The 68,821-nt window shown below is 37.6% G+C and overlaps 1 pseudogene; it reads left to right on the forward strand.

The window, feature by feature from the left end:
* Positions 1–30,805: 30,805 nt before the first annotated feature.
* On the forward strand, positions 30,806–45,752 carry LOC149177853 (bifunctional riboflavin biosynthesis protein RIBA 1, chloroplastic pseudogene; annotated as a pseudogene).
* The last annotated feature ends 23,069 nt before the right edge of the window (positions 45,753–68,821 follow it).

The following is a 68,821-nucleotide window of genomic DNA, read 5'->3' on the forward strand; positions in this document are numbered from 1 at the left end:
CAGAAATTGTAAAATGTCTTCATCGTGATTAAATACTCTCCAATTAGTGACATTGTCAGGAATTGACGGCCTAAAAATCAATTCTACTGAAAATCTATCTGGGCTATAATCTTTGGAAGGTAGGAGTTTGGAAGCAATATTGGCTAGCAAGTCGGCTGCCGAATTTTGAGACCTGGGAATGGAAGAGATATTGAATGCTAAAAAGTGTGAGGTGAGTTCTTGCACCAGCGATTGATAATGCTTGAGGTGATTTGAAAGACAATGAATTGTATTTCTCACCTGTTTGACAATAATTTCAGAATCGCCGAACACTTTCAAATATTGCACTTTAAGGCCAATTGCTTTGTATAGTCCTTGGACTAAGGCTTCATACTCGGTCGTGTTGTTTTTTTCTCCTTGCGGGCTAACCAAGATACATCCTGCTCCCGAGCCTTCATTAGATCTAGAGCCATCAAAATATAAAGACCAAAATAAAGAATTATCAACGATTTTATTTATAGTTTTCTCAGTATCATTAAAACATCTTGACCTATCTGTTTGTGAATAATTTTCGATCTGAGATGTAAAATTATTTACTGAGAAAGGTGATGGTTTGGATGTGAAGTTGACAAAGAATGATTCCAACGAATAATTCCCTAAGATATTGTTATTAAACGCTATGGGTTGATTTTCCTGTTCGAATTCTGTGACAGTGTGGGTCATGTGCTTTTCCCGATTGATTTTTATTTGATTTGGCTTTCCATTGTAGGGTAGCCACATGTGGGACCAATCGGTAGAAATATACCCATGGAGCTTTTTGGACCAATCCCTACTTAAGATTAAACCATAAAATTCAGGTATATCGGCGATTAGGATATCAATTCTTTGAACTACTCGCGGATCGGACGATAACCTGATAGTTACAGAATTAATTTCTCCTACAACCTGTACCTTGGTTCTATCTAGCTGTACAATTTGAATTGAAGATTTCTGGGGTTCAATGTTCAGCTTGGAACAAACCGAAGCTCGCATTATATTTGAGGATGCCCCTGAATCAATCAGACAATTGTGCAGATTACGATTATAAATCTCATAGGTTAATAGGAAAGGAGGAGTATGGGAATTGGATCTGTCTCCAATCAGAATCGTATCAGTAGCTTCAATCCTGCTAGAAGGTGGTTGTCCTGAATCATTTGTAGCTTTAGCACTGGGAAGAGGTGAGGAAGGAACAACATTCAATTCTTTGAGAAGCAATTTCTGCTGATGTTTTAGTTTACTAAGTTCAAACATAGTAATGTTTGCCTTAGTTTTCTTCATATCATCAACGATATTGTAATCCATTGAATCGGATACTACTAATGTTTTAGATGTTGAGGGCATACTTGAGGTTGAAGGTTGGTTTTGGGAAACCGTTGCAGCTGGCTTCCTTATGGATACCTTTTCCTTTGTTGTTGTGGCACCTGCACTTCTTTTCTTTGAAGTTGCCTGAACGGGTTCAGGGGCACCTTTACTCCTAGTGGTGACAGGAAAAGCTTCTTCTTCATTTTCTATAGCGGAGTTAGGCAGTATGAAATCCCACATTCCATGGCATTCAACAACTTCCTCTTCATCATCAGTTGGTGAGATTGTTTCCTCTTCTTCTTCTTCAGGGTCTGAATCTGCATTAGATATAACATTCAGTGGTTTTGATTCAGTTTTCCTGAAAGTTCTAAAGGGCCTTTTAGTTGAGGTTTCTGCTACTTGCTTTTTGATTTCAACCATTTCATTTGACAAAGTCTTAAGGACTTTTTGCAGACCTTCCATATCATAGGGATGTTTAGGTGTTTTCTTCTTTGAATCATCTTTAAAAGAAACTTTTTTGCTTTTCTATCTTCCAGAGCAGCTTTCTTCTCTAGAGCATTAATACGTTTCTCCATAGCAAGTGCTTCTTTCATGTTTTCAGCTAAAGTTGGTTTTGCAGCCCTATCTACAAAAATAGCTATATTGGCAGGTAGGGCAGTTATATACCATTCGCTTATGATTTGTTCACTTGGTTTGGAGGCCGTTGGGATTTTATTCAAGAGTTTATTAAATCATGCATTGAATTCTTTAATCGGTTCCCTATGCTCTATCCTAAGATTGGAGAGATCATTTATTAATGTGGCTAAAGATCTATCATCTCCATACTTAGTGAGAAACTGTTCTTGGCAAGTGGTCCAACTGGTAATGGAACCAGATGGCAAGGAAAGATACCAGGACCCTGCTAATCCTTGCAAAGTATAAGGGAAGAGCCTAACTACAACATCTTCCTCAGTTACTCCTTTGAGATTAACTGATAACATGAAGTTATTAATATGTTCCTCAGCTTGTGTTCCATCATCTGGGTTAAACTTGGGTAGCCATTTTTCAGGAGCATCAGGTAATGCATGTAATGGTGCAGGCATATTGACCGCACCAGGCCTGGTCCATGGATCTGCCATTGTAACACCAGTAGTGGATGATACTACTGTTGAAATTCCAGATGTTTGGGAAGGAGTTGATATTGTGGATTGCGCAGGTGAGATGTTGATGTTCCTAATCCCTGATGAACAACAATATGTAATGAAGGGGTGGATGGTTGACTTCGCACAAGGGAGGATGAGACGGAGGATGTGGATGAAAGTGCTTCACTGTCAGATCCTTCAGTGTTCTTCTTGGCCCTTTTCCTTTTAGGTAAAGGGAACTCAGTGGGTTCAATACTGAGTTTTCCGCTCTGAAGTCTAGTGAGGGGATGAGGTAAATTGAATTGCGAAGTCTCACTGCTTTGAGATACTTCAGATTTCTGTGGTGTTATCGAGAAGCCTTGAAGTTTCTGGATGAGTAACTGAACTTCAGGGGACTCAGGACTTAATCGTTCTGGAGTATTGTGGGTGAGGGCAATGGTAGTTGATTCCTCTTCTTCTTGCTTGGATACTGGAGAACCAGCATGCAATTGGGAAGTACGAGGTGATGTGGAGGGAGATTTACTCTGAGAATGGTTTGTAGATTTGGGTTTGCTCGCCATTCATAGTTCATGTCCTCCTTCTAGCGCCAAAAATGTTGATGCCCCGAAAATCGTTGTATCAACATTGGGGGATAACCACCCGGTCCGGACCTTAATACAACTCCTTTTCTGTTTGGAATGGTGGCTCCGACTGGATATAATGGGACCAGTTTCCCAATAATGAATAAAAGGGGATGGATGAGTGATTGATTTCTAATAAATGATAATGAATGGATGACTTAATCTATCAGCGAAAATATAAATAACTATTCTATCCCGGGAGGCTTCTATTCTTTGAAGTGCAACGTTTGATGATCTCTGTTCATCAATAGGCATATAGATGACTCTAAGCAATAAACATAGACATTCCTTTACTTAATGATTACTTTGTTCAAATAGTTGAACAAAGTGATTAACACATTGTTACACCTATCCTTTTATATTACCAATACATGTATGATTAAAAGAAAAGCATGCTGTAAACATCCAGTAGTGGAAAGTGTAAAGAATGTTGTTAAAACACATGCATATATCTGATAATAGCAAGAGCGATCAAACAACAATTCACATAAAAGGAATGAACTCAGACATAGATAATAGTACCATATGAGCTGCAAATCACTCCCAATATCAATCGTTATTTGGATTCCTTCTTCCGACGTAGAAACACTTTTAAACAAAGGCAGTAGTGCACATTCACATAAAAGCTTCGTTATCAAAATTGGAATAATTGGCCGAGTCTTTATAAAAGAATATGCATGAAGTACAGTAGTGCAACTTCAGGTTTTAAGTCATATACAAAAACTTACGACCCTTTCTAAATACATGAAAGGGTCTATAAATACTTGATTAAAACTAACTAACTATGAAACTAAAATCCTACTTAATTGGTACAACTTGATTCAGAATATCTTCCTCACGGCAATCTGGCAGTCGAAAGCATGATTCATCACTTAGGCTGAGCTGGCATATCGCAAGCATTGGTTCCACTTCTGGTGGTCGGTTGAGACGAGAATTGAGTTGGGAAACATAGGTGGCATCTTTTATATCGGGAATGATACACCCGATTGCATCTGTGAGGCACTTGAGGGCAGCTCTCTGGCTGTATGGTTTGACTAAGAACAACCAATAGGTGTCCCATGTCAAACTGTTAATTCCTGCGATTAATCTCCCATTTTTCTCCAGCTCTTGATAACATGATTGATCCAATGTTTTAGCCGATAGCGATTTACCTGGGGTACATTGAGAGATCATATTAGATAAGTAGAGAGTATCATTAATCAATTCAACCAAATTACTTGTGGTTAATTTGCATCTTGAAACTGGTCTCTCTGCTTTCATTAACTGGGACTGCCATTCCATAAATAATATCTCTTTATGATATTCTAGGATTTTTGGCAAATTAGCTGCCTGTCCCTCATCAGTGTCTTGCCACTCAAGAAAATTAGTCAAGGTCTCATCGGCCTGCTCCAAGTCTGTTCTAACATCAGCCAATTTATCACTTATTGATGCTGTTAAGTCACATAAAGGATCTGCTTGGGTGATTTGTTGACATAACAGCCTTATCTATGTCACCAATGCCTTGTTTATCTGTAATGCCTCTGCTCTGAATTCAGTTGGCTGTGGAAGATTCTTGGTTTTATCTATTTGGGCTGATAGTTGAGCAATTTTCTCATCTTTCGACTTCAGCATTTGTTCATTCATCGCTTTTAGTTTTGCCAATGCTTCTGACAGCTCTTTCTTCTTTTGAATTGCACTCGAATCAATTCTTTGTTTCTCTTCCTGCAATTGTTTATTCAATTGATTATTTATTTGTTGCTGTGTAAACAATTGCCGTTCTGCTTGTTCTGCCTTCTGCTATGCCTCTGATAGTTGTGCTTGTAGCAAAATGATTTCCTGGTCTTTTCCTTTTAATAGATTACTCACCTCTGATGCCTTGTCTATGGTGGCTGCCGAATAGGCTCCAGCATATTGGGACAGTTTTGTTAGGTCATCAGAGGGATCAAACTCTTCCTTCCAAACCACGTTGCCTATCACTGTTTGTTCAGGGAATAGGGAAGGTTGATCAGTCCTTCTCCTTTTCCGCTGTCGTTTTACTATAGCCTTGTGCTTTGGGCTGTAAAAGACATCCAAGGGAGGAATTTCTTCTACTTGCAAAACAATCTGATCGGAGGGATCCTTAGGAATTATCTCTATTCCTGTAGAACTAGGTAGGCTGTTGGTTCCACTTGGAACCTGTTTAGATGTTGTCTCCTGTGTGTCAGCCGCTTTTGATGTTTCGGCTTCCTTCGAGCTCTCAAGATTGCTTATGATTGAGTCGAATTGCTGCCATTCCTGGAGCAATTTCGGGTCAATCTGGGCATCTACATTCACCTTTGTGCTACTCTGTTCCTGCTCTTTTCCCTGGGTTTCCTCTTGCTCTTTTGCATGCACTTCCTCCTGCTCTTTTGCATGCACTTCCTCCTGCTCTTTTGATGTAGCAGGAGGTTCCTTAGTGAGTCGCTGCTCAGGCTCGCTTGATTCTGTCGTTGGGGTCGTTGCTAACAGATCTAGAGGCAGAGTTTGCAACCTCTGTTCTCTAAGTCTGTTAAATTCAACTAACCCATCATCCTGATATTTCATTCTGGCCAGCGATTTAACTTGGAATATTGACTCGGCTGAGGAGAACAGGTCATCAAACATATCTTCTTTATGATCAAATTTAGTTAATTTTGCCTGTTCAAGTGCATTGTAGGCGACTTTGTTTGGATCAAATCGCCTATTAGGAAGAGTGGCTAGACTTAGTGCCTTGATTTTATCAGCTTCTTTCTCTGCATGTTTAAAGTCATGTAGAGCGTAGACACCGCATCTTAGAGGAAAAGGAGGCCAAACCTACTTCTTTTTTCTCTTTAGAGTTTGTGTAACTCCTTCGGATGTAATCTAATAGGCTACCTCCCTAGCTAACAGTTTATCAGGTATGTACAAAGGGAGGACATGAGGTTTGGCTTGGCTACCGAAAACTCTTACATAGGTGAATTTTTCTTCTCCGAACCATCTTCCTACAGATGTCAAGTCAATCCCCGCTTGGTAGGAAATCTTAGGAGCAAGTTTATCAAAAATGGAATAATGAATGGGTAACATAAAACCATTGCAAACTTGATATAAATGGTGCTTATAGTGAGCTTTCTGTAACTTCTGATGGTATATATGAATGGGCATGGGGTCTTGTGGAGTCCATCTCCATCCAAGCATAGGAAATTTAGAATTAAAACACAGGGTGTCCAAGATATAGGCACTATAGTAGAATGGGGGAATGACCCTTTCGGTAATGCGGGATTTGTTTCTAAACTCAAGGACTACGGTTGCTAGCTTATCAGACAATATAGTTGCCCAATCCATTATTTCACTATTACATGCTGCCTCCATCAAAGGAACCATCTCTATAGTGAAATTTGCGGAATTATGTAACCCCCACAATCTACACATCATTATCCCGGCATAACAATAAGGAGAACACAAAGAATCGACAGAGTACTTACCCGAAGACTCATGCTTGTGTTTTGTTGGGTTTTGCCTCCAATTCCAAATGGGTTCAAATTAAATTTCTTTCTCATTTCTGAACTTCTCCAAGAAGGCCTTGTTGTACTTCTTCTCCGGTACAGGCAAATGGTACATTTGCCTCAAATCATCAGGTTGAAATGAATCGAAGATTCTCCCATCCATGGTGCAAAATGTTCTGTTTGTGATTGGGATTTCTTCAATTGCACACTTCACCACATCTGTATATGAGAGAATTTGTTCCCGGGCTGCTATCCGATGAAGGAAAGAGTCGGCTAAATCCTTTAGAGTAGCATCAGATTTCCGAGTCGTGTCTGCTGTGGCTTGCACTGTTGTTACCTCAGGCCCTTCGGCCTCAATTAAATTATAGGTGCTTAGCCAAGTAGTTTTGCCGAGTCCTAGACATGTAGTGTCGGATATCAGTCCTTTTCTGTTTGTTCCTGGATCGGCGGTGGGTTGCCCTGTAGCTGGCGAAGCGGAAGCTGTTGCAGTCTTCTTAGATTTCTTCCCCATTCTGCTTGAATTTACTACTTCGGAAGAGCTCTGCACAGGAGTGAAAATGAACGTAATGTGGAGAATTGATAGCACAAACCAAAGAAGAACGAGATATATCAATCAATGAATAGTGGAGGATTTGAATTAAGGTGGCCACGAATGCAATCTCCGAAGAGATTTTAGACTTACTGTTTCATTAAATGGCCGTTTAAACCTGTCAATCCTTTAAATGCTCATTATGTCATTTATTGGCCAAATGATTCACTTAAGCGTGGCTTTGATGTTTTGGCGGTTGAGTGCAAGTGAATCGCTATCGGGAAAAGGAAGGCCATTAATACTAAATAACCATAAAATATCCCGGCTTTACCAATCCTTTTTGAAATCTGCGCTTTAGCTTTATCGCAATCAGCGATCGGGGGAAAGCTTAAGTTGTTATATTGGTTCCTTTCGGAATCCCCGATTGCCGATAGCGATATCGCCAAGTCGAATCGGGAGTTTTAAATGGGGGCTTTGAAATGCATGCATGGTACATCCCCGATCGCCGATAGCGACATCGCATCGCATCGGAGCGAAAAGGGGCTTTTGTTTTGATATCTTACCATTGTCGATATCCGATAATCATTCGTGTATTGTCGCATCGAGGAAAAATTAATGGGCCTTTTGTTATGTATCATTTGTTATTGCGATATGCGATCTTGCGATCGCTTTATCGCAATAATAAGGGATTATTCAATTTTTATTATAAGACCGCTTATGTGATTTATCAAAAGGTTTATAATATTTAATTTTTCTTCGGACCTTTTGAAAAATACTAAGTTGATACCAATTTAATCCTAAAAGGGACCCATTTCATATTATAGTTATGAAAATAGAATTAGTATGAAATGGGGGGTTGTTGTAGAGCACAACAGAAGGGGAAGAACAAGAAAGCTTCTCATTCCTGTGTGAAAGGCAAGAAGAATTACAAGTCGAAGGTGAGATGCTTTCGTTGTCATGAGTTGGGCCATTATGCTACTAATTGCCCAAAGAAGAAATCCAAGAAGGGATCCAGGGAAGGATCTAAAGGTGAGGCACTTGCTTGACAATTTGAGTTGGATTTCACACTCTTCGCATGCATGGTTTCATCCATGATGGGAAGTAGTTGGTTTCTTGACAGTGGAGCTTCTTTCCACATGACCGCTGACAAGGGTTTGTTCAGTACTTTGGAGGATAAAGATCTCCAAATACTCATAGCGATGGGTAATGATGAGAAGTATAGTGTCTCAGGTGTAGGCACGGTTATTTTTCAGAGCGAGCATGGAGCTCGCCTTACCTTGACCGATGTCAGGTATGTACCAGGACTGAAGAGAAACTTGGTGTCGATTGTGATGCTAGAAGACAGAGGCTATGATGTAGTCTTCAGTAAGGGAAAGGTTTTCCTTAGACACATCATCACTAGACAGGTGAAGCAGATTGTTTCACGGGTCAAGAACCTGTATGCTCTTGAGGTTCAAGATGCATGCAAAGCCTTGAGCAGTGAGGCAACTGATGGAGACTTGGTGGTTGAAAGGGAGTGTATATTACCTCTCAACATGCAGAGCCAGAAGAAGTCTCAGATGATTGTGGAGGAGCCACAATTGGTGCAGCAACTCAGGAGGTTGTGGAGCAGCCACAACAAGGGAAGCTGAGTGGAGATCGAGTAGAGACATCTACTCATGCAGAGACCTCTAGTAGGGGGAAACTTCGAGCCAGGTGGGCTGAGGGATCGCATGCAGCCATACCTCCAGGTAGGAGGTGGGGTGATGTGGATTGATTGTCCCAAGGAGGAGGGGCAAGATCCTTGAGGTACCCAACCTCTTGGATGAGACCTTGCTACGAGAGCCCCGATGTGGAGTAGCAGGAACTGACTGATTGGGTAGAGACAAATGCGGATGGAGTGGCAGAGAGAGCAACAGTGCAGGGAATCCCAGGACAGCGCATAGCATGTAGGCTATAGCAATGCGAGAGGCACAAGTCTTTGCACAGTGCTAGGTGGCACAGAGAGGTGTGCAATGGTGCGAGATGCATGGAGATGTTGCAGTAGCACAGATGTCAGAGAGGGAGCACTTGTCAGCAGCAGGTAGAGCTTCAGCATCAGAGTATGTTCCTAGCCCAACAGAGTGGTCAATTGGGAGTTTTTTTTGTTCCAAGTGTTGTTGGAGCAAAGTGGACCGGGCAGATGTGTTGCATGCAAAACATTCCAGAGTTACAGGATCGGGTTTGAGAGGAAGCCTTTCTTGTTGAGAGGGAGTGTTGAAAAGTGTGCAACAAGAAATGCTTGTTGAGAATGCAACAAGATGATGGAGCTTAGTGGAAAGGAGTCGCCTTCACTAAGTGGTCCCGCAGGCAAGTTTTGGCGCAAAGTCTATTTTTAGACTATGTCTATTTTTAGACATATGGATCATGGTCTATGAGTTGCAGGATGCTGTTTATGGATGATTGGTCATGTTGGGAAAAATAGATGGACTTCTATTTTTGGATCATAGCAGGAGTGATCACAGCAGGAGTGATCAGAGTCTATTTTTAGACTGCTAGTCAAAAATAGAAAAGTCAAATATTATTGTCTCCTAATAATATTTAGACTATAAACTTTATCTTATCCTCTTGGAGCACTTCAGTTTGAGCTACAGATGTGGCACATGCAGCTGACAGAAGGAAATACGCTTTTCTTATGTGTTAGTTGAGCTATTGCATGAAGGACTTCAGTTAGAACTCAAGTGGTTGAGTTCTGTGGAGTTAGATGAGCAGTTAATGGAGTTGTGTTCAATTTGACTTAGTTGAACTAGTTGTATTTAGTTTAACTGGCCAATAGACTAAGTGATGAGTTGTGTGAATTAGTTATTAATTAATTCACTAATTATTAACTCATAATGCAACTGAAGAATACATCAGTTAACTCAGTGCATGTACAGTTCAGTGGAGACAGGTGTTAGAGGTTGAGATTGCTATCAGTTGTGACTATAGTTGTGCATGAGACTTTGCACAATCAAAGGATTGAGTAAGCCCATGAGAATGCCCATGAGAGGAGCTTATGTATTGTGCATGTATTCCGCAATAGTGCATGATCAGGATAATCTCTGTTGAATATGTTTTTATTATTCAAAATTTCTACACATAGAACACATCAATTAAAACTCATCCAGGGCTTCCAGAGGCCATCCACATCAACTGATCAAATAGTGATTCCACCTCACGGTCGGACATCACCAAAAAAACCATCATCAGATTGGTCTCCATCCAAGCCTTCCAGGGCTTCCAGAGCATTTTTCCAACCAAGGCTTCCAGAACTAGTAACTCAACCCACAACTTATACAGGGATTCCAAAGCGTTTGTCCAACCAAGGCTTCTAGGATTAGTAACACAAGCCACCAAGGGCTTCTAGAGTGTTTTTCCAACCATGGCTTCTAGGACTAGTAACTAAACCCAATCCGTTATAGGGCTTCCAAAGCATTTGTTCAACCAAGGCATCTAGGACTAATAACTCAACCCAAGATACGGAAACATGAGAACCAACCAAAACAAAATAATGAAAGTAAACCCACAATCACCATGGCTATCCAGGAAATGGCAAGGCTAGGCAATCCTCCATGCCAATGACAGATCACAACCAAGAAACCATATGCATATTCCATGCATGCCCAAAACTAGTGAAGAAATCATACATGCAACTCGGTACTTGCAAATAAATCTGATGTAGATGCCTTCTTGTGCTTTCCCACTCTTCCTTTTCCTTCTTGCTCCAAGAATCCAAGCATGCCACACCCTCTAAGAGTGCTCCAAGAAAACTCTAAGTCTCCAAAAGTATGAGAGAGAGAGAGAGAGAGAATAGTGAGAGAGCTCCAAAATTAAACTAACGAAAGGTTCACTCTGAAAGGAGAAGCTTGCCAACTAATCCTCAGAAGCCTTTTTATGAATGAGGCCTCTATTTTCTTCATTTTACATTATTTTCCTACTTTTTCCTCCTCACATGCAACCTATGACCTTTCACCTCCTTTTTCTCCTATTTTCCATTATTTTCATTAATAAATGTGCCAAAATACCTTTTTACCTCTTTAATGCCTTAGCCATTGCCTTTGCCAATTTCCTTAACCATAAACAACCAAATGAACTCCCACTAGGATGTCCTGCCCACCATTCAGCTTGGGATACATGTCCCATCATCCGTGGTATTTATATATTTTTACATGGAATTTTCACGAGGGTTGTTACAGAACCCTCCCCCTTGGGGGAACACCATCCTCTGTGTTCAATGACACCTATAACCAACATGACTGCTGAAAACAAAACATACTTCCCGTGGAGATTTATAACACAACTCATTGCAATATTTACAATGAATAACCCACTCAAAAGCAAAACATCATGACAACATGACCAGATGAAAACCATACCACATATTAGAGCTTTATAACACAACTCATTACTATATTTACAATGATATACACACATACACATTTACCTAACCAATAATTAAAGGATATGATCCCGTATCAATCAACAAGGAAATTCATAGGCTCACACCTCCACCCTCAAAGTAATACCAAGATTCACCTCCTTTCCAGAAAGTCCAGAATCCACTGCAAAGTCAAATTTGCATCCAATGTCTAGCGTTTTAATCCCGTGCCACTTGTCCTCTTAGCGAACAATTACCGGCTCATTGTTCTAGGGCGCACTCCCAATTTGCATCTGATTCCATCTGACAATGTTAATGACAAAAAAAAAAAATCCATCTGTGACCTTCCCTTCTCTGCTACACAGTCCCTCGGGAATCCGGTCACCCCTTCCGTGCAACCACTCACCTTCCAAGTTCCGCTAGCACCCAGATCTTGGGCATTTCATCCCCTGGCAAGGCTTCCTTGCATCAGAAGATACAACAACTAAGGCATATCTCTTCCTTAAAACCATCTTATCAGTCATAGCATGCTCATGGCAATCAATGGATACTATTGGGTATCAGTGTCCCACAATGGCCTTGCTCCTAAATACTTTACCAGCATGTTGCTGCATGTTCCAATTTCTTTTGTTGTTGCTGCCAATTCTTGCAGTCGATTTCAATAACCCAACTGGGCATTTCATGTATTCATGTACCAAACACATAACTTCCATTATATTTGAAATAAATTGAAATAAATTCACATCATACCTCATTGGTAGCTCATCAATAAGGTACATTTGCAATCATGTCTACTTCTTGTCACAACAAGTCAAACTAACATATTTGACCAAATCAACATGTATGAAAATATCACATCGGGTTAGCTCAAAACATAACCATCAAAATAATAAATGACAAGTAACCATCATAAATCAAAATCATAGATCACATGTAAACATCATAGACCATAATCATAAATCACATGCATACTAAAACCAAAATACAATATCGATACTTATCCTTCATCGATCCTTACTTTTTCCTTTGTTCTTTCTATACACACACCAGATCGATTGCCACACCCAACAAACACCCAGTGCCTTCTCCTCCACAAGGTGCACATACACATAGTGTGCATCACACACATATAACCACACACGCCATACAACATCATACAACACATGCACCTATACCTGACATACAACACATACACCTACACCCAATGTATGTACGTATACGTGCACAATGTACATCATAAGACATACATCCACACACAACATGCGACAACAAAAAATGCATACATGTACACCTAGTATACAGCAAAACTTGTACACCTTTACCTAATGTACAATGCAACTCATACTCCTACACCCAGTGCATAACACAATACATGCACCTACACAATGCACATACATAGTACCACATGCCCTCAAAACAACATGTATGACATGCACACAATACCACACTTGCACTAGTACCATATGTACAACATGTACACAGTACCACCTGTACACCGCACCACATACACAACGTGTGCACAACATCACATGTACACAATGCCACCTGCACAATGTGTACACAACACCACATGTACACTACACCATTTTACAACATGTACAAAATACCACATGTACATTGTACCACACACGTGACATGTACACGACATGACATGTACACAGCACCACATGGACGACATGTACATAGCAACACATGCACACAACGCCACTTGTACAACATGTACACAGCACCACACGCACATGGCACCACTTGTACAATCGTTCACACCACACCATATGTACATAGTACCAATGTACCACATGCACACAACACCACTTGTACATAGCACTACATATCCAACATGTACATAACATCATATGTACACATAACATAAACATAGGCATAATACAAATATATAAATTCATATTCACATGACATTGACCTCATATATTTTTCATGAATACTCTTCCACTTGATTCCTCATGAGATCAGGAACCTCTTCATGCCATTCGCCTATATAAGCAATCGTTCATCCACAAGAATGATTCTTAATGACCCTTTCAGACAGTGACATAGATACATGTACACATACATACACCATAAAATAATAATGATCTCGTCAGTCAACGTCATACATAGATACATATGTACATATAAACATTAACATAAAATAATCATGATTCATGATCATCCTATCAAATATGACATACATACATACATGTATACATATATAAACAACAACATGATCATGATCATAAAATAATTACCAGATATCAAGGTCAAGGTTACAAGAACTTCCTTTATTCATGCATAACATGCACGATATTGAGAACAATAATTCCCAACATAGCCAAGACATCTGATGCCTCAAATCCATTTACTTTACCTTTTTTTTTTACGTTTCTCATGACTATACTGGCACTGTCCATTTACAAAAATGGACCGAACCAATCTAATCCGATTGTCATAGTCGGCAATCAACTCACAATCATAGTCATAATACTAAAACTAGCACCCACTTGCACGCAAGTGCATATCAGTTGTCTGAACACATATTGTGTTAGTACAACCGTATTAAAACAAGAGCATTCCTTCATACAATTTTATAAGCACAAGCACATATCACACACTTAATCAAGCATTCAAACAACTTATAAACATACCCCCTTACTATCCATGGTCCACACCAAGGTAGAATGAGGAAGCTACTATAATGGACCGATCTCCAATGTCCAATTATGGAAATGGGATCTCCAAATCTCTACTAAATTTAACCACACTTGAAAAGAAATTGATTTTCATTTCTCATACATTTTGTATGAAATTAAGTCAAACATTGCACTTATTCCACTTGTAACATAATAACTAAAAACATGCCACATTTCCATTTCCATTTCCTTACATGCAACTTTTCAAATTCCTTGCATGCAACCTTTCAAATTCCTTACATGCAACTATTCAAATTATTTGCATGAAAATAGGCATAGATCAACTACATCCATATTATCATACTACAATACTATCCCATCCAAGAAAATAACATTTTCTTCAAACAATTACCATATTTTTACATTTTCTTCAAACAACCACTATACCATTACATTTGCATGTAAGAATTTCTTCAAACACTTTACATGCAAACTAATATAGCAAATTATTTGCATACAAGTAAGAATATAGCAACTATAGAAATACTATTACACATAAATACTATCCCCTACCAGAAACAACATACTCATTGGGGAATGTTATCAAACAGTTTGTATGCAATTAATCATTGAACCATTTAAGCATTTCATCAAACACTTTGCATGCAAACTAATATAGTGAATGATTCAATGCATATATCCTAAACTGTAGTAGTAAAAGTTATCGAAACTGAACCATATGATCATCTTATTTTCCCTCACTATGGTTCAAGTTTCAGCTTCTGATATTTCATAGATGAAAAGTTATAACAAAAATACCAACACAATCTTATTTGGTGCACAATTCAAGGAGTATCGAGAAATATCGACTTCCACTAGTCATATATCCTAAAATATAGCAAATAAATGTATGAAATTTTTGTCACAATATCAGTGGGATTTACCCTCATTATGGAAAAAATTTCAACTCCTCAGAGTTCCCAAACGAAAAGTTATAACAAACATGTCAGCGTGACCTACTTGAGGCCTGATTTTAGGAGCATTCAGAAGGCTCGACTCCCTCTACTCATATCTCCTAAAATATTGCAACCCAATATATGAAATTTCTACGACATAATCAGTGGTGTGTCCCCTCAAAGTGGACAATTTTTCAGCTTCTGAAAGCCTACAGAAGATAAGTTATTGCATAAATTCCAACATGACCTGTTTAAAGGTGCATTAAGGAAGGTCATCTTCCTTAGATCATAATTCCTAAAGTATTGTGAACCCATATCTGAAATTTTTACCACATTATCAGTGGGATTTACCTTCAATATGGACAATTTTCAACTTCTAATATGCCACAGAAGATAATTTATAACAAAGATGAAAGAAAGGTCTAAAATTTAAACCTTTGTTCTTCATTTCACCTATGATAGAGCTCATCCACTCCAAGTGTTTGAACCATGCTCTGATACCACTCTGTAACTCCCTCCACCCATATCTACCCAAGCAACCAGCCAGACGGGGTAAACATGCAACAAGAGGCCACTATGGGTAAGATTCAACCTCCTTGGTGACTTTAAGGAAATGGAATCGAAAAAGAAATATACTAAACAAGATCATAACCAGAACCCCATTAGCCATGACATGCGTTTCGTCAAACATATCATCGATATGTAATCTGTAGGTGTAAATAACATAATTAAGTGTAGGCATATCATACTTATCTGAGAATCATTATGAACCATTGTTCCCTCATGCCATTTGCTGCATTATCCTCCATTAAGTCATACACACATTATCCATTCACATACAAGTAAAAACATGCTGAGAGCCATACATAGTTGATGTCATAAAATGTGCATATAACCAGAATAATAAGAACATAAATACAATAAACATATCAGCCATCAAATCCATAAATACATCAGTACCTTTACACATGAAAATCAAGGGAATGGATTTCTCATTAATGAATGCAATGAACCAACCGGAGATGGGACTACCACGTTCCACCAGACCATAGAATGATTGAGCCAAATCTCTCTTCAGCCATTCACCCCTGTGCCATATTCTAAGCATGAATGTGGGATCTTATAGAACACATCAATCAAAACTCATCCAGGGCTTCCAGAGGCCATCCACCTCAACTGATCAAATAGTGATTCCACCTCACGGTCGGACATCACCAAAAAAACCATCATCAGATTGGTCTCCATCCAAGGCTTCCAGGGCTTCCAGAGCATTTGTCCAACCAAGGCTTCCAGAACTAGTAACTCAACCCACAACTTATACAGGGCTTCCAGGACTAGTAACTCAACCCAAGGTGTTACAAGGCTTCTAGAGCGTTTGTTCAACTAGGGCTTCCAAGACTAATAACTCACCCCAAGCTAAGGAAACATGAGAACCAACCAAAACAAAACAATGAAAGTAAACCCACAATCACCATGGCTATCCAGGAAATGGAGAGACAAGGCAATCCACTATCGAACCACACAATCCTCCATGCCAATAACAAATCACAACCAATAAACCACATGCATATGCCATGCATGCCCAAAACTAGTGAAGAAATCATACACGCAACTCGATACTTGCAAGCAAATCTGATGTAGCTGCTGATGTCGATGACTTCTTGTGCTTTCCTGCTCTTCCTTTGCCTTCTTGCTCCAAGAATCCACGTATCCCACACCCTCCAAGAGTGCTCCAAGAAAACTCAAAGTCTCCAAGAGTATGAGAGAGAGAGAGAGAGAGAATAGTGAGAGAGCTCCAAAACTGAACTGACAAAAGGTTCACTCTAAAAGGAGAAGCTTGCCAACTGATCCTCAGCAGCCTTTTTATGAATGAGGCCTCTATTTTCTTCATTTTCCATTATTTTCATTCATTTCCTCCTCACATGCAACCTATGACCTTTCACTTCCTTTTTCTCCTATTTTCCATTATTTTCATAAATAAATGTACCAAAATACCTTTTTGCCTCTTTAATGCCTTAGTCATTGCCTTTGCCAATTTCCTTAACCATAAACAACCAAATGAACACCCACTAGGATGTCCTCCCCACCATTTAACTTGGGATACATGTCCCATCATCCGTGGTATTTATATATTTTTACATGGAATTTTCACCAAGACTATTACAATTCTGAAAGTCCGCTGCAACATGGAGCGAGACTGTATTGACCATGCGACACTGTATTATGCGAGACTGTAACCATCTCAGCTGTGAATATTCGAAGGGAACAAATGTTGCAATTTTCGATCGACCGTGATGAAATGGTACGTAAATCGTGTTTTCTTTGTTGCTGCGAGCAACAACGTCAATGCTTTGAAACTAAAGTCGTGTTGAAGATTTCAAATCCGGTCTCGTGATTTTGCAGTGGAGGCTAACAGAATGTCAATCCTTTTATATCTCCTTTTATATCTCTACTGGCCTTGTAATAGACACAGTGGCTTAACAGAATCAAAGACCAACATACTCACAAGAGTGGCATTAAATAATTAAAAATAATATAAAAATATAATAATAATAATTTAAAAATTAAAATTAAACTATGTTTTATTATTATTAAAAATAATTATTTTTTAATATTAATTTTTATAAATAATTAATTCTTAATATTATTTTTTATAGATATTTAGTTTTCTTATTCTTCTTCTTATTATTTTTTATTAAAAAATACAAATAATTATTTTTAATATTATTAAAAAATAATTAGAATAATTATTTTTTATTTTTTATTATATTATTTTATTTATTTTAATTATTTAATTAAAAATATATTTTAAAATTTATAATCTTAAAATAATAAGTTTTGCAAAATAATTTTTTTTAAATATTAATAAAATTATTATTTTAAAATTCATAAAAACAATGTAATGAAAATTATCATTTTATTAACAATTTTACAATTAGAAAAATATACCTAAATTACAAGACTTTTATTGGATGAGAATCATGACTTTAGCATCTATTTCACCGATGAAACATCATACTGAATGTATAGAAATTTATTTATTTAATTGAAGAACTTAGCAAATCATAATATATAATAAAAAACAAAATAATTTAATTGGTAATTTAATTAAAAAACCAAAACATGACAATAATACGCATTAATACCAAACTATTTCATCCAAAATTGCCAAATGTTTTTCACACCATTGCCGTGAAAAACATAAAACTTGAAATCGCATAAAACTTGTGTGTATCTATCAACGAGATTGGAAGACAAAGTGTTTTAATCAATGCTTTGACAACAGCATTATATTTTAGAATTATATTTTTTTAAATGAGTCAAGCAGTGACCCCTTCACATTTATATGTACACGAGCTTGAAACCATACTAGTCTTTGTAAATTGCCAAATGGTTGAATAAAAATATTAATTTATTTTTTTTAAATATTTAAAAAGAAAAATAGAAAAGTGGGTTTTGATTCATTTATGTGTATAAGTTAGGAGACAAATTAATATAATTTTTTTAAGTTATAAGATTTCTTTTATTAAATTTAGTTATTTTAGATATTTTAAAAACCATTTATAAAATATTAATTTTTCTGAAATTTAATGAAATTATAATTACAAAATACATATATAATAACATATAAAAAAAATTGTTATATTTATCAATATTTATAATTTTTATTCCGTGTTCAAGGTGATATAATGTGATGTCATGGGAGTAATGCAAGTCGGGGTGAGGAGCTTACCTATGTCATCAACTTGAGCCTTGGCAGGGGGAGGCGTGGTAGCCTTACCTTACAGTTGCCCAATGCATGATTCATCAAAGATGTCGAAGAACCACAACATCAAGCATTCAATCACAACTATGATAGCGTTGTGGGAAAGTCGAGAAGTGTTTAAGAAAGGCAACATTCCTAGTTCACAAGGAAATCCGCTCATTTCTCTCTTGTCAGAAATGCATCTAGCCAATCTGGATCTCGTACCAATAAGTTTTTTTGTTGTTTCCTTCTTATTGCTAGGGGAAGGTCCAAGTCCCCCTAACATGACCTTCCCCTTGACTCACCTCTTAGAATCACTCTGGAAAAATCAGCTTGGAAAATTAATCTCAATCACTTGCAGAGATAGGCTAGTGAGCCTGAAATTCGAAGGCCTATGTAGGAGAGGATGGGTAGAAGGCTTGTGGTGGCAATTTACAGAGTATGTCATGCAATCAAGTGGGTAATGAACCATGTCCATGTCCCCCAGCTTTGTGCATGGTTTTTATTTACCTCGCCCCGTCAATGTGTTCCAATTATCATTTAATATCTCTTTTAAGTTTGTTTGGTGCATTGGCTCATGTTGATGTTGGGATAGTTTGAAGGTTTTAACGCTGTACACAAATTACCTATAAACGAATTCTTAAAAAATAGAAAATATACAATGGCGTGAACAAAAAATATTGTACCAACCCCGGGTTAAAAGCTCATGTAATAAAAGTTCATAAAGGAAAAATAAGACCAAGGTCAAGGGACACTTATTCCAAGCTAAATGTTGGGAAAAATATCCTAGTGGGCATCACTTGTTGTGTTTATGGCTAAGGGGAAATTGGCAAAGGAAATGACAAAGGATTTAAAAAGGCAAAGAGGAAATAATCAAAATTTTATTTATGAAAATAAATGAAATTAGGAGAAAACAGAGGTGAAAGGTCATAGGTTGCATGTGAGGAGGAAACTGAAGGAAAAATAATGGAAAATGAAGAAATTAGAGGCATCAATAACAAAAATACATCAAAGCATCAGTTGGTAGTTTTTTGTCAGTTCAGTTTTGGATTTAGTATCAGAGAGGACAAGAGCACCAAGAGGAGAAGAAAAACAAGCAAGAAAAGGAAGGACAGGGAAAGCAAGGGAAAGCAAGGATCAAGAAAGGAAAGGTTGGATCAAGCAGCTTCAATAGGAATACTTGCAGGTAACATATTGCATGTATGGTTTCCTAGCTGGTTTTGGCATGCATGGCATATACATTTGTGTATTTTGGTTTTTTTTGTTGTCGATGGCATGGATTTTGTCGGGTTTTGACAGTGGTTTTAGCCTTGAATTTCCATTTTAGGATAGCCATGGTGTGATGAGATTACTTTTCGGTTGAGCTTTGGATTGTTGGAAGGTTTTGGATTTGGGTGAGGTGGTCTTAGGAAAATCCCAATTGCTAGAGGTGGAGATGGTTTTCTCCGGGAAGCTCTCAACAGGTGGGTGGAGCGGGAAAATTATTCAAGGGATGGTGAAGGAATTCTGAGGCATCCAAGCTCAGTTTGGTTTGTGATCTTGGGACCGGTTTAGGTGAAATCATGGTATGGTGAGGGTGGAGGTGGTTTAACCTATGGATTCCCTTGATTTTTTATGGATGGTTTTATCCCATGAGATTACACATTCATGCTTGGAATATGGCATGAGGGTGATTGGCTGAAAGAAAGATTTGGTTTAGCCCAATCTATGGCTGGATGGCATGTGGAAGTACCTGACTTGGTTGGCTTTTGCATATGGTTAATAAGAGATAAGTTTCTTTTTCTTTTGATGAGTAAATATACTTGTTATTATGTGGCTTTAATGGTTGTTCTCTCATTTTTATTTATTTGGTTATATGTTGGTTATAAACATGATTAATTGACAGATCTAAGTATGGATGTTAACACATTTCTATTAATGAATGTCTAGATAATGGATGCAAGACCTAATTGGTGTTGTGACAATCATTGTGAGAAGGTATTGTTCCTTCTTTTCTATACTCAGATAAATTTTCATATCATTATGTTCATATTTGAATTCATGACCTGTAGGTTGCATGTTCACGATGTGTTTGACGGAAGGTCAGTCCCAGTTAGGAGAGGTTAGGTCAAGTCCTGGTTCAATTTTTTGTCCATAAACCTTGTTTCTATGTCATTTGTCATTTTTGGAAGTTTCAATGAGTTCTGGGCAGAGGCCTAAGTCCTAGGCCTGAAAAAGTGGCTTAGAATTTGGGGTCGTTGGTATAGAATTGATTGTAAAAGTCCACAGTCGCATGGAGGTAGGCTTATTGGTGCAACTAGAGGGCTATAGTCGCTTGCATGCCTCGAAAAGGGAGTGATTGGGCTCTAGGTCAGTGAAAAATAGAGTTATCTCAGGGGTTAGACACTTGGAGGGGTTGGGTTGCTACTGGAGGTCTTGTAGCAATTGAGGGAAGTCAGTAAGGTATTAAGTTGTCGACTCCATTTCCTTAAGGTCATATAGGAGGTTGAGTCTTATCATAGTGAGCCTCATCTCATGTTTATCCCAGGAAAACCGATGAAAGTGGGTAAGTGTGGGAGGAGATGATTACAAATATACACAGATATTTTTCTCCTCGAACCCAAAATCGAGAAACACTAGTACAAAATGGCTAACTAATTACTAAAAAAACGACTAAAATTTGCATATAAATGACCATTTTTCAGTCGGTGACTAGTAATAACTAATTTACAGTATCTTATAACGCGACCAACTTTTATTCGTTTTTAGCTTAGTCATTAATTGGTTGTCTCAATTTTATCATCTAGTAGTAAATTTAGTCATTAATTTAGTCATTAATTGCCACAATTAACGACTAAATATACAAGAAAATATATTACTATATGATGACTCGAGAAAACCATTTAATGACCAAAGAAATATGACCAAAATATTATTTGTATTATAAGATACTGTAAATTAGCTACTAATAGTCATATATATGCAAATTTTACTCATCGTTTGAAACCAATCAATGACTAGAGAAATATGACTAAATTGTGGCTGCGTTATAAGACACTGTAAATTAGCTACTAATAGTCGTATATATGCAAAATTTAGTCATCAGTTGTAATCACAAATTTATCATTTGCAGTAGCCATTTATCATTTTTTGGTAGTTTCATATTCATTATATAAACAACTAATTTACTAGTTTATATTCATTTCATTTACTTTCATTAATAATCATTATAAATGACTAATTTAGTTGTATATTCATTTTATTTGTGTTCATCATTAATCAATATAGCCTACTAATAAGTAGTTTTAGATTGATTTTATGTGTTCATTATTAATCAACATAAATTAATTAATATGACTTTGCGACTAAATCTAAAAAATGTCATACAATGTGCATGTTCATCTAACATAAAAATGCACAGTTGCATATGTTAGTTACAATACTAAACAATATCAAGTGCAACTATAAATAATTTCAACCACATAAATTATATTATATGAAACGTTAAAGTATTACAATATGAGTTTCCAACTTAATATAGGTTGGACTACAATTTACACATGAAATGATGTTTCATCACTTCAAAACATTATCATTGTGTTGCCAAGGCATTGCAGGTGAATTCACCAACTCTGAAGACTTGACCATCAGTCTCTATGTGTGTGTCTTGTGTGGGATATTGACTCTAAAGGTATCACTAGACCGGCTCTCTTGTCTCTCTCTTTTCGCATTTGTCGCTCCAGTGTTATTGCTCTCAGCCTCTTTCTTCAATTCCTGCTTCTTACCATCAATACTGAATTTATTTTCTAAAAAAAAAAGAATATACAATGCATAGTGTAAGATATGAAATACAATGAACACTAGAATATAAACTAAAGTATACTATAAAGAGTTTATACAACATATACCTCAACATCAGCAATGCCAAAGCCATTTTTCCCCACACAAGCAAGAAACTCGAACAAGTTTTCTTCAGTTGGGCGATAGTGGCCACTATAATGTGGCTAGATGTCCTGTATAAACAAAGCAAATAAAATGTCACCTTATAAAATAACGCCTTAGTAACTTAGTATTCAACCTTCAGGGAAGTCAGTAAGGTATTAAGTTGTCGACTCCATTTCCTTAAGGTCATATAGGAGGTTGAGTCTTATCATAGTGAGCCTCATCTCATGTTTATCCCAGGCAAACCGATGAAAGTGGGTAAATGTGGGAGGAGGCAGTTACAAATATACACAGATATTTTTCTCCTAGAACCCAAAATCGAGAAACACTAGTACAAAATGGCTAATTAATTACTAAAAAAACGACTAAAATTTGCATATAAACGACCATTTTTCAGTCGGTGACTAGTAGTAACTAATTTACAGTATCTTATAATGCGACCAACTTTTATTCATTTTTAGCTTAGTCATTAATTGGTTGTCTCAATTTTGTCGTCTAGTAGTAAATTTAGTTATAAATTTAGTCATTGATTTAGTCATTAATTGCCACAGTTAATGACTAAATATACAACAAAATATATTACTATATGATCACCCGAGAAAACCAATTAATGACCAAAGAAATATGACCAAAATATTAGTTGTGTTATAAGATACTGTAAATTGGCTACTAATAGTCATATATATGCAAATTTTACTCATCGTTTGGAACCAATTAATGACTAGAGAAATATGACTAAATTGTGGTCGTGTTATAAGATATTGTAAATTAGCTACTAATAGTCGTATATATGCAAAATTTAGTCATCATTTGTAATCACAAATTTATCATTTGCAGTAGTCATTTATCATTTTTTGGTAGTTTCATATTCATTATATAAACGACTAATTTACTAGTTTATATTCATTTCATTTACTTTCATTAATAATCATTATAAATGACTAATTTAGTTGTATATTCATTTTATTTGTGTTCATCATTAATCAATATAGCCTACTAATTAGTAGTTTTATATTGATTTTATGTGTTCATTATTAATCAACATAAATTAATTAGTATGATTTTGCGACTAAATCTAAAAAATGTTATACAATGTGCATGTTCATCTAATATAAAAACGCAGAGTTGCATATGTTAGTTACAATACTAAACAATATCAAGTGCAACTATAAATAGTTTCAACCACATAAATTATATTATATGAAATGTTAAAGTATTACAATATGAGTTTCCAACTTAATATAGGTTGGACTACAATTGACACATGAAATGATGTTTCATCACTTCAAAACATTATCATTGTGTTGCCAAGGCATTGCAGGTGAATTCACCAACTCTGAAGACTTGACCATTAGTTTCTACGTGTGTGTCTTGTGTGGGATATCGACTCTAAGGGTATCACTAGACCGGCTCCCTTGTCTCTCTCTTTTTACATTTGTCGCTCCAGTGTTATTGCTCTCAGCCTCTTTCTTCAATTCCTGCTTCTTACCATCAATACTGAATTCATTTTCTGAAAACAAAAGAATATACAATGCACAGTGTAAGACATGAAATACAATGAACACTAGAATATAAACTAAAGTATACTATAAAGAGTTTATACGACATATACCTCAACATCAGCAATGTCAAAGCCATTTTTCCCCATACAAGCAAGAAACTCGAACAAGTTTTCTTCAATTGGGCGATAGTGGCCACTATAATGTGGCTAGATGACCTGTATAAACAAAGAAAATAAAATGTCACCATATAAAATAAAACCTTAGTAACTTAGTATTCAACCTTCAAGGAAAGATTAGGCACAATCATGCCAACTAAGTTACATGCTAAAAAGCTAAAGCTGTAGATAACTTGTGAAAACAAATAATCTGAGGTGTGATGTTTAATTCTTGTCATTTATTCACAACAACATTTCATTTTCTAATGCATGAACTTGGTCAAGTATATAAACAACATGTGCTCAAATAACAACATGAAAGTAAACTTTTTTGATAGTCATGATTTTTTTTAACACAAAATAGCTATAAGGATTCCAATCAATATTGTGTAATACTAATTCCATCTTCAAGCTTTGATTGTTGTTAAATGGACATGATACAAATTATTTTCTATTTCATAGTTAAAATACAACAAAATCAAAAGAAACGTTCAAAATACAATTAAACAATAAAGAGAGGATATCATGGAATGAAGATTGCAATTATAAAAAATATGTTTACTTGTCTACCGATGTCTTGCTTGACATTCCTAAAACATTTGCTTACCCAAAATAACCATGAGGTGAAAGAATCACAATATTAAAAACCATAGGAATCCCTACTAGAAACATTTCCAAAGTTGATGGCTATGGTGACTGAAGGATCTCTAACAACAAATGAATCATATCTAATACATGCTCTGCATTGTCTCCCCATCCTTTTTCCAATCATATTTCCTGTAACTCGCCCGCAACAAAGTCAAGTAACAATCAAACGAAGGCATTAAGATTTGTTTTTATCTTTTATATCTATAAAATTTGAATCTGATTTGTTTCAAGAACATATTAATTCATATTTAAAGTCTTCCTCACATATGAGAAGGTATCAATCAAGCATGACATCAGAAAAATCGACCTCAATGAGGTCCTCAAACAATTTCTACAATATCAATATTTTTCTTGCTATGATTAAAGTAATAATCAAACGAAGGCATTAACATTTGTTTTTATCTTTTATATCTATAAAATTTGAATATGATTTGTTTCAGGAACATATTAATTCATATTTAAAGTCTTCCTGACATATGAGAAGGTATCAATCCAGCATGACATTAGAAAAATCGACCTCAATGAGGTCCTCAAACAATTTCTATGATATCAATATTTTTCTTGCTATGATATCTTGGGTAGAAAAAAGAACATATCTGCAAAAGAACAATCCATATATTTCTTATGTTCAAACTCTGTATATGGTGTATTCTTAGGCATCTTTTTAAGATGTTCCTCCGCCTTTACCAAAGTGAACTGTAGCTTGGTTAAACTTTGTATCCTTTCATTCAGCATCAATTTCTGCAAGATAAATGTCACACATTATTCTTTCCCATTTCTCAACATGCTACATATGATAAATTGAAAGTCACATAAAACCAAGAGCAAACCCTTTTATAACCAAAACAACAAACAAACAGTGTCTCTAATAAAACTTCATTCTAATATCACCAGATGAAAAGAGAGTGGACCATTTTTGCTGCTTGACTTTGCCTATTTTTGTTATGAAAGTGCTTGAGCTTCAGAAACCAACAAATGTGAGGTAAGTTGTAAATGTGAAAAAAAATATGTTGACCTTTGTAGACTTCTTCAAAATTATGTGAATGATGCCATTTTCGGATGTGGTAAATCTCATAATAATAAATGGCCACATTGGATGCAGAGATTAAATATAAAGACTTGTGGACATGGCATGTATTCTAATAAATTGCATTGCATGACTACCATGGGCCTCCATGGGTTGCAGGTTCTCAGTATGTTAGTCTTGATGATGAAAGAGAGATGGAAACGGTAAGTATGGGTGGTCCTAGTTTGTATGGTGGATATCTTCAAACCAAGGTCATCATCTTAATGAACCTAGGTTCTGACATGGTAAACCTGGATCTGGTCCTCACCCAATTTCATTCCATCATACTTTGTCAAGACTCAACAAAAAATAATGATCCTTTATCTTATAATAGGGTTCCTTTTGAGGTTATAGATAAAGCTTATCCAAAGAAAATTGATTTTTGGGCTCCAAGAGATATGGATCATTTAAATGATAAAAAACATATGTTTTTTTCCCAAGATTCAAATTTAGGGACACATTTTGTGGATTTTACCTGTCCACCGGTGTTTTTTCTAGCATTCCTAAAACATTTGCTTGCCCAAAATAACCATGAGGTGAAAGAATCACAACATTAAAAACCATAGGAATCCCTACTAGAAACATTTCCAAAGTCTATGGCTCAAATGCCTCAGCTCCTCTTGTATTGGCAAGCCATATAATGTAAAAAGTGAACTTCCATATGTTATTTTGTCTAGCAAATTCTTCATAGTTGAATTTGGAGGTAGTTCTTGCATAGTCATCTATTTAAGAACAATAAGAAATCCTTTATTCATGAAATTGATATGATGGTAGAAATTTCAAAAAGCATACATAAAAGATTGTGTAAAAGATTAGCAAATGAATTTCAAAACAAGAAGATTGCAAAGAAACTACATCATAATATGGTGTTTTTAAGAATACAATAGTCACTTTATCATCTTCCAACATAATTAGGAGACTATCATTTGTGCCACATGGTGGGATCTAGAATTTATCTATACGTGGGTAGCAATCTTTATGGGAAGTGAAAATAACAGCCATAAATCCATTTGGATGCATTGGATTCTAGGTGAGGAAATCATAGCAGTTTAATATTTACAAAACAACCAACACGTTGAGCATTAACAAGCATATTAATAACAAGAAAAAGTGTCTTATGGCCAATGGCTATATAAACATTGCTAAATCCCATGATTCTAAAGCTTTAAGAAGTTAAGCCATCATCTTATGAAAAAAATAGTATTACATCTTTCACAAATGGTTGTCTCAAGATAAATTGTTGTAAGTATAGTGTACACCACCCTTTCCATGACATTAGAGGCAATTCAATAAGCTTTAACTATGTGTTCACCTGTAATAAGAGGAAAAACTTAAGGAATGCCCAAGCTTACACAAATGGCCATTGTGGACTCCCATGCAACAGAGTAAGTGGGAAGCATGGGGTTATAGTTGAGGCCTGAGTGTCACCAGTTAAAAAAACACACTAACAACAATAATAATACCTTTCATTGTCATGGTCACATTAAATTTTTCCATGGTTGGCTATGCCTTCAACGTGAGTAGAGATGTTCACTTCATGGCACAAAAAATATGAACAATTTTTTTTTTAAGAAACCAAATTCTAAAACACACCTCGCTGACCATGCCTAAATTCATATGTCTGAAAATGTGGTTGGATAGAAACAAAATTATCATCCATCAAGAAAACAATATGTCAAAAAAGTAGCAGCCAAAGTTTAGGGATGTTGATGGAAACAATACAGGCTAATGGAATGAAGAGGAATAATATCTAGATACTAGAGTAGAAGGAAAAGAGTTGGATCAAAGATCTATTGCCAGGAGGGATGTCACATCCAAAATGTATCCTCAAGAAACCCAAATTAGTGGAGATGTGGCAAATTTGAATGAATGAGGATGAATCCCAAAATTGGTAGATCTCAGAAAAAATATTCTTTCTCAACAGACTCAAAGGGTAATCCACTGGCCAGTGTGGGGGTGGGGATGTGCTTGATCCTGGGGGGCTAATAGAAACAATTGTGGGTGGGGTCTAGGGAGGCATCAAATAATTGATCAATTGATATTCATATGAGATTATTCTCTTATTATGACATACATGCCAAATTTATCCAGTCCAGTGGTTCTTAATCATGCAAGAATAATCTCAAGAATCAAACGATAGGAAAAAAAGGTTTGATTTCATTGATTTATACCATGTGCTAAGAGGACTAAACCAAAAGGTCGATCATTCAATAAATGCAACATATTTCCTACAATCCATAAAACTAGTTACAAATGGAAGGAACATCACTCCTCATTGTCCCTATACCATGAGCTCTAATTATGATTTATTCAAAGTTTAATGTGCAAGATAGAAAATCATTATCACAATTCATATGTCAAGAAAAGAAGAGGCATGCAAGCTTTCGGCAAGGGTGAGCATCAATATTCCTGTATACAAAAGGGTGTGACCATCAAATACTGGAGAAGATTGTTTTTAACATGTCAGTTAGCTCCATAACAACAAATGTAGATGGGATTGACCTATTGAATGGGTTTTTGTATTGTCATTTCTAAATATTTTGCAACTCTTCCTGCTGGACAGTATATGGAAGGAAGTATGTCAGATCCTTATCCTTCCTTCTCTAGGGATTGGTGTCAAGCATCAAGAAAGTATATTCACAGGGCAATGACCACTCTATATTTTAATGGATGGAAGATAAATCATAAGAAATAAGGCAACTCATCAAGATCCACTCCTCCAGCTTTAGAATGACAAGCCAATTGATCTTACAAGAGAAGACTCAATGCTTGGTACCAGGGAAAATTTTAAGAACCCCCCCTAAATTTATAAATATAATAAATGGGCGAATCTCCATGGTATATAGGAAAAATGGAAGGCGATTTTATTAATAATATAATATTTATATATAATTTTTTGGCGAATCTCTCACCAGGCATGGCGAATATTTTACTCAATTATAAAATATTGTAAGATCTTGGTGAGTCTTTCACTAAATAATAAAACTTTGTAAAGTCCTAGTGAATCTTAGCATAGGCTACATGTTGGTTTAATTCCCCCATTTAAATAGGCTACATTCCAGGTGAATACCATGGGTCAATACCATGTGCCATTTTGGTGAATACCATGGGTCAATACCATGTGCCATTTTTATTTTTATTAATTCTAATATTAGGGTTAATAATAGTTTTTTGCATGGTATTAATAACAATCTAGTCCATGGTATTTGTCCCATAGTATTTTGGCCATAGGTTTCACCTAAATATAACCCATTTTTTGAGTGTTCGTAAATATAAGGTGACTTATGGAGTAAATATAAAAAAATGTTTTATTTGTTTACCATACCTCTCGTTTATTTATATTTTTATTAATTTACCATACCTCTTTTACAAATATGGTATTTGGCCCATAGGATTCACTTAAATAAAACCTCTTTCTTGAGCCTTCATAAATAGAATGAGGGTTATGGACTAAATATAAAAAGAGGTTTTATTTATTTACGATATGTCTAGTTTATTTATATTTTTATTTATTTACCATACCTCAACTTTACTTATATTTTTATTTGTTTACACCCTTACATGTATATAAGGTGACTTATGGAGTAAATATAAAAAATGTTTTATTTATTTACCATACCTCTCATTTATTTATATTTTTATTAGTTTACCATACCTCTTTTATAAATATGGTATTTGGCCCATAGGATTCACTTAAATAAAACCTATTCTTGAAAATGGGCGAATGGATTCACTTAAATAAAACCTATTCTTGAAAATGGGCGAATGGAAGGTTGTAAGTCCTAATTTCAAGGGCTAAATTTACCTTTTTTACCCTCTCCCTTAAAATAAGGTGGGCTATTTGAGGTGATTTGTAAAAATGTACTATGATACAAAATATTCGCCCACTAAAAATTTAAAACCCCTTAATTTCGCCAAAGGGCGAACATTCGCCCCTAAAATTATCCTTGCTTGGTACACTGAGATGTTAGAAATAGTAAACTTACAAAAAAATAAAAATGCTCAACTACACACAAATTGTGCAAGGACTCAGTGTTTCGTTCAACCATGAAGAAATATCTGCTATGGGATTGTTATGAAGAAATATTACCGTTGTCACATAAGTAACTAGTTCCTCTTTTTAGTGAAATATAAATCCAACACAAGGGGGGACTCCCTTGTAGCCTTAAGGAATCCTTAGGCAAGACAAAATCAAGTCTAGGGCCTTCTATACTAAATACTTATTACTACAACTTAAACCTAACATTGAACGTAAGAAATAAAATGGTTTGTGAGGGGATTTTTCATATTTTAGCATATAAACCTTCTAAGACCATTTTTGGATGTTTATCAAGTTAGCATAAGTCAAAGAGTAAACCACAAACACTACAAATGAAGAAAAAGTTATGGTTATTGCCAAAAATTGCAATTAAGATAATATATTTCAGAACACAAGTTATTACAACACCAAATAAATTAGCCCTTGAACTTGAATCCTGATGAAAACTAGCGCTGGAAAGAAAAAATATACTATATTTTAATTAACATAAAAATTCGGAAATTAAAAGGGCATATAAAAGGCCTAAAATGCAAATTGTCCGGCCCTACTAAGGCTGTAAAATAAATCAGCAATACAATATATGATGAATGAGTCTATTTTGGAATTACACATCTTATTGTAAAATTGAACATTTTATGAATTATTATTGAAACTGGAGGGAAACTGATCGGAGGAGGAAAAGCTAGGGTTTGAAACAGGGGCGATAGAAGCAAGCTGGTAACTATGGAGGGGCAAGGAGGAGGGAGCTCCACTCCCTCCTACAGTAATGTAGTTTCAAACAGAGGTAAAGGGACGAGTAGGAACAAGCTCCAAAATCCTTCAGAGAATCAGACAAAAACTACTGGAACCCAAAAGATTGAAGGCAACAAACCCCATGATAAGGAAGGGACCCACGAGGAGCTTCGGCAGGATACGAAAGCGGGTGACAGTGGTCAGAGGACGGAGGGTAGAGCTACGACGGGACCTTGCAAACCCAAGTCCAATATTAAACCAAGGGTGGTCCTGAATGATCCGGCTCTGCAAGAGAACAGAGATCACATGGCAACCTATGCGGTCATATGCAAGTTTATGGGTATTTTTCCCACGGATAAAGCACAATACACATGGATAAAAAACACCTGGAAAGAAAAAGGAGAACTAAACATACATCTTGGGTCTAAGGGTTTTTTATAGTGGTATTCACGAACTTGGAGGACAAAGACAAAATTTTTGAAGGAGGACCATACTTCTATGCTGCCGCAGGTCTCTACATGTAACCTTGGATGATAAACTTTGTGCCAGAGCGAGAAATGTTCACATCGGTCCAGGTATGGATTAGATTATATTCCTTACCTTTAGATTACTAGCTTCCGGAATCCTTAAAAGCTACAGGTAATAAATTAGGACATTTTATAAAGATATCAGAGGCAACTCTACGAGGAAAATATACCTCCTTTGCCCGCATCTGTGTAGAAATGGACTTATCGAGGGAATTCCCAGATGAAGTCATCCTGGAAGTGTATGATGAGGAATGGGTTCAGGCGGTTGACTATGAACACATCCCTTTTAGATGCCAGAAATGTCATGAACATGGGAACCTCTTTAGAGAATTCCCACTCAACAAAAGAGAGGACAAACTGAAAGGCAGCATCGGAAGAGATCTTGAAGGATACACCAAAGTGGCAGGCAGGGGGAAAGGAGGGGGGGAAAGCACCAAAAGAAACCTAGTGAGAACAAAATACCAAGTCATAATAGTTTTGAGATTTTAGAAGAAGAGGGGGAAGAAAATGGACAGAGTAAGGATCTGGAGGAAACTCCATCAAAAAAGAAAAAGAGGACAACATGGACATCACACAGCCCGATAATGAATTAAATGAGAATCCACTAAGCACCACAGGACTTGGAAGGGACCAGGAGATGACCCCAAGTGAAGGAGGAACGGAGGACCAAGACCTACAGGAGATTCTAGATAGGGAGAACCTGGAACTAAAACACTTTCTAGAACAAGGAACCAACAAAGGGATAGACTCTCTACCACAAGAGGAGTTTGATAGAGTGCAACAACTATTCCTCCGAAGGTCCCAAACAAAGGTTGCAGGAGTCAAAAGGAACCATGACAACAAGGAGAATAAAGGGGTCAGAAAAATGGAGATTACTTCTAGATACTCCACTAAAAACCCAGGCAAGAAAAGAGGAAGATGGAGATAGAATGAACTCCTGTCAGAATGTGGGAAACTCATGATTAATTCAAGTAAGATAAAAGATCTTACCAGCTACTCTTTCACAAACATATCATTATGAAGCTGACATCCTGGAACATTAGGGGGCTGGGTAGCAAGAGAAAACAAAGAAATCTCAGTAACATAATAAAAGAAGAAAAACCAGACATGGTGTTTATTCAAGAAAAAAAATGCTCAGTAGACAAGATCAGAGAACTACACAGCAAATGGCTCTACAATTATGAGTTCCTTGAAGTCAAAGCAATCAAAACAGCGGGGGGAATTCTTACCCTATGGAATCCACAGAAATTTGAGATCATAGACGCAGAAGCTACTAGAAATCACCTTTCAATGGTAATACAACCTTTGGGAGACAAAGAGTGCTACTTGATCACAAACGTATATGGTCCTCAAATGCTAGAAGAAAAACTTAGCTCCTTACCTCTCTGGAGGAGCCAAGAGAGAGACACTCTATTATCCCCTAGATTATGGGAGGGGACTTCAATATGATCAAATCCCTCTCTAAGAAAAAAGGGGGAAGCAAAATGTTAGGACGCGACTCACAGGCATTCCAGAACTTCATAGACAACATGAGACTGGTGAGTATGGAAACAACAAATGGCACCTTCACTTGGAACAACAGGAGAGGGGGAATCGCCCAAGTTTCCTTGATATTAGACAGATTCATAATCTCGAAGGATCTCCTTCTTTCTAGTCACTCTATGACTTCGTGGATCCTTCCTTTTGGAGGCTCGGACCACTCACCGGTCCAGTTGGAAGCTTCTATTATTGGAACCTCCAGAAACAGACCTTTCAGGTTCGAAAATGCATGGCTCACTCACCCCAACTTCATTTCTAATATTAGAAATTGGTGGGTGGAAGACATACCCACCCAGGGCACAAAAATGTTCCTCCTACATCAGAGACTCAAACATATCAAACAAAGGCTCAAAGAATGGAACAGAAATGAGTTTGGAAACATTTTTGAAGCCAAAAGAGAGGTAGAAAGAAAATTACAAGAAGTTAATCAAATTCTCATCAAGGAAGGATTCATAGAGGAAAGGAAAGGACAGGCAGACTTTCTGCAGCAAGAATGGGACTACAGATGCCAGCAGGAAGAAATCTTCTAGAGACAGAAATCTAGAATAAAATGGATAAAGGAAGGGGAGAGAAACACCAGATTCTTTCACAAATCCACCATGAAACACAGGGCTCATAACAGGATCACTAAACTCCTAGATCCGCAAGGGAAAGAGTTAAATACTCACAAGGAAATGGAATCGGTTTTGGTGCAACATTTCCAAAGCATAGCCAAGGAAAACATTGCAAACAGATCTCAATTCATCAAAAGCTTCACAAAGAACATTCCAAAATTGGTGACCACGGAAAACAACCACAATCTCAACAGGCCAATAACGGAAGAAGGGGTCAATGAAGTCATCAAAGAGATGCATAATGGGAAAGCTCCCAGATGGATTCAATGTAGACTTCTTCAAAACATGCTTGGAAATTGTCAAATTTGACATTCTAGATGTGGTAGAGGACTTGAGAAAATCCAGAACAATTCTTAGAGCAATTAATGAATCTTTCATAGCATTAATCCCTAAACAGGAAAAAGCCATGACACCTGAAAGATTTAGACCCATAGCTTTATGCAATATGGTGTATAAAATCATTTCCAAAGTTATTGCTAACAGAATCAAACCTCTACTTCCATCGCTTGTGTCAGAGGATAAAACCAGATATGTGGAAGGCAGACAAATTCTCAACAATATCATCCAAGCTCACGAAGTGGTGCACTCCCTCAAGACCAAAAAGAAAGCAGGCATGATAATACAACTGGACATAGCAAAATCTTATGACAAGCTAAGCTGGCCTTACATAAAGGAAATTCTTACAGCTTATGGCTTTAACTACAACTGGATAAAGTGGGTTATGGCCCTGGTTACCATGGCAAGTTTCTCTATCCTTCTCAATGGCTCTCCATCAAGAACCTTCAGGCCTTCAAGGGGCCTCAGGCGGGGTGATCCTCTTTCCCCATTCCTCTTCATTCTCATGATGGAAGGATTGGGTAGAATCATAAACTCAGCCAAGGAAGAAGGAGGAATTAAGGGGCTAAAACTCACTCAGAATGGGGACACTTTGACTCATCAACAATTTGTGGATGATACTATGCTACAAGGCACACCCACAATCAAGGAACCCAAAGCCTTCAAACAAAAATCCTGCATGACTTTACCATGGTTGTCGGCACGGAGGTAAGTCTCACAAAATCAAAAGTTTTCCTTTTCAATACAGATATTTCCATCCAAAGACATCTCTCCAGAATTTTGGGATTTCAAAGAGAGAGTCTTCCATCTAAATATCTGGGAATGCCTCTCACTGAGAAACCTCTAAAGAAGGAAGTATGGGAGTCAATTACGAATAAACTGAAGGACAAAGTCAATAATTGGACTATCAGATCTTTGAATCTAGCAGGAAGATTAATTCTAACAAAGGCTATTCTTCAAACCATTCTAGTTTATATGTTTTCAACCCTTCCTGCCCCTAAAGGAGTTTTACAGCAAATTAGGAATATTCAAAGAAACTTTCTTTGGGGTAAAGGAGAAGAGAAAAAGAAATGGGCCTTGTTAGCGTGGGAGAAGCTTTGCAAACCCAAAACCCATGGTGGTTTAGGTCTCCATGACCCGGATACCTTGAGCAAAGTCTTGGGAGCAAAACTTTGGTAGAGATGGCAAAAGGAAACCAACAGCCCATGGACCAAGCTATGGAAACAAAAGTATGCAATGGAGTGGCAGGAACAGGACCACATTCGGATGTCAGGGCACATTAGGGGTTCTCACATTTGGAACAAGGCTTGGGAAAACAAAGCCTTAGTTCAAAATCATAGTTTTTGGGAGATAAGAAATGGGAATCTTGCTTGGTTCTGGGAGGAACACCGGCAACAAGAACAAAATCTCAGTAGGGAAGGCCTAGGTATCATCAAAGATGACACCCTCAATAAAGGTCTAAAAAGGTTATGTGACTTTTGGGATTAGTCAGGAGAGGAAAGGAAATGGAGAATTTGGAGGGTACCAGATTATAGGGTAGAGACCCCTTTGAAAGCCCAGACTAAAGTCCTAGAAGAGATCTTGGAAAAAGGCAAATTTTAACTTCTAACTCGAATGACCTGCTAAGGTGGGGTAGAAACAATGAGGGAAACTTCAACCTCAAAGAATCCAAAATAATAATCACAGGATTTGATCATCCAAATCCTGACAAGATGTGGCGAAACCTTTGGAGAAACCCTCACTGGATGAAGATCAAAATGTTCGTATGGCTAGTTTAGCCTAAAAAGATTCTGACCTGGGAAAATCTTAGGAAAAGAGGTTTTGCAGGTCCTTCAAAATACCATTTATGTGGCCTGCAGGAGGAGACCATGGATCACATTCTTAACCTTTGTGTGTTCACTTCCTCTATATGGAACTGGGTAGCCTCCATCTTCAACCAGACAGTCAGGAAGGATGATAATATTACTGCTACTCTAAAGAATTGGAGAAAAGGCTTTTCGGAATGTGAGACAGTCAATGTAGCCTGGACACTGATTCCAGGTTTTTGGATATGGGATGTGTGGAAAGAACGCAACAATAGGATCTTCAAGGATAAATCTAGTTCAACTCAAGGCATCATGGCTCAGATCCTAAAACAACTCAAAGAAATAGTTAATGTCTTTCTAAAGCATCCTCCAGAGAAACCGCCGAGTCAAAGGGACACTCACATCCTTGAAAAGTTGGGACTTAAGTATCATGGCCCTTCTAGCACCCATAAGAAAGAAAGGCATAGATCAGATGGCAAGGCTTTCTAGCAACCCCCTCCCCATGGCTTCCTGAAACTCAACATAGATGGATCCTCAAAAGGGAACCCAAGGGACACGGGCTTTGGGGGAGTCATTAGAGATGCAAAGGGCAATATCAAAATCATTTTTCATAGTCATTTGGGGAGGGATACCAACAATATGGCTAAACTCATGGCCATGGAGCAAGGCCTAGAAATCCTGAGATACTGCAATTTACATAATACTATCATAGAGGCAGACTCGTAATTAACGATTAACTCGGTCAAAAGGATAAGCACCGGCACAGCACCAGACAAAGTTTCAAACCATTGGCAACTCTCGCAAGCTTTTCATCGAGTTCAATCTCATCTCAAAACTCTTAGAACTCTGAGCTTTGTTCACGTGCGCAGAGATGCCAACAGAGTGGCTGACAGGCTAGCCAATGAAGGGGTGATTTGCGCAAGAGAAAACAAGTGTTGTTTGTGGGAGTTTGCTCAAAATGGACAATTGAGAAAGGACTGCAACACTCTGGCACGCAAAGATGGGGATCTTTATCATCACTCCAAGAGGAAACATCCGGCAGATATCTAAGTGGATGGAAGTCAAGGGTACTTCTAATTGGCAGCCCAAGTTTAGGATCTTGCAGGGGAATGGTGGGCAAAGGAGGAAAAAACATCAAACCAAAAAGTGGTTCGAAGCTTCTCTTCAGAATTGGGTGGTTTTGTAGCAGTTACCAGGGTTATCGGAGGGCAGAGTGTACCCGAAGGGGTTTTACCAAAATGTCTCTGATGCCACAAAAGGAGTTACACGTGGCGCTAGGAAGACCGAGATGTTTTCGCTGGTGGGACCGCGGCATTTTTTCTATAGTGTCCCTGGTTATCGGGCGTCAGCTATACCATAAGCAGATTTTCGGATATGCCTCTGATTCCACTGACCATGTTACACGTGTCTCCAAGATGTTTTGACTACCGCCCTCATCGGACGAGTAATCCTAGTTCTTTTATCCCACCCGATATCCCTCTCAGCCGTTGGATCTCGCAGATGCAGATCAACGGCTCAGTTATGTCGTGCATGTTTCCCACCATCGGGTTGACTCGTATTCACTTTTGAGGCCGCCCTTTGGCTTTGTTGGTTTTAATGTTTTGGGTGCCCTTAACTGCTTTCTTGAGCATGTTGCTCAGTTCTCAAACTAAGGGTGTATGTCAAACAATTGACATCTTGTATACTATGTATCCTCCTTGCGGCTTAATTTGAATAGAAGGACCGTTTCTTGCTTGAGAAAAAAAAGAATGAGTCTATTTTCAACCATACAACTGCTCAAGTATGATAGCAATATTAAACAATTTAGAGAATATTATGGGTCAATTATTGGATATGTTGTAAATTCTTTTCAAATCAAAGCAAGTTAACACAAATTATGTGCATGAAGAGATAGACCTTTGACTTGGGTTTGGATATTGTGGTCTACCTTGTTCAGGATGAACTGTTATGGGCAGCAACATGGCTTCATGAAGCAACAGAAGACCAATACTACTTGAACTAGATGATTGATAGTGCAGATCCACTTAGTGGGAAAATGTAGGACATGAATGAATTTAGTTGGGATAATAAATATGTAGGGGTCCAGGTGCTTGCATCTAAAGTCATAGTGCAATATCAATAAATAAACCAATTTTCTAATGGTTTTTTATCTAGTTATAAGTAGTATTTTCCATCAGCTTACATTTCAGGCTTCATACCAATGGCCATATTGGGCTACTCATAAACTCAATCAATTTGGATCAAAATTGAATGGACAATTGGCATTGTCTCTCATCTTTGTCATCATCTTCATCATGAGAGAAACCAACATCTTCATCATGGGCTTCCTAAATTTCAGAAATGGACTTGTCGAGAAATAATTAGAAGATTTTCAAGGAAGTTTTGGAAATATTTGTTTAGCAACAATGACTACCTGAATTTGGAGAATTTTTCATCAATTAATGAGGCATCAACATTGAAGTTCATTCCACCTTTGGAGAAATAGCAGAATAGCCAATAATATTGGTACATCTTCATGGAACTAACAAAGTCATGGAAGTTTTGAGATATTTCAATTACTTAACAACGAAGAGGAAAGGAATATCCATGTTCTAAAATCCCAACCAATGAAAAAATCCTCATTTTGTAGAGTTGTTAGTGGTCAACAATGTGGGGTCAGTTTCAAACCTATGACTTTGTCATGGCCCACTCAAAGTTGGTTGAGATAGGAGGCCCAAGGGTATAGTTGTTCACATCACAAGGTTGAATATATTGTCAAATACTTCACATTCTTTAATGAGAATTGGTACAATGTTTTTTCATTTTTATTATTTATAACCGTGATAAAAATGGTAATACTCCTTTCATTTATTTTATTTCCAAAAAAAATCAAAATATATGCTTGGAAATGGAGTTTTTGAAGCCCTTGTCAAGGGAAACATAAGAGCTTGAGTCATGGGATGAATGTCTACAGTCTTGCAAAATGTGCTCGACATGACAAAGGTTGAGATGGACCCTATAACATGGATGTTGGTAAACTTTAGGCATATGACATGCTAAGGGGCTTTCATGGGGATGGTCAGACATATTGGGCACACATACAATGTGACAAGTCGAGACTAGGGCTTGGGTGCACACACCATGTAACAAACTAAAAAAAGGATTGTGGATGCACATATCAAGTTGTGTATGAATATTAGTTTTAGGCCCATACATTGTGTGATAGACCTATATAAGGCTCATCAACACAAATTGTGTGGTAGGAAAAGGAATGACCATAATCGAGTAACCAACATGTTCTTAAACAAATGGTCAAAACAACTATAGACTAGGTGGATGAGTGCACTTGATACATGATGAAGCAATCAATATATGTAATGAGAAAGGGGAGAATATTAGGTGTATGAAGTTCCAATGGGGTCATATGGAGGTTGATTAGACAAGTTATGTCTACAGTCAAGTTGTTGTGCAGAGCACATGATGTTGGTGGATGGTAGAATGACTTATATGACAAACCAGGTGGTATTGCAATGAAGCAAGTGACACATATTTTGACATGAAATTGAAATGATATGCATGTGTCAACATGATGTTTGTAGGAGGATGCACAAGACAACTCACTAAGTTGTGGACCACACAGAAGTTGGGTCAACTTGACTTCACATGTGGATGAGTATTGCAATGTGACATGATTGGCCTATGCCATATGGAACATTGCAACATTCAAACTTATGGAACAATCTCATATATATGCTTGAGATTTTGTGATATGTGAGACAAGTGATGGAAATAGTATAGGAGACATGACTCTAGCAGGAATGGGGCATCATCTTGATGACATAGAATGACAAGTAGATAGAGAAGTAGTGGACCAAAGACTAAAGAGGATGGTTGATATAATCGCGTGAAAGATGTCATGGGTGAGTTAACTAAAATATTTATTGTTAACATGGAAGCTTACCTACAAGACTTGTCGATCTTGGACATAATCAAGATAGGATATGGCCAAACTAATAGCCTTGCCATCTTGGAATGACATTTTCTAGTTGAGAAAGTTGGTGAATCCATTAGATGTTGTCTATGCTAAGGAGAACACTTTGTAGAATAATATGCAAACAAGGTGACTTGATTGAATGAGTTGGTGAATCCTACCAAGGTTGGGTCGAATGTTTTACAAAGTAAGACGCAAGACCCGCATTCACCACAAGATTTGCAAATGGTTGGATCATGCCAATATTTTTTATGAGTGAAACCAAGGATGGATATGCAAAACACATTAAGAATAACACATAGAATGACCAGCAATAGGTTGTGACAATAATGGACTGATCCAACCTGCTTACAAGGAGAGGTAAATTGATCAAGGGCTTCTATTGCTCACAAAATCATTATGTGAAGCACCATCGATAATCAGGAAAGATGGCATGATTTATGGAATCAATGGAGGAACAAGAAACACAAAGCAAGGAAGCCAAGGTCTTGGATGAGATGGTTTAATATTGGTGATTAGAGGATAGTGTGATTAGGAGAGAGGGTGCTCAACTCTGCTCAAATGGAACTATTGCAAAAATAACACAACCAAAGAAAAGAAACAAAGATGTTGTGTGTTTCCTTTGAAATCAAAACCTCTTGGCTAAAAACTACTCATGGGAAGACAATTTAGTGTGATTGGTTGAAAAAAATGAGATATGAACCATATTAAGTGAGAAGGAACCTGCAACTTCAAGGGAGATAGTTCTGGTCCAACAATTCTCATAGGAAGTGTTCAAAGCATTGAAAACATTGGAGGGTGTTTTGCATAAGGATGAGGCTGAATAACCTTGGAAAAACGAGGATGTGCCATGGGTTTGCTTCATAGAAGAAATGAATTGAAATGGATTGTTAAAAATTTAGAAAAATGGATTAGTATTTGGTGTCACAAATGGATCTCTCATAGAGGTAGGTTGGTTTTGGTCAAATCCATTCTAGAAACTATCCTTATTTTTTAACACTCTTTCCTCAATCCCAAAGAGTGTGGTAGAAAAAATATCAGAAATTGTTGTAATAATTTCCTATAGAAAGGGTGCTTAAACTTTAAGAGGTATCATTGGGATGGTTAGGAAAATATAAAAAAACCTAAGGCTAGGGGAGATTGGGGATTGAAGAATATTTTACCTTTGGGTGTTCATTAATGGCCAAATCTATTCATTTCCTCTAAAATACTTTGGAAAATATTCTTATGCAAAATTATATTGCTCTTGGTTCAATTATTGACTGGATCCACTAGGAGCTAAAATGATTTTAGGGAGGTTCTAATCATTGGAAATATTTTTCATTAGTGTTCCCTCTTGCAAAGAAATTTCTAGCCTAGAGGGTTGGGAATGGTTCAAAATTATCTTAGGAAAATATATTATTATGTGTTAGAGTCAATACATTCTTTTGTTGGAGAACCTGATTTGTCACCTACATGAATACAATTATTTCATGTTAAATCAAATCAACAAACTAAAGTCTACAAGTTGATAGTCACAAGGGCGACTCTTTGCTAAATATTAGGTCTGATTGGGGATTTTATTCCTACTTTTCATACATTTATATGTGAGTTAGAAATGGATCGGTCTATATTAATACAAGACTATGATTCTTTAATCTAGAGTTTGAATGAAGTTGGAGGGGTTTTCACAATAGAGTTAGGATATAAATAAGCTTTAAATTTAGAAGTAAATGCTAAGTGGTGTTGGTCCAATATTTAGAAGATAATTGTACCAGCTAAAACTAAAATATTGATGTGGCATACTCTTATGGGTAAAATCCTTACTTGCAGCCAATTTCTTAAAGTGGAAATAAGGCATGGAATATGTCTCCTTTGTAGATTTAGAGAGGAAACCAGTAAGAACTTATTTCTCCATTGTTTTTACTCCATTCAATTATTAGTAAAATATGTGCTACAAAACATTTGTCTATTGGTTGTCTGTAGCTAAAATCCCTATTTCTATTATAAATAATCTCAGGCAAAAAATGTTCAGCTTCCTATGGAGGAATGGTAAAATAGTAAGAAACATATTCACCTAGCCTGTTGGGGCTCCCTATCTAAATCAAAAGTCTTGGTGGGCGGGGATTTAAAAATATACATTGGTTTGGTAAAGCTTTGGCCCTAAAAATTATGTGGAGAGGCCTATTTGGTGTGGGACTTTGGGGCCAATTTTTAAAGGAAATGCATCTAAAAAGAATGTTGGTGTTGGAATTTTTTAGAGGAGAAGCAAGCAAAATTGTTAAGAGGAGATCCATTGTTTGGAAGACCCTTATTGACTTTCTCCCATTCCTTTTTAATTAGCTTTCTTGGAAAGTTGGGGATGGTAAGAAAGTGATCTTAGGAAAGGACCCTTTTATAGGTGGTTCTTATGTCTTCATATTATCTTTTGATATGATCCAATACTTAAATGAAAAATGCCTCTTCTCCCTCCATAATGCTAAAGAATGGTCTTCGCTCTATCTTCTAAGAACTATTGGTTGAGTTATGCTAAATTGGGACTGGATGGTTCTTTGGCAGAGGAGTGGAACTCTTTCATTAAGGAGATAAATTATCAATGGGGTATATTTAAGTAACTCCAAGGACTTCCAAGTCTGGAGCTGTATTCCTCCTCAGGTAAGGAAACGGTTGGTCTTGCTTAATATGATGCAATAGCCCATTCTGCAGTGGTCCAAGATTCTAGTTGGTGGAACAAATTTATTTGGAAATGGAATATTCCCAACAACCTAAAATGATTCACCTTTCTTGTTCTTCAAGACAAAGTTCTAACCTAAGAGAATCTGCAAAAAAGATGCCTCAGTAGACCAAACTATTGTTTCCTCTAAAAATAGTTCGATGAATCTATTGATCATCTTTTTATTTGTTGTCCTACTGATAAGAAAATTTGGCATGCAGTTCTTCTGGTTTTGGGCATTAGGGAGAATCTGGATCATATCTCCTTTGAGTTCCTTCTTTTTCACTGGGGGGAGAAGTATAAAACATTTTGCACTCTGACTATTTCTGTTTCCTAGGGTATCTGGTTGCTTAAGAACACGATAATCTTCCAAAATGTGAGTATTTTCATTCTTCTTCAATCTCCTAAGATTGTTTCTCTCTACAAGTAATATTTCTCTCTTCAAACTCGAAATTTTTTGAGAAGGATCAAATTTCCTGGAATATCACATGACCTTCCTGATTGGGTTCTTTGATGGAGATTCTCAAGGAAGCATCTATGGAGAGCAGGGGGTAGGATTATTCTGTCAAGGAACATTTTTATCCATTTCATAATTTTCCTAGGATATGCATCCAATACCAAAGTTGAACTTATGCATCCAATACCAAAGTAGCAGAAACAAAACAACAAAATGTAGAAGTTTTGGGTGGAATCTTGGTTGAAAAGACCCATGTTCCAGAAAGAGAACAATTAACTCCCGCTAAAGAAAAATGTACAAAGTTGCATCAACCAAAATTATGATTTCCCAAGAAACACAGTATGCAAACTGATGTGAATAATGTAAATTTTATTGGCTCGGAGCTTGAGAAAGATATTCATGTGGTAAAGAATGCCTCTGATGTCATTAAGCTAAAGCAGAATCTACAGATAAATAAAAACCTCCATAGTGGAAATAATGAGGAAGGTCTAAATAAGGCTTTGCTCAAGCGTGTCTCAAAACTTGAGAGGAAGAAATTAGCAGCAACAACATTGTCCATTGAAACCTTTACTGGTCTACAATGAACGAAACAACACTAGTCTGTGAAGGATTCCTTGGTGTTTTTTAGCAAAGGTTGGTGTGGGATTTGTAAATCTGACTTGGTTGTTTATAAATTACACCGTTGTTTTAAACACTGCAGAAATTCAATGTATGTTGAAAGAAAATTTACAGTGGATGAGGGTGATCATTTGAAGTATGAACCAACCAATGGATCTCCTTCAGTTTTCCAAAGAGACTGTACCCTAAATAATTGCAGTCCACTCTTGAAATATTCAAATCAAAAGAAAAGGGAGCTATATCTAGCATTACTATTATTCCCAACTGAAAGGGTAGATGACCCTATTGCTAGTGAAGGGGACATATCAGTTGAATTTTTAGCTTTATATGGAAGTGTTTCTAATCATCTTCACGACCTAGGAGGTGTTCTTTGGAATGAGATGCAATAGAGTAGAGGAAGCCTTAATACATATGCACCCTAGACATTGTCTTCTATTCCCATTCAAATTGAAGCTCCTCTCCGCATGCATAGAAAAGGCCCTGAGAAATTGTGGTCTGTATGTGGACAGTATGGAATCAATCAATTTCAAGAGGAGAATAATAGAAATCTTAGTTTGCAGAAGGAACCCCAAAAGCCCACTGTTGAATCAGTACTCATGGCCTCTGAAATTTTCCATGGTGTATATCCCTTCGAGAATTTCATTATCATAAAGGCAGAGTTTTATGAGTACTTTCAAGACAAGTCTCCCCCATTAGGTGATCTACCTAAAACACATATGCAACTATAATCACTTTGAAGACCCACACTTATTTGATTCGATAGGCCAATTATTTTAAAAGATAATCCTTTCCTGAGTTTGACATGTGTTTATAATCTTGAAGGCTTTCTTGAAGTACTTTTTGGTTAGAATCTAGTGGGGGACTGCAGTAAGAGGAGCCTATGAAAGCATTGCAGTTTTTCAGGGGAAATAGCACCCTTGTTAAGAGTAAAAAGAGAAAGCATACAATTTTCATTGTTGTGGTTGATGATACTTGTGAAGAGCATAAGGTCAGAAGGAACAAAGTTGTTATATAACATCTTAAAATAAGATTAGGGGATGTAGTGTAGGCTCATGAACGCTACTATGTTAGGAATGGGAAGCATGTGTATATTCTGCCTATGTATGAACCTGTTATTCTTATGTTACATACAGAGAGTCCATCTAGTAACCTTGAATAGACACTAGCAGTTGTTTCTTCTGTTAGAGACCCAAAATATCTATTGGCAAGAAAAATTAATAGTGTCCTTACAACTTTACCTGATATGCCTAATATGGCTCCTTGGGAGGCAACTGGTAATAATTGCAAGTTGGACGATTGTTTAAGGAAAGATGATGAGAAGATGGGACAAAGTCACCTATGTTCTACAATGAATCCAAGCATAACAACAATTAAGTGTTGAGTAATCTCCAACCCAACACATCTTGCAACTCCATCGCAGCTCATGTGTATGTTAGTGTCATAAAAAGATATTACTATTACAAAAGAATCAAACAAAAGGGATAATACAGTAGTGAAGAAGATAGAACTTTACACTAAAGTAGAAACTATAACTAGCTTGAATCAACTGTAGAAATCATCTTCCATAAAGGAAGAAATCCTAAGAAGGCTTGAATTGCCACTTATGGTACCAGACAAAGAAAATGAATAGAAGCTTCTTACTACATTTAGAATATATGTGGATGCAAAAGAGGGTACAACTACTGAGGTATCAACAATAGACAGGGCGAAGATAATTTTGGCCCTCACATCTCCATATTCTAAACCTAGTGATTTTAGGATACCTTGTCATACCTTCCCTCTTAAATACAGAGAAGGGGGAGTCCTACAAATATCTAGTCATACAGAAGCATCTACAGATCTGCCAACATTAGCAAGATTAAATCCTACTGCAGTGCTTTATGAGATAGTTGATGATGATGGTTCAATGGCTCGCTTACCAAGGTTGCAAAAATTTGCAAAGGAGCATAATTTACCACTTATATATATTACAGATCTTGTTATGTATAGGAAGAAACGTGAAAATTTGGTTGAACTAAGTGTTATTCTTAGGTTGCCTACAATATCGTGACCATTTCAAGCATATTTCTACCGTTCAAAGTTGGAAGGCATGGAACATATTGCCATGGTTAAGAGTAACATGGGTGATGGATTAGATGTATTGGTGAGGGTTCATTCTGAATGCCTCATGGGAGATATCTTTGGGCTGGCTAGGTGTGACTATGAAAACCAATTGGAACTAACTATGTAATAGATTGAGCTAGCTGGGAAAGGAGTGTTGGTTTACTTGTGTCTTGAGGATAATGGTATTGGTTTGGGGCACAAAATGTCAGCTTACAATCTTCACGATGAAAGCCGAATATTGTTGAAGCTAATGTGGTGCTTGTTGGCTTCTTATTGACTTCCATGAATAACAGTGCTAAGGAATCTAAAAAGCAACCCAACCTTCACATGTTTCTTAGTAGATTGAACAAGAGGAGCAACAAATGATTTTACAAATGAAGGTTCTCTTAGTGCTTTTGATATGGCATCCTCCAAAACTACTTGAGATGGTTGGTCATCATATATGAACAAGGTATTCATGATTATATCAACTAATAGTCTATTGGTAGCTACCAGGAACCCTGGAGTCTACTGCTAGCTTTTTCCCTGTCATAATATTTATAAATATGATGCCTTCATTACATGTGGAAAAGTTTATATTGATATTAGCATGGGCAAGAGTATTGCCAAGTGTCATTCACTTGAGACATGTACTATTTTGTACAAACAGACTCTAAGCACTAGTGACATAATAAAATAGTTTGAAGTAATTCGAACGGAATTAAAGAAAATATCCAGAGAAGTGAAGGCCAGGAGATAAAATGGGAAGTAAAAAACACAGATAGGAGGCAAAAACAAAGGAAAGAAGAATGAAAAAATAGGAAACCTTAGAAAGACCACTTAATTCCATTGAAAGTCAAACAACTGAATAAATAAAAAATACTCCTTCGAAAAAGGAAAGGGACAGTAAGGATATCAGTACACATGGTAAGATCTAGCATTAAGTCGTGGCTTCACCAAGAGTATGAGGTTTTTTTCAAGCATAATGATAATAGATTGTGTATAAAAATAGACAAATGTGATATGTCCAACAATGTGTTGTGGATGAGAATCAAAACTAGGTGCAAGTCATGGGTTATTTTAAAAGGGTAAATACACTTCAACTACGGCAACTTAGCCAAAACGAAGGACTGTTATAATCGATTTTGTACACTACCCATAATTATGTGCCTTACACTTCCTGTACAACACCCCTAATGAGTGCCAAGGGTGCATATCTCTTTGCACAATAATTTTCCAAATGCCCTGTTTCAGAGAAGATATTACAATTCAAAGGGACGTTTTCATATTCAAATATGTTTCTCCCACAAATAGTCCTTTAGTTTCAAGTGGAGTTAAAGTATTTAAAGGTTAATTTTGGCTTAAAATCCATACCCAATATTGTGTGTAATAGATTGGTTCGTTCTATTGTGAGATTTGCTGGCATCAAATAAGAACCTAGATTTTTGCACCCAAGAAAATATACATTCATGCCAAGGCAATAACAGTAAGCCGTGGAGGCTAACCCACACTATGACAGAAGATGACAACTCTTCAAAGTGATACAATATCAAGCTCTATATTTTCATAAACAAATAAACCTAACTAACCATTTCTATCATCCGTGGATGCTCTTCAAATGGTAAGCCTCTACCTGTAAGGTTTGAGAATAAAAACAAGGAATATTCCATCAGGATAACTATAACTACTACACAATGTTTATAGGTTTTTTTCATTAAATTTGATCCATTAAGACACTATATCAACAAATTGTTGGAATAACTACCACATCTCTGGCAATTTATCCCATAGACTAATTGTTATCCTAGGAACATGGGATTAACTATTCTTGCAAGATGACATTACTGATTTATCATGCATACATGAGAATGGACTATATCATTTATCAGTGACAGAAATAGAACACATAAAATCATAAAATTATTTCATCTAACACAATTATGTATGAAGACTTAAGTCTTAGACTCTTACAGAAAATTTCACATGTCATTTTTGATGTATGTATGAGTAATTGTCAGGGTAGGTGTCCCCATGTGTGGGTGCACATCTCACATATTTGGTAGGGGAATGACAACATAACCTCCCAGGCTAGTGGGCATCCCCAAAAAATAAATAAATGCATGATTGGTGGGCTCTGTTACCCATCATATGGCAGAGAATTAATCTAGTTGAAGACCCCAACCAAGTAGGCTGCACTTGGAGAATTTTGGCTCTCTCGCTTGTTACCTCTCATGTTATGTGAGGCCTGGACTTGTGAATATTTCCACTACTCTTGTCATTTCCATCACAAGGGGAGGTTTATAGGTTGACCTTTAGATGGCCCTAGAGTTTTGATTTCATTTGATGAGGTTTTGGTGATGGCCTCATCCCAATAGCCAACAAGCATGTCTGTTTTGTTCAATTCCCTCACAATCTACCAGAACTGCTACACAAAATGCTGCAACTTTTTGTGCCTCTAATATGGTTCCTGTGTCAGAGAAATATCCAAAAAGTGCACCAGCAGACAAAATTTCCAAAAACTTATTATTACAAGAAAAATATGACCAACAACCTACAAAATATGCACAATAAATGAGACGAATGATAAAATACAACTAAACAATACACAACCAATACCATCTACTACTGTCATAACTATAGAAGTAATGGGCATATACAAATTTGTTAGAATTATAGGTTAATGATTTATCATAAGAAACCAAAAAAATTGTATTCACACACATAAGAAGGGAAAAGAAATCAACTGCTAAGAAAATGAGTTCACTTTCCAATAGCATGTAGAGTGCTAAAATATTTGTTGGATAAGCTTAAGGAATTTAGGCAACTCCATTGGGATAAACTAAAATACAACAACTTCCAAAATTTCAATATAAATGATCATGTGGCAAGAAAACTTGCTTAACAAATGTCAAATAGCTCACTAAAGTAGTAAGTGTGCTTAAGTAACAACTCCTATATACCTAGGAGATCACACAATATTGCAATAACCTAAAACTTTGTTGAAGGGTTTTAAGAATTGCTTCAGAAATAACATATATTTCCTCGAGATAAATATTGGGAAAGTGACTTGAAATGATTAGCTTCTGCATTTTGGACAATATTTTGATGATCATCTAATAAAGTATTCTGAGATTCCCAACAATCCTCTATAGCATGGGGTCTTTACTATTAAGCAAGGTGAATCTAGCGAATGGGTCTTCATTAATAAGCATGGTGACTAGTAGAAGAATACAGTATTGAACTCTATATTTTGTTGCAAATATTTTTTATTTACTGATAGCTCTAATAGTAACACCACTTCTTTCTTGCCTTCCTCTATATCCCATGCTAACGCACTGAAGGGAATTCTAGATTTGTTATCACTTTTCATCAACCACATTTCAGAGGAACTAGTTTTGACAGGTGAAAACCAAACATTCCTAAGACAGTTGAGGGACATTTGTCCATCCTCAAGGACATTACATCACCAATTTTCTAGGATGCGGGTAACATCCCAAAATAAAATGAGATTTCCCCAATATTTTCCTTGTACCTCATGGATAGGGAATCACTAAATTCTAAGCCAACCCACTTTTATTTTGCATCTAATGGTGACTGAATCCATTCAGGGTGGGTTGAAAATGAGCACAATTCCACTGATTTATCCATCATTGGATGCATCCCTTAGGGGTGGGACACATCCTTATTGCAACTAGGTCCCATTCAAGATAAAAGAGACAAGGATAAAAAAAAATCTCATGCATACATGAGTATGGACTATATCATTTATCAGTGACAAAAATAGACTAAAAGTATTTCATCTAACACAGTTATTTATGAAGACTTGAGTCTTAGACTCTTACATAAATTGTCACATGTCATTTCTGATGTAGGTATGAGCAATTGTCAAGGTAGGTGTCCCCAAGTGTGGGTGCACCTCTCACATATTTGTTAGGGGAATTACAACATATCCTCCCAAGTTGGTGGGAATCCCCAACCAATAAATAAATGCATGATTGGTGGGCCTTGTTACCCATCATATGGCATGAGAACTAATCCAGTTGAAGACCCCACCCAAGTAGGCTGCACTTGGAGAATTGTGGCTCTTTGGTTTATTACATGTCATGTTATATGAGGCCTACACTTGTGAATATTTTCACTACTCTTGTCATTTCCATCACGAAAGGGAGGTTTACAGGTTGACCTTTAGATGGCCCTAGAGTCGTGATTCATTTGAAGAGGTTTTGGTGATGGCCTCGTCCCAATAGCCAACAAGAATGTTTGTCTAGTTCAATTCCCTCACAATCTACCAGAACTACTACCCAAAATGCTACAACTTCTGGTGCCTCTAATATGGTTCCAATGTCAGAGAAACCTCCAGAAAATGCACCAGCAGAAAAAATGTCCAAAAACATATTTTTACAAGAAAAACATGTCCAACAACCTACAAAAGACATACAATCAAATGATAAGAATGATAAAAGACAACTAAACAATACACAACCAATACTGTCTACTACTATCATAAATATAGAAGTAATGGGCATATACTAATTTGTTAGATTTATAGGTTAATGTTTAATCATAAGACACCGAACAAATTATATTCACACAAATGAGAAGGAAAATGGAATCAACTGCTAAGAAAATGACTTCACTTTCCAATAGCATGTAGAGTACTAAAATATTTGTTGGATTAGTTTAAGGAATTTAGGCAACTCCATTGGGATAAACTAAAATACAACAACTTCCAGCATTTCAATATAAATGATAACGTGGCAAGAAAACTTGCTTAATAAATGTCAAATAGCTGACCAAAGTAGTAAGTATGCTTAAGTAACAAATCCTATATACCTAGGAGGTAATAAAATTTTGCAATAACTTGAGACTTTGTTGAAGGTTTCTAAGAATTCCTTCAGAAAGAACATATATTGCCTTCAGACAAATATTAGGAAAGTGACTTGAAATTATTAGCTTTTGCAATTCAGACAATATTTTTATTATCATCTAATAAAGTATTGTGAGATTCTCAACAATCCTCTACATCATGGGGTCTTTACTATTAAGGAAGGAGACTCTAGAGAATGGGTCTCATTATTAAGCATGGTGACTAGTATAAGAATACAGTCTTGAACTCTATATTTTATTGCCAATATTTTTTATTTATTGATAGCTCTAATAGTAACACCACTGCTTGCTTACCTTCCATTGTATCCCATGCTAGCACACCCAAGGGAATTCTAGATTTCTTTTCACTTTTCATCAAGCGCACTTAAGAGGAACTAGTTTTGACAGGTGGAAACCAGACATTCCTAAGACAGTTGAGGGACATTTTCCCATCCTCAGGGACATTTACATCACCAATTTTTTAGGATGTGGGTAACATCCCAAAAGGAAAAGAGATGTCCCCAATAGTTGCCTTGTACCTCATGGATAGGGAAACAATAAAGTCTACGCCAATCCACTTTCATTTTGCATTTGATGGTGGATGGATCCATTCAGGGTGGGTTGACAACAAGCATAGATCCACTAATTGCTCCATCAGTGGATGCATCCCTTACAGGTGGGACACATCCTTAATGCAACTAGCTCCCATCCAAGATAAAAGAGACAAGGATAAAAAAAATTCTCATGCATACATGAGAATGGACTATATCATTTATCAGTGAAATAAATAGAACACATAAAATCATAAAAGTAGTTCATCTAGAACATTTATGTATGAAGACTTTAGTCTTATACTCTTACAAAAATTGTCACATGTCACTTTTGATGCATGTATGAGTAATTGTCAAGGTAGGTGTCCCCATGTGTGGGTGAACATCTCACATATTTGGTAGGGGAATGACAACATATCCTCCCAAGATGGTGGACATCCCCAACTAATAAATAAATGCATGATTAGTGAGCCTTGTTACCCATCATATGTCATGAGAATTAATCCAATTGAAGACCCCACCCAAGCAAACTACACTTGGAGAATTTGGCTCTCTGGCTTGTTACCTCTCATGTTATATGAGGCCTACACTTGTGAATGTTTTCACTACTCTTGTCATTTCCATCACAAAGGGAGTTTTACAGGTTGACCTTTAGATGGCCCTAGAGTCATGATTTCATTTAATGAGGTTATTTATGCAGTAAGCATAAATGGCTTGATGATGTTGATGTTTGGGTATCCTTGATGATGATTGTTTTCTTTTCATACTAGTTGACTTAGTTATGAAGCCCCTATGATCATTAGATGGTTAATGATACATTTTGATGTATGACTCACTTGATGAAATTCCATATCATTTTTGGCCTAAACCAACATTGTTTTCGCATAATCATTTCAATAGTTTCATGATGGTGTACAACACTCTAGCATTCTCCTCCTGTTATCACTTGAATTGAAATTATTCTTGGGATGATTGAATATGCTCTAGCATGGTTTTATGGTCATGAGGTAAACACCCTTGTCCATACTTAAGGATTATAAACATATTATGGTATTCCATGGTATAGACTACAATCATTGCCCACTTTACAGTTCTATCTACGTAGATCCACTACATATGGGATTGGTTGGCATGATTTGAGGAATGCCCCACATATTATTGGCACACATTTTGAGGTCACCCTTTGAGGAGTTTTCATAACAATTATTTGACCATTGCTTTCCCACTTATCTATGAGATTTATTTATGGAGGAGTGTGATAACTTTATTGAAGGGGCATCCTAGCCCTTGAGGATATACCTTTTGACAAGTTCCCAAATTATAGCCAAATGAGTGCCAATAAATGCAAAAATTTTGCATAATTTTAAAATTAGGGTCATAATAGAAATTTTAACAAATCTTGTTGGGAGCTATGGTGGCTACAAATCCTTCACCTTAAAACCCTCACCACATTTTGATCAACGTTTTGAGAAATGCCCAACCTTTGTTGCTTGAACATTTTGATTATTTGGGAAGATTATGATTACAGAATGCACATAATGGAGAACAAATTGCACATAGGGAACAACTTTACGTGTTATGAGGCCATCATCGAAGGGCATGCCAAAAGAGAAGAGAAGAAGCAGCATGAGATGTTTACTTGTTTGGTTAAAGATGATTCATCGAAGGAGGTGCTTTTCTTGAAACAGAGACATGTGGCATCCCCTTCACCATTGTTACTCTACATTGGTTATTTTTGTCTTAGAGAGCCCTATGGTGTATTATTATATTGTTTTTCTTTGAGAAACCTGTGAATCTAGAAATATTTTATTGTTATCATTTGGAGAGATTTGTGGACCTAGATTCCAATAAATGATAAGGAGATGGAGCTCAAACCAATATAAGGATTCACTCCCTCCATTATTTATTCACAGTTGAATTCATAGTGAAAACCCCTCTAAACCTACTTGAATATAACATTGGAGGCAGAAGTGAAGGTTCAATAAAGTACATGCAAGGCTCTGTTTATTGATCTTTTTTCTCTTGGATTATTATGCTATATTAGCTACAAATGGGTGTATAGCTATAAAGTCAAGTGCAAAGCAGAATGGACACTCGAAAAATATGAGGAAAGATAGCTTCCAAAGGTATTTGCACAAAAGGGAGTAATTGATTATGAAAATAATCTTCAACATTAAAGATGAGCACAATCCATTTGGTTTTAGCCATGGAAACATAATTTAGCTGGAATCTATACCAAATAGATGTGAAGAGTGTCATCCTCAATGGAGATTTGGAAGAAGTATACATGTTGATATAACCGACCACTAGATTTTCAAATTTTATGGAAATAATCTTGTCTATCAACTGAAGTAATCTCTCTATGCCCTAAAACATGCAACTACAACATAGTACATCAAAATTGACAAATATTTGGGTGAACCATAATTCCATCAAAGCCCTCCAAATCCCAATCTTTACATCAAAATCATTCAATATTATGTAATTATTCCAATGATATATGCATATGACATCATCATTAAAAGAAGCAAGGCAAGGATTATTTCATAGGTAAAATCCAATTTACATGAAACTTTTCACATCACTAACTTAGGCCTCCTACATTACTACTTAGTTGTAGAATTTTGGAAAATAGATAAACATATTTTTGTTCACAGAATGTAGGGCACACGTTTCTGAGATGGGTTTCAACATGATATATTTCAAAATATATCTACACTTTTTGAGAAAGGCTTGAATCATTCAGCCAAGAATGATTCTAAAGCAGTTAATGAATCAATCTTCCGGTAATTAGTGGGAAGCCTCATCTATATTGCTATACATTAGACATAACTTGAGTTATGGAATCAAATACATATCCACTTCAAAAGTAGAAGTTTAGAACACTGGAAAACAACAAAAAGAGTGTGAGGATAGAAGGAAAATTAGATTTTCACATTCTATATGGAAGAATAAAGAACCTAAATTATGTGATTATTGAGATTTATACTAGGTATAATCAATGGAGGATAGGAAATCCACGTCAAGCAATGTTTTCAACGAAGGTATCGAAGCAATTACATGGACCAACAAGAAGCAAGATTGGGTTTCCCTTTCTTTAATTGTGAAATGAGCACAAAGATTAAAACCTAAACATACAAGTGTGAATGCAAACAAATAGTGGATTTTAAACCAGAGACATGAGGTGTGTGTACTCCTCTCTGTGTAGAAGACTAAATGTGGGTGGAAATGCATTGAAGCTAAAAATTAAATATACCTTGGCAATGTCAATGGAAAGGAAATCCAATGGTGGCACTTGATATTGGGTTTTGCTACTACTAACACCCTATTTATTGACTCTCTTGAATTTCGTTTTAGCTCCAGCCTTGTGAAAAGTGAAAAAATAGAAATATCTAGTTTTCACTCGTGCCTTGTGAATAGTGAACCAATACGAAGTTCTAGTTTTCACTGTCGCCTTGTGAAAAGTGAGAAAATATGAAGTTATGGTTTAGAGACTCTCTGAAATTTGATTTTAGCTCCTACCTTGTGAAAAGTGAACAAATATGAAGTTCTAGTTTTCTCTCCCACCTTGTGAAAAGTAAACCAATAATAAGTTCTGGTTTTTGCTCCCCTTTGTGAAAAGTGAACAAATATGATTTTTTTTGCTCCCGCCTTGTGAAAAGTTAGCAAATACGAAGCTTTGGTTTGGAGGGATTTTGTAAACAAAAATTAAATATTAAATTTTTTAAAAATATAAAATTTTCGCAAAATTTTCCATCGCAAAAACAATAGATTTCATATTTTATTTTCACTTAACTTCAAATTTGTTGTATTGGAGAAACTAACAACATCTTATATGTTTTTGATTGTGTGTGAAAAATTTTATTTCATATTAGGTAGTATTTATAATAATAATAATAGTATGATTTTAAGATGGTGATTTCTATGTAATGATATTGTTGTTAAAGTTTATTGAGGTATAATTTGAGATGTTTGAAGGAAACAAGTGGTCTTAAATTGGTTTTATTAAAAATATTTATGTGTTCTCATATGTTAGATGTGAGAAAACAATATAGAGTATATAGTAAGTGGATTTAATAATTAAAACTTATTGTTAATTTCTTAAAAGTCATATGTCAAATTTGGAAGGGGTAGGGTGCATATCTTTTTTTAGGTTAAATATATTCACATTGTTGCGTGAATGGGGTTGTGAGATGGTATGTTTTTATCTTGAGAAAATGGAGTCCTCTTGTCACACGGAAAGAGTCGATCTTGCAGAAAAGATAGACCTTCCTAGAATCTAAAGAAGACCTAATGACAAGCAAACCAACCAGACACTATCTTTCTCTAAATATGCTTCAATAAACAATAGCAAACAAGTGTTTTTAGGGCCTATCTTTGGTCCAATGCAAGCTTGTGGATGCCCTCGCTCCTTTGATCCAAATGAGCTCCTTTTCACGAATCTGCAAACACAAACAAGGCAAACAAATTAAATAGCACCTGAAAAACCAATTGCATAAAACATATTTAACATGAAAGTCAAGGAGTCCATGAAACAAATAACATAAGATACTTGTTGAGAAAAATGAGTTTGATTGTATTAATTCAAAAGAAGAAGAACTTTACAACCTTTGCCTTGACGCTGTACAAGCTCCTCCCAGGGTCCAACAAGATGTCTCCTCTACTTTGACAAGTTTCACTCACTCTCCAATGGAACCAAGAGGTATGTGATCTCTCCTCTCAAGCTCAACCAAAGAGTCTTAATTTCACCAGCATTTACCCTCAAAATGTTCAGCTTCTAACCTCTCTAGTCCTCACCCCAATGCCTGTATTTATAGTGCAATGGAGGGAAGTTACTAGGTCCTCCTTCAAAGGGATAAAGCCCTCCTTCAAAGGGATAGCTCCTTTAGTCAAGGGATTAGCTCCTTCTCTTTTGGGATGCATGAACCACCTCAGAGCGAACAATCCACGTCAAAATTCCTTCTAGAAAACTCTAGAATTAACCCAAAGTGAGTTTTTTAAGATAAAAATTGCGCCTTTTGACTTTCACAGGGGTCCACACCTACACCGTTAGGGACAGAGCAGGTAGGTACGCAGCTTTTGTACACAGAAGGTGCGGGACCGCAGGTGACCATAGGAGAAAGTGCGGAACCAGAGTTACATTGATTTTTAATGTCTTTCTCCCATTTCCAAAGCTTGATTTGAAGAGCTGAGGTCTTAGACTTGCTTAGGAGGACAGTACAAGTGATGATGGACCCATACTGACTGCATATAATCATGGTGACAATATTTTTGTGTAACAAATTGCCCCCTAAAGTGCGAAGTCTGTAATAGATGAGGATTTCATTTATCATATAGGAAGAGTGAAGTACTTTATCATTTCGAGGATCATCTTGTGGATAGCCCGGTCGGAACCTGTAAAAACATTCAAGTGCAATATATATATATGAGATCATATCATCGCTGAGGTAGGCATTCCCATACTCAGATCAAAACTAACTAGAAAACTATCTACTGCTCTGATATAGGAATGATCTTGTAAAACATCACAAGTATAGACTCATGTGAACACAGTATGGACGCAGCCACCTATTTATGAATAGTCCACAATATAATGAATACAAAATTCCTCGCAGCCTGGATGGTGGAAACTAGATCCAGGGTCTTCATTTCTACTTCCCGAAATAGTACGATTCTATCCATGCGAATAAATGTGTTGATGTCGAACATGGTAGAAACCACTTGATTACCAGTCAATGATGTAAACCGTTAACAAGTGTGAGAGAAACCACCAGTGATGTCAATGGTTCTCAAAGTACCCAGTACAATCCATGAGATGTGAATAAATGTGTTGATGTCGAACATGTCACGGAATCCTTTGATCGAAAGTCAATGATGTAAATTGTCGTCAAAGGCGAGAAACCTACCATTGAGGCATGTAGATCTCAAGGTACTGACGATTCCTAGATCCTCTTTCTAGATAATGTGCTGATGTCGATAGAAAGCGATCCGTCGTAGGCAAGCCCACAATACGAAATCATAGATCAAGTTGAAGAAATTTAGTTTGCAAAGACTGACTCAGGGATGGTCAAAATGGATGACAGATATTTTGCAGATGAATGGCTTATTGGTAGTGACCTCTTGAACACATAACAACACGATAGATGGTTTGGTGACGATTGACCCAAAGTTAATACCCAGAAACCGGCTGAAGACTTTCAATGTGGTTTGATCAACTGTTAGGCAAAGGATTTCCCAACCCAGGTGAATGAAAGTGTCGTGTTCAAGAGTGGTTACAAAGTATGACAAACAGACTCATTTTTCTCTCTTTTCCCCCACCATTTCTGGCAAGTACCTCTTTATTTTTGACAAGCTTGAGGAGGATAACATTTGCTTGATTATAAGCTCATCCTTCAGATGAGTCCAACTTAGTTTAAATTCGAACCCTAAGAAGGAGTGGTTCGTTCCTGTTTGTAATTGAACAGGTCCTTTACAGTGAAATTTTAATGAGTCCAGTATAGGAAAAACTCGGCATTTTTCAATTTTAGAGAGTCTGAAAAACTTAAGAAGACTCCAGGGTTGACCTTTTTCATAAATTTGTGTCTCCCAAGCCCGAAAAAGTATAAAATAATACTTGAGAGAACCGCTTTATCTTTTACGACCAAGGATTACTTTTCGTAATTAGTGCCACTGATCCGAAAAAGTAAAAAAGCGACCAACGACACGTCGTTTTATAACCAATATCGAATTTGAAACGACAAAAATCCGGCAATCTTTTCATGTTTTTGCGGTTGGAAAAGAGCTGTAAGTGGACCGTCTTTTAATTCCGTTTTAACGAGTGTAAAAGAAACACTTGGCAATCTTTTCATGTTTTAGGAGTCAGAAAAGGGCTTAAAGATGACTCTACTTGTTTTTTCGTTGAAAATGATAGATTTCGCCTGAATAATCCTTTATTCTGCACAAAAACACAAATATTACTCATACCTGTTCGAAATGGATAAAAATGTCGTAAAATATCTTTTCAAAGTGAAACATAAACAAATTTGTGATTCATTTACTCAAAAAACTTATAAAAAGGGGTTTTGACAATTCATTTTTACCGTTTGAGTTTGGGTGAGAAAATAGTGCTTTTGCTTAGAAAACTCCCGTGAAGGTTGTGGAAAATCCAGCCGTCGGAATCGAGCACCGTCTTCTCCAGGTAATCCACATCATCCTACTCTTCATTTTCAACCGTTTAGTTTTTTGATTTAGTCTTTCATTTCATTTTTTGGGAGGGTTTTTAGGCGCAAAACCCGCGCGCGGGGGACCCGCGGACCCCGACTTTTTCTCCATTGGGAAAAAGCTCGGGGTCCGCACCTTCCGTGTAGACAAAGTGCGTACCCATGCACTGTGTCTAACGCGGAGGGTGCGTACCCCGCCGCAAGGGTTTTGAACCCAAAAATTCTCGAAATTGGACCAAACAAAAACATTTCTAGCAATTTAATTTATCCTTTTATTTGATGCAGAGAGTACATCATGCTAGATTGGCGTGAACGAGAGCATGAGGACGTGGATACTACCGCATGGAATCATCAGCCTTCACTTGATGCTTTGAGGGCGTGCGAACTGTACAAATTCTGGACCATTCCTGGCATGAGGGCTCAGGTGGATTTCTTACAGTGGCTGGTTGATAGATGGAGCATACAGGACCAGTGTTTCTTCATTGGCGGCCACCAGCTCGAAATCGAGCTGGCGGATATTTATTTCTTGACTGGATTGCCTAAGAGAGGCGAAGACTTAACTCTGTACGGGACTAGGCCAGGTGGCCAGTCTATCGATAACCTCCGGCTAGAGTACTGCAACAACTAGGTTAAAGACAAAGGGATAGACATAAAGACCATATCCTGTCCTGAGCTCATGGTGATTGCATTTACTGTCACCAGACTTTGCGGAGCTGCTGCATTACATGTTGCCACCGGATCCCAGATGTGTATGGCAGTTGATTGCTTTCGAGGCACCATCTACAACTGGTGCGATGCTGTGTTGGCCAATCTGAAAGGCCAACTAACCAGGGCCAAAGAAGGACGACTAAAGACCTTTGGTTATGGGGCTTTGGTCGTGAGTTTTGGCCTGGAGAGGGTTCCTATGCTGATCCCACAGCATCTTACTGTTGGAGCTGGGCTTCCTCAAGAGCCCAAACTGATGCGATGGGTCGCAGTCATGGCCCGTCACCCGGACGAGAGGACAGAGGTTGCTCGATTCAAACCTGAGTATTTCCAATGGCTGGAAAACCAGGTCTTTTCCATTTAGGACTTCCCTTACGCTGGGATAGATTTTCGTGGTGACCCAGACATGGCTCTTCCACCAAGAGAGCAGTGGGATGACTCAGGTAAAATCCTTTTCAACATTTTTCTTATTTTAATTTTTTTATTTTTCCATCGTCTCAAAACTGATAGTAAAAATTTAAAATGCAGATGTGGGTCCACAGCACCAGCCGCTCTCCGGCCTTTCGAGAGGAAACAACCAGTTGCACCCTTGCCAGCCCCACAGGACGAATCAGCAGAGGTTTTGGCCGAGTTGGAGGGTCATTTAGAGCGTTTGACAGGAGATATTCTTGAGACCACTATAGATGACATTCCTCGTCGACTTCAGCGCTATGTGATTGGGGTCCTAGGACCTTTTAGGAGGTTCCTTTGCAAGGTGCCCCGAGCCGTGGTTTCTTATAGAGATCATCACCAGTGATAGGATGATCGCTTATTGTGGGCACATGTGACATTTTTGTTTTTTTTACTTATCATTTTTGCCGATCATAAGGTATTTTTCAACCTATGATCGAGGACGATGTATTTTTTGACACACTCCTATATATATATCACTATTACCGGCTTATCTTGTTAAACATGTGTGATGAAACGTTTTTAAATTTACATGTATGATTATTGCAAATGTCTACTTAACATTCGAGAAGCAATTGCATCTGCTAATGTATTTAAAGATCTTGGAATATGATGATATTCAATGTAATCAAACTCACGTTCCAAGAGACGCACTCTCAAAAACAATATCAGTAACACTGGATTTCTAATGGCATACACTCTATTAAGCTGTAATACAACGAGTTCAGAATCTAACCTCACTATCAAACTCCGAATCCCAAATGAAATAGATTCAGATAATAACTCAATCACTGCACTATACTCGGCAATGTTGTTTGTTGTTTGACCGAGGCTTACCCCATGCATAGAAACTAACTCGTCAGAGAGCAAATAGATAACCCAAGCTGCGGAAGAAATGTTCCGTGTACTACGACAAGCACCATCAGCAAATCCAATGTATGTTTGGAGAGGCATCGACATCTGCAATATCAAGAGTAAAACCAAGATAAGCCAGAATAATGACGAAAAACACTCTCTAAGCTAAGCACACTTTTTAAACTAAAACACACCAGCTAGAAAGAAAAACTAACCTAACTAAAAATCTCCATACCCATTCTTTTAAGCATAATACCTCTTCAAGTAAAGACCATTTCTAGGTTTACCTAAAGAGTCCCCGTCAAAGTCTACCAATTCATAAGCCCCTTTTGCTAGCTTTCGCTTGACAATATAGGGCCCATGCCACATAGGAACGAATTTTCCAACACCTAATTTATCATTAGCTTGATCATATAATAACACTAGGTCTCCTTCCGAAAAATTTCGAGGGGTCGCATTTCGATCATACTGAGCTTTCATACGTTTTGCGTGAGTCTCGATCGCCAATGCAGCATCACGTCGATTCTCATCTAATTGAGATAATTATAATAAACGCTTTTCCTCTTCGGAAGTAGCTGGAAGTAACTCGATGGCCATTTGCAGTGACGGCATTTCGCATTCAATGGGTAGCACAGCTTCCAAACCATAAACTAGTTGGAAAGGAGTGAACCCTGTTGATGTTTTCACTGAGGTTCGGTACGCCCAAAGCGCTAAAAATAGCATGTTGTGCCAATTCGACCGATGAATGCCAATGATTCGTTGGATCATGATAACTAAAACTTTGTTGATGGACTCAACTAGACCGTTAGCTTGTGGATAATAAGGAGTTGAGCTATCGTGACGCAAGCCAAGCTGGCCTGTAAGTTCTGTCATCATAACGTTTCGAAAATGGCACCCATGGTCAGTGATTATCGCTTGTGGGACACCAAACCTAGCAATTATGTGATTGAACACGAAAATTGCAGCTGTCTTGCTGTCTGCCTCAAATGTAGGCATCGCCTCGGCCCACTTAGTAAAATAATCTACCGCAAGGATGATATACGCATGCCCCCCGGCCGAGTGAGGGTTACATGTAATAAAATCGATACCCCATTTGGCAAAAGGACCAACGGCAAGTATAGGGTGGAGAGGAGCAGGTGGAGCACGCATCTTTCGATCAAACACTTGACAGTTGTGGCATTTTCGGACCGCAGTAATACAATCTTTAAACAAGGATGGCCAGAAGTAGCCAGCGCGCAATATCTTTTGGGCTGTGGCATACCCAGACATATGACCGCCACATGCCCCAGAGTGACAGTCATTTAGAACCCTTTCAGCTTCTTTGTGAGTTAAGCAACGTCGAAAAACAGAGTCCGCCCCATGATGATAAAGGGTATCTCCAATAATTTTGAATTGTTGGGACTGGAATCGAATTTTCCGATGTTCCGACCTTGAAATTTCTCGCCAAAAGGATTGTGTCTGGAGATAGACGATGATATCCCCATACCACGGATCTAAAGTGCTGATTAGAAACAAGGATTCGTCCACAATGGGCTCCTCCGCCACAGCTTTCGTGTCAGCACGCGGGAAGTCACACATTAATTCCGCGAAAACTAAAGATTTCTTAGACTTGGATTTCTCAAATTCCAAATCGAACTCTTGCAGGATAACGATCCATTTAGAGTACTTGCCCCCTAGCAATTGCTTGGTCAAAATGTAGATCGTAGGGTTGCAATCCGAAATGACTGTAGTTTTACATAGTAAAATGTAGTGACGAAAACGTTGGACAGCTTGAACGGCTGCCAATGCCAATTTCTCCACATGTGAGTATTTTAGCTCAGTTGGATTTAACGTGTGACTAAGGTAATATATCACATGTTCTGTTCCGAATTCATCTTCCTGAACTAAGACCATTCCAATGGTGGAATGGGAGGCGGCGAGATACAAAAAGTAATCCTGGTTGTAGTTGGGAGGATGCAACAACGGTGCATGGGTCAACGCGTGTTTGAGTGCATCAAAAGATTTCTGAGCTATCTCATCCCAATAGAACGAAGTGTTCTATTTCAACAACCGTGTAAAACCCTTTGTAACCTCGACGTAGTTAGGAATGAATCGTCGTAAAAGTTTGCTTTCCCTTGCAAACTTTGGAGTTGGCGAAGACTCGAAGGAGGAGGCAAATTGATGATAGCTTCAACCTTCGAGGGATCAACGCGAATTCCAGCTTTTGAAACTACAAACCCCAGCAATCGACCCATTTCTATACAAAAGACACATTTGTGTGGGTTCAAACGAATCCGATAATGCCTACACCTCATAAAAATTGCTCGTAAATGGACGAGGTGATCAGCTCGATGTAATGAATGAGCAGGCAAATCATCGAGATACGGTTGCACAATGTGTTTGATGTCATGAAACGCATAAGACATTGCCCTCTGAAAAGTTGCTCCGGCATTCTTAAGCCCAAAGGGTAATTTGCAATAAGCAAATGTCCCCCATGGACAAATGAAAGCCGTTTTTGGTTGATCGGCAAGTAGAATATTGATTTGATTGTAACTGGAAAAACCATCCATAAAGGAAAATATTTCGCTGCCGGCACAATCATCAATGATTTGATCAATATAGGGTGTCGGATAGTTGTCCTTTGGATAGGCTCGATTAATTTCCCTATAGTTGATGCATATTCTTATTGTTCCCTGCTTTTTGTTAACCGGAACAATATTCGATACCCAATCCGTTAACGGGATCGGATAAATGAAACCTGCTTTCAACAGTTTCTCAACTTCTGCTTTAATTGCAGCAGCTTTTCGTGGGTGAATCTGACGCAAACGTTGCTGGACGGGTTTAGCGTCCGGGTAAGTCTTGATCTCATGAACAACAATCGCGGGATCAATTCCTGGCATTTCCTCATAGGACCAGGCAAACACGTCGCAGAATTCTTGAAATAGGGCCTTATATAATTGAATTTCGTCATTTGTACACGAGGCACCTATATGAATGTTCTCAACAATTCCTGGCTTAACCGAAATGTCAATGGCAATAGTTCGAGAGATGTTTCCCAAATTTAACTCTGAATCTGGATGTTTCATTGGATTCTGAGGTTCCTTGACATATTCAGTTGTAAAAATTGATGAGAAATCATTTTCAAAACGATCATCCTTAGGTAAAAACGAAGACCTGTGATGGAGATCTTCCCATGGTAAATCATCTACACATAGGATTTCACAAATTTGCTCATCAGAGTGAACAAGTTCAGAAAACGTAGTTAAATCCGAGGTTGATGTGAAAAGTGATTCCTCACGGACCACATTCATTAAGTTAATTTCGGTTGAACAAGGGTCGGCAAAAGACTGCACGGCTTCATAGGCAATTTCATATGGACTCAAAGGCATGGAATTACCAAATGAGTCTATTTCAGAATTAGAAGGAACGATCCAAGGATCGTCATAAAAAATGGTGTCTGATGTAATCATATGAATGGATGCAAACGAAGACGATGTGTTGATTGGAGGAAAAGGAAAAGTTCCCAGTAAACCGGCATCTTTAACTAATCCTACTCCAACATCCTTATATGGGATAGTCGTTTTACCGACATGCTGAATACTCTCCGAAGAGGCTGGGTCGGATGAAAAGTAAGCCAGCTAGTCTATTGTTGCGATCTTTCCATTATGTGGGAACTTTATTACTCGGAAGACCGATGAAACGACCGCTATCATAGCGTAAGACCAACTTCGACCCAAGAGAAGGTTGTAATCTAGAGGGGCATCAACCACCTCCACATCTAGATTAACGGTTTTTCCTTCAACCCCTATAGGCAAATCTTGTATAATGCCAAAAGGATGAAACCCACGGCCATCGAAGGCCTTAAGAATTGTCGGGGATTGAATTTAGTGAAGGAGAACCAAGCGATCTCCAACATTGAATCGACATAATACACGTTGAAGCTCCCTCATCAATTACAGTCCGATGAATAGGCCTGTTTTTTACTATCACTGGGATCTGGAAAGCCATCTGATGAGGTAAACGCGGTGTACTATTTTCTAGATCAAAGATTATTAGGTTCGGGTCCTGAACATCAACAGCTCCTATAGCCGACAAAAGTAATTTACACTGTGCTGAGCATGAATGCAGCACTTCTAAAGCCGACATTGCTAAAGGAGAAACAGCTAAATCCTCAACAATGTTATAATTCTGGGCCGCTCTCGCATGTGGATTGAAAGCTGACTTTCGAAGTATACCCTTGGTGGGCGGTTTGATTACTAAGTCTAGATTAGGTTTCTCGATCTGTAGTGGATCAGAACCGGGAGCTGAGGTTGATGGATTAGAATGAGAAGATTCTGCTTCTTTACCATCAACAGGATTCTTACTACCATAATCTTGCGATCGAGTCGCAATCCTTACATGGGACATCATCAATATGGGTTCTTCATTGGCACTTGAGGAAGAACCTATCATCTTACTGTCTTGACTTGGAAATGGATCCTTCAAGACAACAGGAGTTTGGGAACCTTTGACGATCTTCGCAACCTCTGCTCGATGAGGGCAGTCTCTTGTAAAATGTTCTTCGTCACAAATGAGACAAGGATAACGAGGTTTGCGCTTTTCATCATTGGATTCCGCCTTTTCAGGTTTCTCCTTTGAATTTTTGTCCGTTTTATTCTTCTTCTTTCCTTTCTTCTTCCCACCGGATTTTGATTTAACCGTAGATGACTCTACAACATGAATATCGGCGGAAATTTCTGCAGAAGAATCTCCTGTTGGGGAATCAGGCAAGGTTATGATAGGAGAAGAATTCTTGGAAGAATTCTTCTTACTTTTAGTGTTAACCGTACCAATCATACCATCAGCGGCATGAGATCCCAAAGGAGCTGCAGCGATTTGATTTGACTTGGGAAGATCAGGGATCTTTTCGTGTAATGTACCTGACTGAGTATAGACCAAGTCAAGGTACTGTGCTTGAGCAATCACTTGCTCCTCAGTAACAACTCCGGCTTTAGCGACATCTTCAGTGATCCTTGGCAGCAAATATTTTACAAACCACTCAGCCAAGATTTGATCCGGAATAAATACCTTCACTAAACGTCGTCGACGTCTCCACTCATGAATATGATATGAAATGTACGTGGATGTCAATTGTTTTAGCGAAGTTAACAATTCCGTGCCATTGTCATATCGGACTGGCAACTGAAAGTGTGTTAAAAACGAGGTAGCTAGCTGACTAAAATTATAAAAATTGCCTCGCGGTAACTCAATGTACCACTTGGCCGCGAGACCAATCGGAGTGCACTGGAAAAGTCTAAGACGGATCGAATCATCTGTGATGGAGTTAGACGCACACCAGAGGTGGTAAGTCATCACATGGTTCGACGAGTCCTCTCCAGATTTACCTTCGAACTTGGGAATGTCACTGAGCAACTTATTCGGCATTGGCAGCCAAAACGGAAGATAATTAATCGGATCGTTCGTTAGGCGCGACAAATCAGGTAAGTCCAAAGTTGCGATAAACGGTAACTGCTGATTAAGATCCCTAAAACTCTGGGTCATGAGACCAGCCCCAGGAGGAGGATATCCAGGATAACTAGGAATAGGAATCGCGTTAGGGATATTGTATCCTCCCGGAAAACCAGGATTAACCGGACCGTACTGGGGTTGTTGAGGTTGTTGATAAGTGTACCCAGGATACGGTTGATACTGATAGACTGGCTGCTGAACAGCAGGCCCGAATTGGTACTGTCCCTGGTACGGTTGATAGGTGAATTGAGGTTGACTTGTGACAACCGTACTTAAACCAGGCTGTCCTACAGGCATCTGAACCGTAGTTTGAATCGTAGATCCAGACAGTGGTAAAGATGTCTGAGGAGTAGATACAGGAACAGTAGAAACCGGAGCTGTCGATACTCCAGAAGTAGGTGGGGTAGACGGAATAGATGTTGCGGCAGTTGCAGCAGTTGTTTGAGATGGAGTACGAGGCGCAGTAGGCCCAGACTAAGAAACTACCGAAGGTACAGAAGTTTGAATGTTAGACTGGACTGGTTGCTGGGGTGAACCAGAAACTAAGGGTTGTCCAGTTTGAGATGACAACTGTACACTTGGCTGCAACACCTGTTGAGTTTGCGATGGATCCCACACTATGTTCATTCCGGGGTACTGACCCATAACATGTTGAGAATATTGAGGTCCAACACCGGGTTGAGGGTAGGATTGATAATTGAAAGGTACATTTCCCATTCCTTGAACATAAGATTGACCTTGGAGTGGTTGGAAACCTTGGTTCGAGTACTGACCTTGGGGTAGGTACCCTTGAGGCACGTACTGATACTGGGGTTGACCTTGAGGTATAAATTGATACTGGGGTTGACCTTGGGGTACATATTGAGTCTAGGGTTGACCTTGAGGAACATATTGTACCATGGGTACGTACTGTCCTTGAGGTTGCCCCCCCAGACACAATTTGTGTACCTTGAGGTTGCCCCCCAGGCGTTAATTGAGGCTGCCCCCCAGGTGGTAACTGGCCACCTTGAGATTGAGAATTGGGAATTGAACCAGACATCATGAGAATGTCTTCTACGCTCAACGGTTTATTACCATTGTTTCCAGTTAATAACCCTTGCTCAATGGGTTGAGGAGATGCTCCCGCAAAAGTACCAGAAAGTGACTGACACCCAGAGGGAACAGAAGGACTGCCGTACAAAAAGGATTCAGGCGATTGAGTAAACATGGACGACTGACCTGACATATTTACAGGAGTATAAAAACCTCTAGGATGATAAGGAGTACGAGGTGGAGAAAAACTTAACCCTGGGTTTTCCAAATAATTAGTTAAAGAAAGATACCAAGTAGTACTTCTAAGTGGACTGTAAAAAATTGATTCACGCTCCCTTAGATCAATAACAGGTTGATTTTCAAGGATAGGGATGCCTACTTCTTCTTCCGGAGCAAGTTCTTCAATAGCTATCAAACCAGAAGGAAGGTTTTCGGTGATTACTCTTTCTACCCTAGGTGAATTAGGACCACTAGAAGTTGGAGAGACAAACCCCGATGTTGGAGTAACAGGTTCAGATATCTCAGGTTCTTCACCTATATCACTAGTAGATGAAAAGCTACCAGCAAGTTCGGAAACTGAAATAGATTCAGGATTATAGCCTGTTACTAGAGTTTGGTAATCAGGATGTACAACCAATGAAGACTCTCCTTCCTCAGGTGACCCAACTTTACTACCACTAGGAGTTACGAGGACTTTCAAGCCTTCAAGCTGGCTCAGGACTTCTTCAGGAGGTTTGCCCCGAAGTCTACGGGACTTCCTCAGTAAATCAGCCACGGTTACAACCTCAGGAGACTGGCCCCGAAGTCTACGGGACTATCTTGGTAATTCAGCCACAGTTAAAAACTTTTAACTACTTCACACGCAAACAAAGTAAAATCTCAATGAAAACCACCTAAAGCCTCTAAAGAACCAAACAAATTTGAATCACACGCCTAAAGAATCTAGAGATCAAACACACGCAAACAGTAACTTTTCGGACCGAAAACACTAGTTGGTGATGAAATCCAACATCGCAGAATTCAGTACAGAAATGGTGGTTGGAACAGTTACCCCGGCAACCTGCTTAATGAATAGACTGGACCAAGTTCCTCCACTTAACCGTCTCGAGTGAAGTGAACCCCCCAGAAAATCCAAGTGAGTCTAGCCGACGTCTGCTCCAGGTACAGTGGGATCTTCCCACCACTGTCACCTTAGGAAGAATCCTAAAGAATATGGTCACTAAGGCTACCAACTGAGACAAATACACCTGGGGGAACAGTCTACGATCCGATACGCATGCAAGGGCAGAGTAGCAAGCTCAATCCCCTTGAAGGCTCCTTGACATAATCCAAGGTTTACCAACAAGTGACCCCAGGCTCCTCGACAATGGTTAATCCGAGGTTTACCGTTTTTAATACGTGAATATCTGGCATCGTTCCCAATGAGGAAGGATTGATTCCCACACTGGTTCGGACACGATCTCGTGCTTCTCCTTTAAGAAGAGCTTTCCCAGAGCATAAATGCAACAATTGGATTTCTTCCTACCACAAGATACAGCTACTTGTTTGTTTTTACTGTCTTGGAGAGTTAATTACTCTCCTACTCCAAGACACTAGCCTAAGCTAAGTTGGTGTATCAGAGCCCTAGAAATAAAATGTTACTAGTTGAATTTTACTTTAAGCGTTAATTTTAGTGGTTTTTGCTTAAGTCAAGAGGTGGCGGAGATGAAACTCGTGGTGTAAAGACTCGACTCAAAATCACTAAAAAGATGCACCTAAGATGATTTAAACAATCTTTTTCTTCGATGAACTTCTAAACTAAGAAAGAGTTTGAGAATGCAAATACTCTTGTAAACAAAAATCTTTCTCAATTAAACAAATTAAAAGAAGAGTTTTTCCTTTCCAAAGCACTCAAAACGAGACAACTAGTTATTTCACAAAAATTTCCTTTTTCTTTTCAAAGCACTCAATCACTACAAAAAACAAACTTTTTCCAAAAGATACTTTTTTATTTTTCATAAAAACACTCAAAACTATGAAAATGACTAATCTTGAGTTCTACAAACTATAAAAATCTACTTGAAGTCAAAGCCTACTAAAAGTCTTTTTGAGGATGTTTTACTTAGCTAAATGTGAGCTAAGGACTAATTTATGCAGAATCACAATCAGTCAAAAAACAACCAGATCTTTCGTTTTCTTTTTAAAAATGAAAATCCAAACTTTCAACTACAAGCTTTTCGAAA

This window comes from Pinus tabuliformis, chromosome 4_1 (assembly GCF_031772625.1).
Source record: "Pinus tabuliformis cultivar Carrire ecotype Pingquan chromosome 4_1, CPIR1, whole genome shotgun sequence".
Taxonomy (NCBI): Eukaryota; Viridiplantae; Streptophyta; class Pinopsida; order Pinales; family Pinaceae; genus Pinus; species Pinus tabuliformis.